Raw genomic sequence first — 63,840 nt, forward strand, 5'->3', positions numbered from 1 at the left:
TGATCGTAGCACTTGAGCGTACTTATTTACACCCAGTCCTGTCGTACAAACCACTTTAGGTGGTTTCGACTCGTGTGCAGGTATAGTTAGTGAGTTGGAGATTTGAGCTCTAGATTCAGCTATACAGGTCACGTTAGGTGACTCCGGCTGACAGATTATATGGCATTGATTTGACATTACGTGAGTACTTGCATTTCTATGTGGAGGCATTCGACATGGCATATTTATGAGCATGAGTTATATATATGTGCATATGCTATTTTCTGGGAAACTATACATGTTTTACGGCGAGGGGTTAGTACTTTTGATATTGAAATGATTTTGAAAAGCTTTGTTTTTGCCCACTCACGCTTTCTGTTTTGCGCCCCTACAGGTTCTAGTTTGGATAGCTCTGTTGGTGGCTCTGTAGGACCACCTTTGGGTGTGTTTATTTAGTGTTGTTTCTCCCAGACTGCACTAGGTCTTTTATGCTCTAAACATTATTTTTCACACTTATGCTTGCACATGTATGTTTTTTACTCAATGTATAGTTTGGTTTTTATTTATTCGTACTTTTATTATTATTTCTTAGCTTCCGCACTGTGCACTTGGTTACGTCACTTTCACGTGACAACCAGCATGGCTTGACTTCGGTCGGGGTGTGTCAGTTTGGTATCAGATGGGACATCGGGCTGCAAATTGTCCCCAGAGTCAGCAAAGGCCCCAGCAGACTTTCTTGCCACCACCTGCACCGATCCAGCAGGTTCTTGGTTCTAGTAGTTACGGGCAGACGGGTCGTGGTGGTGCCTATTAATATCAAGGCGATGTTGTTCCTTATGCCCCAGGACAGTATCCATATCCCCAGGATCCATATTCTCAAGGTGGTTATCCCCAGTATTCTGGTGGCTATATGTCGTATCTTCCAGTTCCAACAGGTGGGTCTCTGTGGTATCAGGGATGACAGCCTCAGCAGGGGGAGATTGCTACGAGTAATGTGGGATCTTCGAGGCAGTCTGGTCAGCCTAGTCAGGGGCGTGGTGGCCAGACGAGTAGAGGTCGTGGTGGACGACAGCAGACCCAGGGGCGTATTCACAATATCTCTCTGCAGGATGCTCAAAATAATCCAGACTTGATCATGGGTACGTTAAATATCCTTGGTTATTTTGCTAGAGTATTAATTGACTGTGGTGCTACATATTCTGTGATTTCTCATACATTTGCTCAAGTGACGCAACCTCACCATACACCTCTAGGGTATGATTTAGAGTTTGCTATGCCTAGAAGGGAGAGATGTATTGTTGATTGTGTGTATCCAGGATGTCCAGTGATGGTGGAGGATGTTATTATGCCAGCTGATCTTATCCTGTTAGATATTGTTGATTTTGATGTGATTTTGGGCACGGATTGGTTGCATTTCAATCGTGCCAATATTGATTGTTACAAGAAAATAGTTACCTTCCATCGTCCTGGATTACCTATGGTTACTTTTGTGGGCGAGCAGAGTGGGGTGAGACATGGTGTTATTTCTGCTATGTGAGCGAAAAGGTTATTATCGAATGGTTGCCAGGGATACTTAGCTCATGTGGTGTTGGACAATGATGCTCCTAGTAGTGTGGAAGATGTAAGGGTAGTCAGGCATTTTCCTGATGTTTTCCCTGAGGATTTACCTGGTTTGCCGCCAGACCGAGACGTGGAGTTCACCGTTGATTTGCTTCCAGGTACTAATCCTATATCCTTGACTCCTTACCATATGGCTCCTGCTGAGTTGAGGGAATTAAAAGTTCAATTGCAGGAATTAGTGGATAAGGGTTTTATTCAACCTAGTACTTCACCTTGGGGAGCTCTAGTGTTGTTTGTGAGAAAGAAAGATGGAGCTTTGAGGCTATGTATTGATTACCGGCAATTGAATCGGGTAACGATTAAAAACCGCTATCCATTACCGCGTATTAATGATTTGTTTGATCAGCTGCGAGGTGCTTGTGTATTCTCCAAGATTGACTTGAGGTCTGGATACAATCAATTGAAGATTAGTAGGGAGGATATCCCTAAAACTACTTTCAGGACTCGTTATGGGCATTACGAGTTTCTGGTTATGCCTTTTGGATTGACGAATGCACCAGCTGCTTTTATGAATTTGATGAACCGAGTATTCCAGCCGTATTTGGATAGGTTTGTTATTGTCTTCATTGACGATATTCTGGTATACTCTAAGTCTAAATATGAGCATATTCGACATCTTACTTTGGTGTTGAAAAGGTTGAGGGAACACCAACTGTATGCTAAGTTTAGCAAGTGCCAATTCTGGTTAGATCAAGTAGCATTTTTGGGGCACGTTATTTCTGCTCAAGGTATCTTGGTCAATCCTTAGAAGGTGACAGCTGTGGAGAAACGGGAGCAATCGTGAACCATCACTGAGGTGAGAAGTTTCCTTGGTTTAGCAGGGTATTATTGACAGTTTGTTAAGGATTTTTCTATGATTGCTTTACCACTGACGAGGTTAACGAGGAAAGATGTTAAATTTGAGTGGGATGATAATTGTGAGCAGAGTTTCCAGCAATTGAAGTATTGTCTCACTCATGCACCTGTTTTGGCACTCCCGGACGATAGTGGTGATTTCAAAGTTTATAGTGATGCTTCCTTGAATGGTCTGGGATGTGTGTTGATGCAGCATGGTAGGGTAATTGCTTATGCCTCATGACAATTGAAGCCTCATGAGTTGAACTATCCTACGCATGATTTGGAGTTAGCGGCCATCATCTTTGCGTTGAAGTTGTGGAGACATTATCTTTATGGAGAAAAATGCAAGATCTTTACAGATAATAAGAGTCTTCAGTACCTTTTCACGCAGAGGGATCTTAATTTTCGTCAGCGAAGGTGGTTGGAACTGCTTAGTGATTATGACTGCACGATTTATTATCACCCTAGTCGTGCAAATGTGGTAGCTGATGCATTTAGTAGGAAGTCTCAGGGCCGTATTAATGCGTTGTACGCTAGTCACTTTCCTCTTCTGGCAAACTTAAGATCCACGGGAGTGAGGTTAGAGACAGAAGATCAAGATGTGGCTTTACTTGCTAATTTTCAAGTTAGGCCAATTTTAGTTGATCGTGTGCTTGAAGCTCGGGTAGCTGATGAGGAAACTCAAGAAATAATCCAAGTAAGGAATCAGGGGAAGAGGAAAGACCTCAGAGTTCGTGAATCGGATGGCATGCTTATGCAAGAGGGTAGGATGTTTGTGCCTAATAATTTGGATTTAAAGAAAGCAATTCTCGATGAAACGCATATCTCAACTTATGCTATGCATCCAGGAGCTACTAAAACGTATCAAACCATTCGACCATTTTATTATTTGCCAGGTATGAAGAGAGAGATAGCTAAGTATGTGAGTAGGTGTGCCGTTTGCCAGCAAGTTAAAGCTGAAACGAAGAAGCCGTTTGGGTTGTTGCAACTGCTCCTCGTTCCAGAGTGGAAATGGGAAAAAAATTACTATGGATTTTGTGTATAAGCTTCTGCGTACACATAATGGTTTTGACAGCATTTGGGTGATTGTTGATCGGCTCACTAAGTCAGCACATTTCATTCCAGTGAGAGAGAAGTATTATTTAGGCCGATTAGCTGAGTTGTTCATCTCGAAGATCGTGAAGTACCATGGTGTTCCTGTGAGTATTGTTTCGGATTGTGACCCAAGATTTACTTCTAAATTTTGGGTGGTTTTTCAGGAAGCTTTGGGTACAAGGTTACTTTATAATACATCATATCATCCTTAGACAGACGGACAGTTAGAGAGAACCATTCAGACGTTGGAGGATATGTTGAGATCTTCGGTGTTACAGTTTGGTGATGCTTGGCACAAGCGGTTAGATTTAATGCAATTTGCCTACAACAATAGCTTTCATTCGAGTATCGGCATGGCACCATTCGAGGCGTTGTATGGTAGATCTGGTCGCACACCCTTGTGTTGGTCAGAAATCGGAGAAAGAGTTTTGGTGGGCCCGGAGATTGTTGAGGAGACTACTCAAAATGTTTAGTTAATCAAGTCTAACCTGAAGGCGGCCTAGGATCGACAAAAGAGCTTAGCGGACCGGTATGCTACGGACAGAGTGTATGAGGTTGGCGATTGGGTATTTCTGAAGTTTTCACCGTGGAGAGGTGTTGTGCGGTTTGGAAAGAAAGGTAAGTTGAGTCCCAGGTTTATCGGACCGTACATGATCACTTAGCGAGTTGGTAAAGTGGCTTACAGGCTGGAGTTGCCTTCTGAGCTAGCTAAAGTACATAACGTTTTTCACGTGTCTATGATTCGACATTATGTTGCGGATCCGTCTCATGTGATACCTCCTCAACCCTTGGAAATTAATCCGGATTTGACTTGTGATGAGGAACCAGTGACAATTCTGGATTGGAAGGAAAATGTTATGAGGAACAAGACAGTGAATTTGGTGAAAGTTTTGTGGAGGAATCATTCAGCGAAGAAGACTACTTGGGAAACTAAAGATCAGATGAGAGATTTGTATCCTCGGTTGTTCTTTGATCGCTAGTGGTTGCTGTGAGTGGTTGTTATGAATTTTGGGATGAAATTTTATTAAGGTGGGTAGGTTGTGACAGCCCGTCCTGGATTTTTCGTACCGTAAGGGTAAAATGACGGTTTTTCCCCTAGTATTTTTGTTTCGTTGTGTGGTTATTTTGGGGTTTTCGTTGGCTGTTTTGGACCACACACACACACACACACCCACACTCATCCTCATCCTTTCCCTGTCCCGAATCCCTGTCTCTCTCTCTTTTTCCTTTCTTCCTTATACGGACAAGAGTCCAATTGCTCGAAAACATGGTAGATCGAGGAAGAAAACTACATATTTGTGCTCGTGAAGTCCTTAGGAGTTCAACCATACCCATTTCAGGTAAGGATACCTTCGTTTTCACGTCGAACCCGAGATGTTCAAATCGGGGTACTGTTCATGCACACGTAAATTCATGTGTTTTTGGGAATTTCAAGTTCGTAGGAAACTTGGTGAGGTCCTTAGGAGGCTCGGGGTGGTTCGTTTGAAGGTTTTGGACGTCGGGATCGTGAGTTGCAGGTTTGGCTGGTTTTGATGGAGTTTTCCCGGCGAGATTCCATTGGTTTTAGTGCTTGAAAGTAGTATGAATTTGTTCCTCTAGTTGTAAGCTTCATTTTGGTACCAATTTCGTGAAATTTGGGTGAAAAACGAGTGAGATATGAAGTTTGGAAAATTTCCCGGTTTTCTGGCGACGACGATGGCGCCGGAGTTTGGCTGGAGATAACAACGGAATATTCCGTTAGTTTGGACGGAATATTCCTACAACGTTAACGGAATCTGTCAGACTTAATGGAATATTCCTAACAGCGTTAACTGACGCCGTCAGTGTGCTAGGTACGTGCCTGCTCGTGGGCGGCACGTGTGGTCGTGCCTTAGCCGGCGCGTGCGGTGTCAGAAAATTATTTTTAAAATATGGGGATGTTCGTGAGGTTGAGTAGATCACGTTGGTGTATTCACACACCCCATTTGAGCATTGTATGAGAAGTTTTTACCTAGTTTGGGTTATGTGCTTTAAATTAACGTTTTTATAGTTGTTTCCCATATAGGTGAGACCTATTCCGAGGACGAGCGCAGTCACTCGAGGCAATGGGGTTACGACCCTTCTACACTCCAGTGAGTGGGCTTTTGATTTTCCTTATATACCTATATACTTGTGTTTTTCCCAGAAAATGAAATTAAACGTTTATATGTTTTATATGCCATGCAATATGTTTGCCCGTTTAATTATGCATTATTAGTTGCATATATACATATGTTTGGTGCTGCGGACGCACAGGTAAGTGTCAGGTAAGTTATGGTTTATGTTTATGTTTAGTAGTGATTTGAGATGCATAGAGAGCTCATAACTTGCACCCCCGGTGTTAGTGCTCCCACCCAGAGTAGGGCACAGTTCTTCACGTGATGTTCACCTCCCGCACCACACACTCATCTTGGATCCAAGTTAGGTGCACAGTCCTGTCGTACAAACCACTATAGATGGTTCCGACTCGTAGGTGACCCGCGATTATTCGCCCAGTCTTCACGTGATCGTAGCACTTGAGCGTACTTATTTACACCCAGTCCTGTCGTACAGACCACTTTAGGTGGTTTCGACTCGTGTGCAGGTATAGTTAGTGAGTTGGAGATTTGAGCTCTAGATTTAGCCGTACAGGTCACGTTAGGTGACTCGGGCTGACAGATTATATGGCATTGATTTGACATTACCTGAATACTTGCATTTCTATGTGGAGGCATTCGACATGGCATATTTCTGAGCATGAGTTATATATATGTGTATATGATATTTTTTGGGAAACTATACAGGTTTTACGGCGAGTGGTTAGTACTTTTGATATTGAAATGATTTTGAAAAGCTTTGTTTTTGCCCACTCACGCTTTCTGTTTTGCGCTCCTCCAGGTTCTAGTTTGGATAGCTCTATTGGTGGCTCTCGAGGGATTCACGGCATATCTGACAGATTATCACCAGTGTAGGACCATCTTTGGGTGTGTTTATTTAGTATTGTTTCTCCCGGACTGCACTAGGTCTTTTATGCTCTAAACATTATTTTTCACACTTACGCTTGCACATGTATGTTATTTACTCAGTGTATAGCTTGGTTTTTATTTATTCGTACTTTTATTATTATTTCTTAGCTTCCACATTGTGCACTTGGTTACGTCACTTTCACATGACGCCCAGCATGCCCTGACTTCGGTCGGGGTGTGTCAAATTTAGTTTCTGTGCTGCTTACTCAAGAAAAGATTAATAAAGTTCTTTAAATATACAAATAAATCCCTATCTCCACACTTCTTGACTTTCCGTTGCAATTTTCTAATGAATGTCACCTTTGGCACGTTCTTAATCTCTTTATTTACTTATTCTTGATTTAAATAGTAGGTTAATTATTTATATGATCCTTGAATTTATTGATTAGGATTATGATTTTGAGAATAATTTATATTATATTGTTGTTCTTTTATATTGATTATTATATAATTTTACATAAGTAAAAAAATAAACATTTAATTTTATGATACTATTTTCAACTAGCCCACCCAAAAAAAACAATCCAGGCTCCGTCCTTGATTAACTAATGCAATATCTTCCACCACAAACTGTCACCTCCCACCTTTAATCCTCTCAACTCAAACCTTAATCATAAAAATAAGATAGTGTCAATATGCATAACTAGATGTATAATACATCCACTTTGGTAAATAATCCTGGTTAGAAAATAATATCCACAATAAATTCTAAAAATACGGGATCTTACAATCTACCCTCTTTAAAAAAAAAAATTCGTCCTTGAAATTTATCCAACCTTAATCGTTTAAAATGTCCAACCATCAAAGCCTATGTTGATAAGTCAATTAATATAAGAATGTAAATCAATATTAAGACTTCCTAAAATTGATTCTTAAAACCAGTCAGCTCAAGTCCTCATATATAAAGATCATCCATCCATCTATCATCGTAGTAGTTCAACTTCAATTAATCTCATTTTTCCAAAAACGTCAACAGAAACAACCACTCAATACTTTTCAAGTCCATGTCTCAAAAATTGTCGAGTTCACTGAATGATTCCGAAGTTGAGTACTAACCTATAAAATCTTCTAAAACTCATCAAATATCAGACCTTATATTCCACATCAACATCCGTAAATTTATTTCTTAAACCTACAAATCCAACACTCCACAGAGATAACTCAAAGTACTGAAGTTCTTCAATTGGAGTCAATAATACACATGTCATCTGTTATTCCTGCTTAGGGATTACTTTGATCATCCAAATCACGATTCTCCAATGATCACTTCAATCTTGTGAACTTGTACATATCAATCACTACTTAACTTCCAAATCAAAGAGAGAATCAATACTATGTATCATAATCCCTTTGTTTTGTATTCCAATTATTGATAACCTTATGCATACTAAGTAAACAACTGAAATAAGATCATCCAACTTTAAAAATTCAACGATTTCAATACATTTCAAGACAATAAGAATTCTCTAATAGTCTTATTTTCACCACATATAGTTCATAAACCTAACTAATATTAAGAACCTCGTCAATTTGTTCCCATTATTTCCTCTGGTTTAATAGTAAGCCTTAACTTCATTTTCCCTTCAACTCATTTCTTTTTCTTCTATTTGAATTCTAACCACAAGACAACTTCAACACAATTCTCATTCCAGTAACTGCATCCCAGTCAAGTAGTAGTCCACGTCCAAATTTAAATAGGCCAATCTCCTATTCAATCCTATGAAATTCCAAGTCACTAAATTATGGCACTCCGAACTTCCCTTTGTCTATTGTCATTCACTCTTTCTTTATACATCTATCACCAAGAGTGTATACTTGTGGTTTTCATTCTCTTTTAAAATCCTCAACTCCTCAATTCTTTTTCTTCTTAAAATTAACAGAAGCTTATCCACTGAAAATTACTCTCCTTCCATACGGACAATATTATAATATAGTTGCTCTCTTCTCCATCTTAATTTGATTCCCAAAACTCGCCATATCTTCATCAAACTAGCTGACAAACAACCAAAGGTTCATCCCTCCTCTTAGAACATCTTTCGTCATCTCTGCTATTTATTCAAGCCTAATTATCATTATACAAAGTCTCAACAACATATTTATACATTTCTTTTGAATTCTTCAACACTAAAACATGTGGAATACTCTTTTGCATCAATATAGGTACTCTCAAATTCTTCTGACCAGTATATAACTACCCAAATCCTCATATTGAAGCACTAATTCTCTTTCATGATTATGATTCTGTATATAACAATAATTTTGCAAGTGATTCTCTAAAATCGTGAACCAACACTGAGTTCAAGCCTAACTCCTAGAGTTCATATTAGCTATATAATAATTTATAACTCAATTGCAAAATTACAAATTGTGACATCCCGTCCCGGGATTTTTTAAACGCACGTGTGAAATTACCTTTTTACCCCTAGTTTGTTTTTGTCGCGTTGTGGGTTGTTTTGTGTGGTGTGGCAAGTGTTGGACCACACACACACACACTCTCACACCCTGTCACACTCTCTCTGTCTCTGTCTCTGTCTCTCATCTCTCTCTCACCCTTCCCGTTCACCCTATTACGTACGGACAAACCCACAACCCACCAAATCCTCACAGATCGAGGAAACCAAGGACACCATTCAACTCGTGAGGTCGAGGCGAGCTCAGACATACCATTTTCAGGTAGGAACTCTAACGTTTTCACGTCGTTTCAACAATGGCCGATTTGGGTACTGTTCATGCAAAGTTTATACATTGAGTTTTTGGACTTTTAAAGCTTGTAGATGTGTTGGTGAGGTTCCCAGGAGCGTCGGAGTAGCTCGTTGGACGAATTTGGACGTCGGGAAGGCCTGGTTCGAAGTTGGCCGAGCTTGGAGTTTTTGGACAGGTATAATCTCTTAGTTTTAGCCCTTAAAACTTGTTGGGACATGTTCTACTAGTCTAGGGCTTTCGTTTGGTCCAAGAATCACGAAAAACGGATGAAAAATGAGCGAGAAAACCCAAGTTGCAGGTTTTCCCAGTTTCCGGCGCCGGCGACGTCGCCGGCGATCGAATGAAGAAGGCGACGGAATATTCCGTCAATTCTGACGGAATATTCCTAACGCCGTTAACGGATCCGGTTAGTTTTAACGGAATATTCCGTCAGTTTAACGGAATATTCCTGACGGCGTCTGTTGACACCGTCAGTGTGCCTGGCACGTGGCCGCGCGTGGGGGGCGCGTAGGTCCGTGCCTGTGCTGGCGCGTGGGGGCGCGTGCGGGGTCCAAAAATTATTTTAAAAATATGGTTGTGATCCCGAGGTTGTGTAGAGCTCGTTGGTATATTCATTTGTCCATTTTGAGCATTGTATGAGAAGTTATTACGAGAAACGGGTTATGTGCTTTAAAGTTAACGTTTTTATAGTTATTTCGCATATAGGTGACACGTACCCCGAGGACGAGCGTGGTCACGCGAGGCAGGGGGGCTACGACCCTTCTACATACCAGTGAGTGGGCTTTTGTTTTCCGTATATACCTATATACATTTATATTCCCAGAAATAGATTAAAAAGGGTAATTGATTTATGCCATGCACTTTATTATTATCGTTTATGCATCATTGCATGCTTTATTAGTGGCATACATATACATATGCATATTGGGTGCTGTGGACGCGCAGGTAAGTGCCAGGTAAGTGACATTCACGTTTATGTTTCAGTAGTGGTTTGAGATGCCTAGAGAGCTCATAACCTGCACCCCCGGTGTTAGTGCTCCCGCCCAGAGTAGGGCACAGTCCTTCACGTGATGTTCACCTCCCGCACCACACGCTCAGCTTGGGATCCAAGTTAGGTGCATAGGCCTGTCGTACAGACCACATTAGGTGGTTCCGACTCGTAGGTGACCCGCGATTAGTCGCACAGTCTTCACGTGATCGTAGCACTAGAGCGTATATATATGTTACACCCAGGCCTGTCGTACAGACCACCTTGAGTGGTTCCGACTCGTGGGCAGGTTCAGTTTAGAGTTGAGATTTGAGCTCTAGATGCAGCCGTACAGGTCATGTTAGGTGACTCCGGCTGCCAGATGTTATGACGTTGATATGATTTTATACCTGGGCACTTAGATTCATATTATGGCTTTGGCATGGCATATCTTGAGCATGTTTGGCATACCCTTGAGCATATTGGGCATACCTATACATACGTATATATGTTTATTTTCTGGGAAGTATACAGGTTTTACGGCGAGGGGTTAGAATGTATTTTGCTAAATGGTTTTCAAAGAGCTTTGTTTTGCCCACTCACGCTTTTGTTTTGCGCCCCTCCAGGTTCTAGTTGCTTAGCCGTTGCGGTGGTTTCCTTTGAGAGCTCTTCGGCGTTCTGACAGACACTTCATATTGTAGGGCTGCCTTCGGGCGTGCTACTGTTATCGTTTTATTTGGGCTGCTATAGACCTGCTCTGAACTTGTATCTCACTTACTAGCACTTATTCTAGTACTTTGTATGCTAGTTTTTAATTGTTCGTACTTTTATATTACTATTTTATTAGCTTCCGCACGTGCACATGGTTACGTCACCTTTGTGTGACGGCCAGCACGCTCCGATTTCGGTCGGGGTGTGTCACAAATCCAAAGTGATCATAATTTTTTGTATCATCTTAGGAATAAATCTGCCAATTTATTCAGTAGTACTCACTCATATATTCTCCAATGAAAACAAAAAAAAAAAAAAAAAAAAAAAAAAAAAAAAAAAAACACAAAAAAAAAAACAACTTTAGCATCTTACAATTTGTCAACAAATCGTGACTTCTAGCTTCATATCTATCCCATAAGTAATCCAAAAACCTATCCAAACCTAAATTTCCTTCGTAAATACTAGCTCTTAAATCAAAATATACGACTAACAAAATTCAAGTGTTCGTAGGATCTTAATATCTAGTATCCTCATTCAACATCACACGTAACTAGCTTATTATAAAGTCCTTTTGCATAAATTCCTTATTTTTTGTCCACTACTCAAGATCAAAACAACACCAAAACTTACAAAACTCTATGTCGCATCAAATTCTCCTCTCATTCAATTCTTAACTCTAAGATCGATTCTAATCCCTCAATTAACGGACAAATTTTCTCTAGCAATTCCTTTTGTGGAATTTACTTATATACCCCTGTGTGCTTCATTGTTCAGAGTCAAATGAGTTCAGTACACACTGACTTCTCCAATTTTTCATTGTAGTAACATAACTTACCAAAAAAAAATGAGAATAGTCCTATCTCTCTCTAAATGGCAAAACATTACAACCACATACTCAGTTTATTCTTACTTCCTCCAGGGTAAGGATACATGACCACTTTCCTCTTACTCAAGTCCACAATCCAAGTTCTCTCGTCCTTTAGTTACTCCTGAACCCATTTCACATGAAAAACTCATCTTAAATTTATGTGCATGCACTGCTTAACCCATCCTTTTCGTTTTTGGATCAAACTTATCTTCCTTTCTCAAAAGATCCACGTATGAATTCAATTGTCAAGATCATGTGCAAAAACTGACTTCACATTTAAGCCTATTTGTACAGTCTACATATCACTGGAGGCCAACCAAAACCTTTACTTCCAAAACCCATCTCACAGACTTTTCTAATTCAAACTTATCTGGCTCATGCTAATCTTTTCCCAAAGTTCTTATCCAAGGGTTTCTAATACCTATGCTCTAATACATTCTGTCACGCCCCGAATCCGGATCAGTAATAAAAACTCAAACCCGAATATGAAACGTGAGTTAAAACTAAATAATTAAAAGGAAATTGTAACGGGTTGGAAAATAAATTCCCCTTATAAAAATAAATCATGATTCTTAGACAAATCAAAAATTCTTTACAACCTATAGTAAATAGATGAATAAACTTTCTATTCTCCAATCTAATTCGATCACATCCTACCTACCCTCTTAAATGTCTAGTTCGTAAACCTGCATAACAATAGAGAGATGAACTTCAACAGCTAAGTAGAGACATAAACTTACCACAGTAAATTGACAATACTAAATTAAGTGTCATGAAATCATATAGCAAAATATCAAATCAGTATTGATAACAATGCATGAATGCAATGCAACCTTTTCGACTACACTTGTTAATTTATATAACAAAACACGTGGACCTACACATCTCATACTATGCATCTTACCATTGCAGTGTTGGTTCGAATATTCTACTATACAAATTAACCCCCATAAGATATCCGAAGTTTATGAACCCCTTTTGTTAGTCATCTTATCTAATTCATTGATCTTCAACCCAAAACGCCCACATCGACAATTTATCCCGCCGATATCCTATTCTAATGTGCACACTAGGCTTTCTTAGGACCTGATTCACAATGAATAGATTCAACTACACAAAAGATACTTTCCAATTACCCTCATTTCCAAGCCAATCTAAACAATGAAGTTCTAACCACATCAACATGAATGATGCACAAATAATATCATTTCATTTTTATATGTATCATAGTATATTCTCAACAAATAGCAATATTCCAACAATAATTTCATAACTAATAACAAGTAAAATTAAACGAAGCAATTAGCCAATTAATATCCAACCACATTAATCAACCAAAAAGATAAAGAATATTCTAACACTTCACGAAATTTAATAAAATCAATTTCCGTAAAGGTTTGCTATATTTCCTCTACTTAGATTCCAAAGCTAAAACAAAGATCCACATCATTACTAAAATAACTAAGCTCCATATACTTATCTATGTTACTACCAAAATAGCTAAGTTCCATGTATTTGAGGAAGCTCCTTGATCACTCCTAACACCATATATTTCTTCTACTCTCTTTTATTTTCTATCTCTCTCTCTATATATATAAATATAAGAACTAATGTAATTTGATTGGATGGTGTGACGGCAAGGATAAAACCGACGGTTCTCTCCAGTTCTCCTGCGTGTAAAGATGAGGAGAGCTGATACTGTGCATCCAACACCTAATTGCTTAGTCACTTATTTGATGCAACAGGTGTCAATAGCAACTAAAAAGATTTAACCTGCACCGGACACCTCAAATTTACAAAAGTGCTTACAAGCACCTTAGTTCAGATAGCTAAGAACCAAGTCATGACACGTCAAACCTTAGGTGGATCTCCAAGTTTGCTGGAATTACACACCTATTAATCTGCATGAAACATTTAAGCCACCTCCCACTAATTTGTTTTCCTATTCATGTCTCTACAGCCCACGTATTCTTATTCTAGAATACTCCAACTCAACTGATCTTCCTAATTAACTAATACAATATCTTCCACCACAAACTGCCACCTCCCACCTTTAATCCTCTAAACTCAAACCTTAATCATAAAAATTAGATAGTGTCAATATGCATAACTACATGCATAATACATCCACTTTGGTAATCAATCCTAGTTAGAAAAATAATATTCATAATAAATTCTAAAATTACAGGATCTTACAATGGAGCCGAAGCTAGAGCCCCCGCCTATGGGGGATCTAACGTCAGCCACGTTCAGCAATTTATGTTTTGGCGTGTGGCATTTACGCAAACATATTAGAAATATATTATTTATTATAAATTTTGTTGTAACCTATTTATTGAAGGGAGAGAGAGAGAGAGATTGCAGCGGAGAGTGATGAAGAAGAGAGATAAGGGCTTAAGGAATTCTGTGTGTTATTCCTTGAGCCTTTTGTGCGTTTTTTTTATAATAAATTGGATAGGATTTCTTGCCTTGCAAGTAATACAACCATGAAAGAATAGGATCTTCTAGTATCCTAAATACAATCTACTAATGATTTACACAATTACACATGTGGAATGTGAAAATAGTTAAGTAGATGGCACATCGGATCTTCAAGTGAATGCAAAATCGATTGATGAAGTCATATCGTCTAGTTGACACAAGTAGCAAACATGAATCTCTTATGGGAATGTATATAAGACTAAATCTCACCAAAACCTGGATATGGTAAAACCTAATAGGATAAACCCATAGTGTAAGGAAAAAAAGATGAGTTGATGCAACATGTCGAAACCTCACATCTTCATGACATAAGTAGTAGAAAACAAACACAAGGGTATGACCATCCAGGATAGGTGCCTCGTTAATACCTCGTCAAGTAGCAAAAATCCAATGGGAAAAATGCTCCTGATCTAAGGGAGAAAGAGTATATTAAGGTCAACTGGGAGAAAGAGTATATTAAGGTCAACCTAGTATGTTTCAGGATACTCCCCTAAGACTACAAGAGTTGCAAAAGAGATAGTTACTCATACAAATTCCTCGAACAAGTTTTTGGAAATTAGACTTCGGCAGTGACTTCGGGAAAAGGTCAACAAGGTTGTCTTGGGATCAAATTTGCTTGACTTCAATCTTAGATATGGAACTTTGGGTTCCACAACCTCTTCAAGGTCTCATTTGCATCTAGCGTATGGATGATTATGGGTATACTCAAAAGGTAACACCTTCGAGGTGCAGTTATAGTGGTGGACCAAAATACCATTAGAATAATGCTTGAACTGTAGGTTAAGGTATAAACGAGTTTTCTCAAGATCATTCATCTCAAATTGCCGTCTTCAAATGCGAGGCAGTTTTTTCAAGCTCTTCTAAAGTCTTAGTGAGATTTACATCATCGACATAGACTACAACTCTAGAAATCACATAATCATTTAGATAGGTATACCAAATCCGAGCGGATTGCTTCAATCCGTAAAGTGAATGCCTCAAACGAATTGAGAAGGTGTCTGTGGTATGGAACCATTTGAACTAGTCCATGTAATTCTTTGGGAACTTATATGTAAATCTCTGTATTAATATCCCAATGAAAAAAATGCTGACCACATTCATATGCTGTAATTAATCATGTGTCATTTAAGAGAAGCCTTGCAGCATTAGGTGTGCATTACATTACACTATTTCATTCATCTCATTACACTTTCAGGGTTACCATGGGTAGTGTACGAACGATAGGTCCAAACACTCTTTGGTAAGGAATCTAATTCAACCTGGATTGTAATTTCAGTTGGCTAATCAGTTCTACGTTGTCACTAATCTAAGGAACACAGTTCAATATCGTCACTTTTCATTTATGTTAGTAGCTACCATATAATTGAAACATCATCGATGATAATCTCATTTCAATTTCATATTTCACTCAAACTAGTATACTGGACCAAGAACTTCAAGTCTTGGGAGTAATCGAGATTAATCTCATGAGATGGAAACGATTGAGACATCAATCGAGTAAGGAGTTATTTTGTGCCATATTCTTCCACTTTAGGAAAGTGAATCCAACGAATAGAGTGATATGTCATGCTTTAGGCCAAAGACATATTGATTGGCTATCTGTCAATGTACTGGGCCATCCAAAGGGTGGCACACCCTTTAGGAATGTTAACTTGACGTTCGTTGGGTATGTCTATCCTTGCAGACATGTTTGTAGGGTATATGATCTTATTACCTTAGTTAGATCAGAGAAATGTATGTGGAACAACATTTAGAAAGCTAGAATACGTTGCACTTGCTTATCATACTTGTGCGGCATAGGGATCAAGATGAAACATAGTGGGCAACGTCCACGCTACTTTTTTTTTAACACATTACACTATATGAACCCTAGTTTTTTTTTCATTATGTACCCAACTTAGTACCTAATCAATTTGCAAGGGCATAACCTAATAATTAAGCAATTCTAAATACGTTTTTGTGAAGAAAAACAATTTGGTATTAGAATTAGAATTTTTTTTTTTTTTTGCTAAAATGTTCACAAAAATATTTTACGCGAACGTAATGTTAAATTAATTCAAAAAAATTTGACATAAACAAAAAATGTGCACCTAATCAAATTATCACAAAAAATCGTAAAAACCTCAAATTTAAGGATTCTACTATAAGGACTCTCCTATTGTAGGCAATATTCCTTTGGGAACACAAAGATTCCCTTTAAGTCCTTAAAAGAGTACTCAAATGTGGTTAGGAACTCTCATTGAAGATGCTCTTAAAGCCGACCCTTGATGTAACCCTATAATTATTGGAAAACTCTTAAGTTTGTACCTCATGATTCTTTAGATATTGCAAAAGATAATGGAAATCCCTAACCAAAAACGGTGAAAGAAGCGACTTTGTGAATCTCTCTAGAGAAAAGGATATATAAATAGCTCAATATGACCATGTGCTTTTATTAAAAGACCTGAAATAGGATTTTTCATTTTTACAAAATATGGAAATGATACACAGAGGCCGTTGATTATTTAACGAAGGAATCCAAACTGAAAAATCTTGCCTTGGTCTGCAAATCAAGCATTTTCCAAATGGAATCTTGATCCACAATCCACAATCAACAAGCTCAATTTGAGAAGACTCCCATTATTAATGTTATCAAAAGACTTACATGCGAAACCCTCACAGCATTCACCCTTGCACTTGAGTCCCGAGTTCGATTCCCCCACCCCTGACATCGATTGATTAGTGTTATCAAACTCTTTCATTAACCAGAAAGTCACGATGTTTAAGGGTATTCTGGTGTGACAGATTTGCAAGTAGAAAGGAATTTGGACCAAATGTAGCTAGAAATGCACTAGAAAGAATCAGATATCTACATGGTGATTACAAAGATAAAAACAGCAGGTCAACCAATGACTATATTTAGCCAAATCTAATGCACGAGTAATAGTTTGAGGGTTTGAGCCAATACCTTTGGAGCGCGTTGTGGGACTCCACCCACAAGAGCTGAGACGTAATGCTACTACATTTGCTTGTGGAAGAGTTAAAGGTACTTTCTGTCAACTAAAAGCACCTTTTAACAATGGGCGTCAACCAAAATTGCTTCCTACAAGAGCTGTCCTGAATGAACCCTTAAGGACATTCTTCTAAACTGGATAGATAATAGTTAAATCAAACGCTCAACGTTGATTTGAAAATACCCCAACAGACTCAAAACCTAGCATATTTAAAACAATATCCAAAAGAAATGACCCCTAAACTCCAATCATACAACGGACCACCAATAATCTTTGGGAAAGTCTATCTACAAGCCAAAATCCATCAAGGTATACTTAGCAGGTAAACAGAAGATGAAACAGCCTTAGGTTTGTGATGCACAGCTCGGTTTAAAAGACAAACAATGGCAACGCACGTAGAATCCATTTGCAAGGCAAAAACCACAGATTCATTTCCTTGACAGCCCTATAAGCATCATACTCATTTTCAACTCAAAATCTGTATCACGTGTTCATATGGATATGACATTGAAGTATCGGTATGACGTGATATTGAACGACTAATCTAGAAAATGAGGGGTAGTTTAGTGTATCACAATGGTATGTTGGAGTAGCTGACAAGTATCAGTATCTCATACGCACATGGGCCTTTCACTCAACAAACATGCAAGAAAACGGGACGAATCGGAAACAGGTGAATAACGAACCATATAGATATAGCAAAATCTGATTATAACCCATGCCTAAATCAAACCATAATTGAGGTCCGCAATGGAAATTGAAACTCCAACTCAGCTCCTAACTACCTAGCTAATAAAGATAACCTGGGATCTTGATACGAATAAACAGCATACTCATAACATATGCGAGAACGACAGAGGAGATCCCAGCAGTGGCATACGACCCCTTCACACTTTTTACCCGATTCCGATCCAGAGCCAAGTCCATGAGCACAATGCCGATCCCACCAAGCACGAACATGAACCCGGACGACAGCCCTTCGATTATGTACTGCCCGTTGACCCGGCCGGCGAGGAATACGACGGGTCGGACCGACCCTGTGAGGCGGTCCTGAGTTGATCCGATGCCCGGGGGCTCGACGATGACGTCGTAGACGATGCCGGAGACAACCATGAAGTAGGTGAGGAGGACGAGGGCGTAGACGGTCATGGGTGAGGGGAGGGTTAGGGTTGGGAGCTTGAGGCGAAGTCGAGGGGGGCGGAGGAAGCTGTAGGGGAGGATTCGAAGGACGAGGAGAATTGGGTCGATTGAGGCGTTGGATGGGTAGGAGGGCGTGGTACCGATACCGGTGCCGGTGGATGGAGGCTGGGTCTCAGATTTCAGGGGCATTTTAGATGGGTCGGATTTGGGTCTTGAGGGGGGAGGGTGGTTGTGGGGCGTGGCGTGGTTTTGAAAGGGTCGGGAATGAGAGTGTGAGTTACTTATTACCACGTGGATGGAGATACTTCCATTAAAAACTTGACATGCGTTTTTTATTTTTACAGCTAGATTTGAAATTCATTTATCACTTCCAGATATTGAATGGATGTAGGCTTGTAGCACAAGTGACGTTGTATTACCGTACCAAATTATAATTTCTCCAAGAGTGAGTTCCACACGTTTTCTTTTCAAAATGTTATTGTCATTTTTGATTTTTGATGTGAATAATTTAGTATATGTGTGATTGTGTAAATAATAATGATTTTTTCCTATTAAACTTTGTGAACCTATTCAAATTTCTGTGAACAATTTAGATACTTTATCGTATTGGTTGGTTCTTAACACATTGGTCACATGTGTCTAGTATTCATTCGAAATGGTACATTATCCAAACTCCTAGCTTAAATTATTAAGCTAATGGCTCGCCACCCTAATTATCCAATTAAGTAGGTTTGAATATATAATGCTAGAGAATTCACATCAAAAACCTTCGATGTCTATTGCATGAGCGTTAGGATTGAAGATGAACATCACGTACCCCATGTTCATATCCACGACGGCCTAGCAAAAATGTTCATTAAATGCTTCACTTTCATTACTTCTTTCACGACGAGGGAACCGCGCCCGCATCAGTCGATGCGGTGGAACGCCCTCCTGAGTCAAAGATAGAGCTTTTGCACCTCTTCAATTGATCGCTCGAACATTGACCATGTGCACCAAAATCCCAGATATTTGAGATAGTAGCAGCATGAGCTTCGTCAGATTTCTAGGCTTCGTCATACCTGGGTTGCAACAAAGAATGCTTAGACTTGCACCCTTTTACTTGACACCTAAAATCTCAATGGCTGGCTTGACGCCTTCGCCGCTAACACCGGCGGTCCATTGTCTTGGAATCGGATCCATACTTCCTTTGTAAATCGGTTGAAGCCGCAAACCTTCGTGACTTACCCTTCTTTCCTCCATGACTCATCCCTCCTTAGGATTTGGTAGAGAGAGATTGACAGAGAAGGGAGATAGGGAGTGGGAAGCGGCAGAAGAGGAAAGGAGGGAGAGAGAGGGAGTAGGCGGCGGAAGAGGAGAGAAGATACAAAAGAGGTTTGGAAAAAAAAAAGATTTTTTTTTTTTGTTGAAAAAAGAGAGATAGGATGATGAAGAAGCTAAGAAGAAACGTTGGAGAAAGAAATAAAGTAAAAAATTACAAATATCCAACAATATATCATTTTTTGTCATTTTACACCGTCACAGCTGTTGAACAAAAAAATTTACCAAACATTATGACACTACTTTTTTTGCTAAAAGCACTTCTACAACTATAGAACTTTTTTGGATGTACTTTTAAAATGACTAAAAGTGCTTTTAGAGAAAATGTTTTTTGGTTCCAAAAACACTTAAAGTGCTTTTTGCAAGAAGTACCAGTCATATGCTTCTTCTAGGAAGCACTTTAAGTGCTTTTCCATAATTTACTTGCATTTTTACTAAGGATTGATTCCAAAAATATTTTCACCAAAAACGCTTTCAGTCATTTTAAAAATACATCCAAACGAGCACACCAAACACTTTACTACTTTATTTCACAGTTGCTTATTCTTACGGTACAGCATAAGTCCTTTTTTTTTTTCTTTTCAAGGCACATCAATACCAAACCAGCCCTTAGAATGCCTATCAAAAACCAAAATGCCCCCGGCCCCCCTAAAAACTCAAAACCCGCCATTTAGTACTATGGTCTAATGATATTCCTCTTCACTTGTGAGATGTCTTAAATTTGATTCTCGCTAAAAACGATTTTGAATCATATTATTGCTAGCCAATTGTAACATCGTTCGTTAAAAATAAAAATAAAAAAAGTAAATAAAATAAAAAATAAAAAATAAAAAAAAATGAAAAAACCTCAAAACCCAACCGAACTCACACTCGCAATAGTCATCACCCCCGCTCTCATTAGATCATCCCCAATGGGAGCTTTATCCTCCATGAGACTACTACATTTCAAGCCTTAACTAGTAATTTCATTCCCAATGAGCCGAAAAATGGGGCTAGATTCATCACCAGGGCTAGCAACTTCCTTTCTTGGGTAGTATAAAATCAAGCTACATCTAGCCCAAAAAAACAGTGGGTCCCACAAAAAAAGTAGCAACTCGTATGAGCAAAATTCGATCACTCTCCCTTTACTTGCGAATACACTTACACTCTCCTTTAATTATTATTTTTTAATTCTTTTTTCTTACTTATTTTCTTGCAATTTGGCTAATTAATGATTGTTTTAAATTCCATAAGAATTTAAATTTCAAATTGATTTAACGTTCATGGGCATTGGTGAATGAAATTGTGGATGAAATTTTCAAATAATTTTTTTCAAAATTGTATGATACTAATTTACCAATTGGTGCTAGGTAAATTGTTGTATTATACGTGAAAAATTAAATTATTTCAGAGGACGAAGAGGAGGTTTGTTTCTTTCAACGAATGAGATTGAGATAATAGAATCTAATTCAATGAACAATTCATAAGTGATTAAATCTAACTTTATCACATTTTGAACTTTTTAGGTTGAAAGGTCCTTAAAAAAACAAAAAAAAAAATTAAGATAGCATGTCTAAAAATCAACCTAAGAAAAGCTGGAAAAAAAAAAAATTAAGATAGCACGTCTAAAAATCAATTTAAAAAAAGCTAAAAAAAAAAAAAAAAAAGCATCACTTAATTAAATTACTCTATAAATAATATATATAACCTCATATAGAACTTAAAATATATAACCTTCCATAGGGAGAGATTATTTTATAAAACTTTAAAGAAACTTCGGAATTCTAAAATGACTATATCCACTGCATTTCCAACCCCATATAAAGCCCTCACTGGATGCTCTACAGACTCACCACACCAAACCCACCCTTCCAGAACCCCCAGACCCAAATCCGCCCCATCCAAAATGCCCCCGAAATCTGAAACCCAGCCTCCATCCACCGCCATCACCACGCCCTCCGACCCATCTACCGCCTCCGTCGACCCAATTCTCCTCATCCTTCGGATCCTCCCCTACAGCTTCCTCCGCCCCCCTCGACTCCGCCTCAAGCTCCCAACCCTAACCCTCCCCTCACCCATGACCGTCTACGCCCTCGTCCTCCTCACCTACTTCATGGTTGTCTCCGGCATCGTCTACGACGTCATCGTCGAGCCCCCGGGCATCGGATCAACTCAGGACCGCCTCACAGGGTCGATCCGACCCGTCGTCTTCCTCCCCGGCCGGGTCAACGGGCAGTACATAATCGAAGGTCTGTCGTCCGGGTTCATGTTCGTGCTTGGTGGGATCGGCATTGTGCTCATGGACTTGGCTCTGGATCGGAATCGGGCTAAAAGTGTGAAGGTGTCGTATGCCACTGCTGGGATCTCCTCTGTCGTTCTCGCCTATGTTATGAGTATGCTGTTTATTCGTATCAAGATCCCAGGTTATCTTTACTAACTAGTTAGTTATCAGCTAAATTCGAGTTTCAATTTCCATTGCGGACCTCAATTATGGTTTAATTTAGACATGGTTTATGTAATTATCAGTATAATCAGATTTTGATAGATCTATATGGTTCGTGATTCGTCCTGTTTTCTTGCATGAAGAATCATGCTTTATGTTTATTTGCTTTCATAACAGTGATGTCTGCCCTGCTGCAACTTAAAGAATCATAATATTTGATGTAATTGAGGAAACGCTATGACTTATGATAGAGCACACATCATTTTCTGTGAGAAATTTGAACAGTGCAATCACGATGCTTGTTTGGTTTGATGTAGAATTTCAGCCTGATGTCACAGTTAAAACCCTAGATATTACTTTTTTGGATGGCAATTTAGATTTGCACGAAACCGTGATACAATAGAATGGTTTGTACCACATATACTTCTATGAAAGACCCATGTGCATATGAGATACTGATACTTCTCAGCTATTCCAACATACCATTATGATACTAAATGTGGATATGGGATTATAATACTCCCGAAGTAACCCTCGTTTTCTAGATTAATCGTTCAACATCATATCATGTCAATACTTCAATGTCATATCCACGTCGATACTTCACTATGATATCCATATGAACACATGATACAGATTTTGAGTTTCAAATGAGTACGATGCTTATAGGGTTTTAAGGGAATGAATGAACACAATAAGGTGTATAACCAGAGAGTGGATAACCTTGGTGCGTATCAGAGTGAGGGCAAAACCTTGAATGTTAGGATGCTTTACATCTTTTATAGGAAAGCACTTTAGGGGTAAATGAACACAGGAAGGTTTAGTCCGTAACACCTTTTGCCAATTGTACCCGAATGATATATGCTTAGGCGATCAGATTACTATAAGTAAATATATTGTGTGATTAGATAACTTGTCAAGATTTAGGTTTTTAACTACGCAAGTTTTTCAATTGAATATATGTTTTTTTTTTTTTTTGTTTTTTTTTCAGTGTTGTTTTGGGTAGTATTGCAACTCTTTGGTTTTCTTTTAACTTGGTGGGGTCTTTTCCATATCGTATGTGTACCTAGTATCCATAACCCTGTTTCCTAATGTATGAGCAAGATGCTGCTGCTGCTTATTCGAAAGTTAGGACATTCTCTGTAGCTATTACAATTGATTTCCATTCTTCTCAAAACATATACCTTTATGGCCTACAATGTCACCTTGTTTTTAACGCTTTTTAGACTCATTTTGGAACACACAAAAGTAGAAGCAGAAGCATCATAACCTATATGACCTCTCCTCGACTACCTACACTTTCATCCAGCAGTTAGACAATCAAATAGAAATCTGCATGTTGATATTTCAAAAGAGAATCTGTGGTTTTTGCCGGTTCTACTTGCGTTCCCATTGTTTGGCTTTATAACCGAGTTGTGCATCACAAATCTAAGGCTGTTGCATCTTCTGTTTACCTGCTAAGTACACCTAGATGGATTTTGGCTTGTAGATAGACTAACCTAAAGACTATTGGTGGTCTATGTTGTACGATTGGAGTTTAGGGGTCATTTTGAGTCTGTTTGGGTATTTCCAAATCAACATTGAGCGTTTGATTTAACCTTTTTTTTTTTTTTTGGGACAAGCGATATTATTTATACTAAGGGGGGACATGGGTGCTTAGTCTTACAATGGGCTAGCAATAATGTGGTTTGAATTCACCTTTGGCGAGAATCAAACCGAAGACTTCACTTACAAATGAAGAGGAATATCATTATACTACAATACTGAAGGGCACATTATCTATTCAGTTTATAAGAATGTCCTTAAGGGTTCATTTAGGACAGCACTTGTAGAAAGCAATTTTGGTCACAATTGTTACTCCATGAAGCGCTTCTGGGGCCTAGAGGCAGTTTTAAACCATTTTGACGGCCATTGTAAAAAATGTGTTTTTAAGTACCTTTTAACTTTTCCAGAAGCAGATGCAGTAGCATTACGTCTCAGCCACGTCCTAGTGTCATGTCCCACAACTCGCTCCAAGGGTATTGGCTCAAACTATTTACTCGTGGATTAGTTTTGACTAAACATGGTTAGAAAGGAATACGAAAATGAGTTGATACGAATTATACAATGCAAGATTTGCAAATGAGTACTCGGAATGAGTCACTTGTAGATCTGTTGTTTTTATCTTTGGAATCATCATGTAGATATCCATTCTTTGTAGTACATTTCTAGCTACATTTAGTTCAAATTCCTAGTTAGTTGCAAATCTCTCACACCAACATAGCCTAAATATCGTGACTTTCTAGTAATGAAAGAGTTTGATAACACTAATCAAGCGACGTCAGGGGTGGGTGAATCGAATTCGTGACTCAAGTACAAGGTGAATGCTACGAGATTTTCACATGTACGTCATTTGATAACATTAAACTTTAAAGTCACTTGATAATGGGAGAAGACTTGTACAACTAAAAATCAATTAGAGGATGACAAGTGGACAGATGATGAGCCTTTCTCAAATTGTGCAGCTTGTTGATTGTGGATACAGATGCCGGTTGTCAAATGCTTGATCTGCAGACCAAGGCAAAATTCTCTCTCCATGATTTTCATTTTGAATTCCTTCGTTAAATAATCAATGGCCTTTGTGTATCAGTTACATATGTTGCAAAAATGAAAAGATCTTTTAAAAGCAACACATGGTCATATTGGGTTTTTAATATATCCTTATCCCAAGAGAGATTCACAAAGTTGCTTCTTTCACCGTTTTTGGTTAAGGATCCTCATTATCTTTTGCAATATCTAAACACTAGTACAAAAAATAGTTTGCGCGATACAGGTACCTTCGTCGCGCAAAGTCAAAAAACGTTGCCTGAAAATTAGCCCAATGACATCTTTGTTGCGCGCAAACCATCATGCAAAGTCAATGAAAGCAAGGTTTGCGCGACGAAGAGATAACATGTGTCGCCTAAAAGGCCTTTGTGCGACAATAGAACCTGCGTCGTGCAAAAGGACTTTACGCGACAAGAGAACTTGCGTCGCTCAAAGAGCTTTTGTGTGATGAAAAAGTAACATGCGTTGCACAAAGGCAAAAATATTATTTATTTATTTATTTTTATTTCATAAATATTGTAATTAAATTATAAACAATAATTAATAAACCAAGAAAAAGTATTTAATTATAAAATATATGAAAATGTACATACAAGATGTTTGAACATAAAAGAAAAAACTACAAAAAGTAGTCTTCTAGACTTGATGCATCAGGCTACTAGGTATCGACTGGACGAAGTGGCTGGGAGGTCGATGGTGGAGCAAGATCAGGTGCTGGCATTGGGATTTGAAGGCCGAACATCTGTAAGGCCCTAAGATCATACTCATCTTATCATCCTGGGCGATAACTGGGTTGCAATCTCAGCTTTCCGAGCTGCTGCTTCGGCCTCCCTGACTACTTGTTGGGCCGCAAGCTGACCTTTTAGGGTTGCCACTTCCTCCGTCAGGGCAATGACCTATCCTGTGGTCGATCTGGAAAAAGAGGCACCTGTCTCACGAACCCACTTCTTCTCCATATACCAAACAACTTTGCCAAGGACTACTTGTAAACTTTCAAAACTATATTCAGGAACCATAAGAGCTGGAGAATCTTGGGCAGCAATGAACTGAGTTGGTGATAATGGTTGAGGGGATATATATGGTGAAGAAGATTGTGTTGGGGAAGACTGAGAAGTTAATGAATTAGGTTCATGGACAAGAGAAGGAGCTGATGATGGAGAAACGAGGACATTTTGCAAGGTAGGCATCACAACAGGGAGGATTGGTGAATTACTATCAGGTTTTAAACATTGGAATTGTGAACACTATGACTTAGGACTCAAAGCATTATAAGGAAAGTCAAGTTCATTGAAAATGACATGTCTTGATATATATATATATATATATATGTATATGTATATATAGCTTTCCAAGGTTGAGGTCAAGCATATATAACCTTTATAGTTGGAAGCATATCCCAAAGATATACATTTTGCAGACTTAAGTTGTAATTTGTTGCTGTTATAAGGTTTTAAAAGTGGAAAGCAAGCACAGCCAAAAACCCTTAGGTGTTGGATTTCAGGAATAGTAGAGTATAATAGTTCAAAAGGTGATTGATTTTGAAGAATAGAAGATGGCATTCGATTGATCAAATAGATGGCAGTTTGGCATGCAAAAGACCAAAACTACTTTACATGACGTAGGACCTGCGTTGTGCAAAGATACTTTGTGTGATGCATGTTACTTCTTCGTTGCACAAACCCTTGTTTTTTTTTTTTTTTTTAGCAAAAATATTTTTTATTTAATTTTTAATAAATATTGTAATTAAATTCTAAACAATAATTAATAAACCAAGAAAAAGTATTTAATTATAAAATATAAGAAAATGTACATACAAGATGTTCGAACAAAAATGAAAAAACTACAAGTAGTCCTCTAGGTTTGATACATCAGGCTACTAGGTATCGGTTGGACGAAGTGGCTGGGAGGTCGAAGGTGGAGCAAGATCAGGTGCTGCCATTGGGATTTGGAGGCCAGACATCTATAAGGCCTGTACAATAAAACTTAAATGTAGCTAAAAAAAACACCAGGGGGCCTAATCGAATGCAAAAAACTATTCTCATATATTGCTTATATTTTGTCATTCCTGAGCTGGTTGGAGCCCTTATTCATGTGCTCCATGTTCTAAGAGGGATCTACTGGAGGAAGTTGGAATTCCTCCGGTTTCAAGGCCAAAGCGAAATCGGGCAATGTTGGTGCTGTCTCCATGATTCTGCAGTTGAAATATCCAAAAACAGACGTTAATTATTCCCGAGGGTTTGTTCTATGTATCATCAGCCAAGAACACTGAGATTGCAATTAGGGGTGCCAAGAGTGAAAAGGAGATTGCATTTAGGCATAAACAAAATACTACTGGTAATAGTTCTCTCAGGCAGGACATACTTTTCGTGTGAGTACAGATCACGGTTTATCCGCACTTTGCTTGAAGCATCTTTTGGTTTCCTTATTACTCTCATAGACACTATCCTTATAGCGGGAGGTAAAACTCATAAATTTAGGATAGTGGTAAGAGCATAAACAAGACGAGCAGAAAGTGCAACATACCTTTGCCTCAACATATTTCCACTTCACAAAGAGCCGATGCTTTTCACCCCAACCATTTAATAATGGAAGGTTCATAATGTTATCTTGAGCCTGCAAATAGTGGCATAAAGAAAGCAATATGCTTCAGGATCACCATGTGATTCAACAAACATATAATGTGTTCGGATGACGAGTAATCATGAGAAACATAGTGAACCACAAGAATTAACAACTTATATATGACATGTAACTGATATGAAATATATTGGAACTTCTCACAACTACTCCAAATAGAGAACAACCAAAATTACTCAATGTTGGGAAAGGCAAAAGGAAAACCTAAGAATGTAGCAAAAAATTGGATTATGAATAAAAGGAATACTGAATAAGGATATGATTTTAGACAAACAGTCCAAATTGGAAGTTAGATCCTCTTGTTTGGAGTATTGAGAGAGTTCATGTTTTTTTACCCATTCTAAATGTTGGGTATGTGGGTAAGTTCAGCATCATGGGCATGCATCATATATGCACGAGAAGGCATGATAGCCTTCGTGCAAGAGTCCGGCACATTACGAAAGACTACCGATAGAAAGAGATAATATCCTAGAACCAAACAAACTCACTAGTAAATATAGAGTGGTAGTATAAATGGGGTAAGCTCACCTAAGGCATCAAAAAGAGGGTGTATATTTGTTATCATTTTTGGTTTTTTCACCTTGCCATCGATGGAATCCACCATGTACTCACAACGCAGTTTTAGGATCATTATAATGGCCTGTTAATCTAGAATATCTAAATTCAGACCCTGAACTGATGCTGTTCGAGCTGACTACTGTTTCCTCTTTCCAACTCAATTCACAAGGTTCAAATTCAAAATGCACATAAGCCAAAGGAGATGAATTAAAACAGGAACACAATGGAAGCATGGAAAATTTATAACAAATATCCCAAACATTAAATGATATTACTCATTGACATGATCAAACCAGCAACGATGATAAATTTCTTACCTGTTGCCAATACTTTACCATTTCACATGCAAGCCTTCACTGCAAGTGTAGCTTTTGTAAAGACTGAAAGAATGAAGTAAAAATTATAAAATAAAACAATGAAATCAAGCGATAAAAAGGGTCAGCAAAAGATAATAGTCAGAAGACACAAGGTTCCAACTAAATTTCATTTTCGGGATAAGCTGGACCATAACGAGACGTCAAAAAAGAAATAAAGAAGATGCATGAAAAACCAAACTTATTGCAGTTGTACCCTTTGTGCTCATTAAGCAGGATAGGTTCACAACTTCAGGCTGACTGCAATACTTATGTTTTATAGTAAGAGATGGCATTTCAGAAGCATAAATCTTGAAATATAAAATGCAACATTTTACCAGATCGGTCCCTTTAAGTAAAGTTGCAACCTGTCCTAATGCTTGTAGGCAAGGTGCTCCAAGAACTCCTTCTGCTAAGTCAATTGGCAGGTTTCTCCTGCAATCAAGGAATAGTCAGAATATTATAAATAACAGCGTTAGGAACATGATAACAAGCAGAAAGTTAAAAATCAGTGCAAATTTTAAACTGATACAAACTAGAGCTTAGTAGGCAATGTTAGTGTCCTTGATTTATCTAAGTTGTACAATATGGAGATAGAGAAAGGATTGAAGAATGCAAAAGGAACGAATGTTCTTCTCTTCTCTCTCAGAAATTGCAGAGACGAATATATTTTTCTTAATGGAAAATTGAGCACACACACGTGCATTACATGACTATTAGCCTTAACTGGATCCACACACATCACATTTTATCTCAGCCACACATCTAGCTAATTTCTAGGATCACTACACATGGCTATTGTAGCCTTACATATTGGAGTCTCACACTTGTCATTCTAAAAGACTAAGTGCATACACAAATAACATTCAAGACTTCTTATTTACTAATCAGCTCATTACTTACAAATCCTTAGCCAATAACTTTGTGAAGATATCTGCCAGTTGCTCATTTTTACTACAGCAAACAAGATCAATGATTCCTTCTTGTAAAGCATCCTTGATGAAGTGATATCTTCGATCGATATGCTTAGTTTTCCGGTGAAACACAGGGTTCTTTGTAATGGCAATTGTAGCAGTATTGTCGCACTGAAGTGAAGTTGCCTCAGTTTGAAATTCACCAAAATCTTCCAAAAAAAACCTGAGCCAAATGTCTTGTGCAGTTGCCTCTGATGCACTAATATACTCTGCTTCTGTAGTTGAAAGTGCAACACAATTCTGTTTAACCGAGGCCCAAGAAAAAACTCTACTACCAAAGGAGAATGCATATCCTGAGGTACTTGTACTATCATCAATTGAACCACCGCAATCACTATCACAGTAACCAATTAGGATTGCATTTCTTCCTTTCACATACTCCAAGCCATAGTCAAGTGTTCATTTGATATACCTGAGAACTCTTTTGGCAGTTTCATAGTGTTTGTTTGTGGGGCAGTGCATGAACCTTGCAAGTAAACTAGCTGCATACATCACATCAGGTCTTGTGGTTGTGAGATGCAACAGACTTCCCACAATTTTCCTATATTGTTCTTCATTTGTTGGATCACTGCCCATCATCTTTGCTAAGCTTCTCAGCTGTAACCAAAGGTGTAGCAACAGATTTACACTTACTCAAGCCAAATTTGTTCAACAAAGATGCATCATACTTTCTTTGATGAATAAAAATGCTTGTCTGTGTTTGGATGACTCCCATTCCCAGAAAATGATGCAAGAGCCCCCAATCTGTCATTTCATACTTTCTCATCATGTCTCTCTTGAATTCTTCCAACATTGGTTGACTATTCCTCGTGTACACAATTAGAATTTCTACTTCTCCTCTGGTTTTGGTATATAGAGTGGCCTCACTTTGACTCTTTTCAAATCCACATTAAGCAAAATAAGAGTCAATTTCACTATACCAGGCCCTTGGTGCCTGTTTCAAGCCATACAAGGCTTTATGAAGCTTGTATACTTTGTCTTCACTCCCCTTTATCACAAAACCATCTGGCTGTTCTACATAAACCTCATCTTCGAGTACTCCATTCAGAAAAGCAGAGTTAACATCTAGTTGGTACAATTTCCAACTTCTATGCTACCCATGCCACTAGTGTTCGAATTGTATCAAGTCTAGCCACAGGTGCAAAGGTCTCATTATAATCAACACTTGGTTTATAAGCATATCCTTTGGCTACCAGCCTTGCTTTATTCTTTTGCACTAATCCATCAAGGTTAAGCTTGGTCTTGAACACCCGCTTAACCCTAATTATAGGTTTATTAGTTGGTCTGTTCATTAGCTCCCATGTTGCATTCTTTTCAATCATTGACAATTCATCTTTCATAGCTTTCATCCATGATTGATCCTTAGCTGCCCCATCAAACTTTTTAGGTTCCATAATGCAGAGATTGCATTGAGCTAGAACATCATCCAGGTTTCTCCACCTCAATGGAGTGTGATCAAAGGCTTGAGACTTTCTCATGCTGCTACTTACATCACTTGTTGATTCATGAGAAGATAACAAGCTTGGTGACTGAGTATAGTCATGACCTTCAGGAGTTGCCTCTAGTGAAGTACCTTTAGGCATCTCAGATAACTCATCATGATTGAACACAGTTACATAGTTCTCAGAGACCTTCTTCCATTCCCAGGCTGCATTTTCATCAAACACAACATCTCTCGAGAGTATAAGCTTCTTAGTGAGAGGATCATACACTCTGTACCCCTTTTCACAGGTTGCATAACCTACAAATATGCCTTTGACACTCTTTGCATCTAGTTTCTATCTCAACTCACTTAGCATGTGTACATAACACACATAACCAAAGATTCTAAGATGTGCAATCCCTGGTTTTCGACCACTTAATACTTCAAAAGGAGTTATATCTCCGAGAGCTCTTGTAGGACATCTATTCAGTATGTAGACAGCTGTGTGTATAGATTCTGCCCACAAATAGTAAGGTAATCCTTTGTTATGAAGCATGGCTTTTGCCATTTCAACTACAGTTCTATTCTTTCTCTCTACAACTTCATTCTGTTGTGGAGTATATGCCATAGAGAGTTGTATTTGAATACCTACATCTTCACACAACTTGTTAAACTCACATGATGTGAATTCACCCCCTCTGTCACTTCTCAGGCATTTTAATCTAAAAGCACTCTGTAGCTCTACCATAGATTTGAATTTTCTAAAACAATTCAATGCATCTGACTTGTATATGAGAAAATAAACCCACATCATTCTTGTGTAGTCATTTATAAGAAGAATAAAGTACTTGTTACCAGCAATGGACTCATTTTGCATAGGCCCACATAAATCTACATGAATTAATTCTAGAGGATTGCTGACAACCTTCACAAACTACATCAACTTCTTCTAAGTATGGAACTCCGTGCACCATTTCTTTCTCTTTGAGTTGTTTTAAACCCCTTAGATGCAGATGGCCTAGCCTTTTGTGCCAGGTCCAAGTAGAGTGAGACAAACTTGTTTTCAGGGCTATATGATCATTAGGTAATAGTTCTAAAGGATAGCATATATTCCTCATCATTTCTACTTTAATTACAAGGCATTCCGGTGAAAGACCATAAAAAATACTGCACATTTTACCTCCAAACAACAAATAATACCCGTGCTCATCCATCTCTCCCACACTCAGTAAGTTCTTCTTCAATCCAGGTAGATACATTACTTCCTTGATGTATTTTCTGCCCTTGGTAGTATCAATTACTAGAGTGCCTATTCCAGCTACATTCATAAGCTCACCCGTTGGCATTTGTACTTTGCCTACCACATTTGTCCTTATATCAACCAGTAGCTTCTCATTTCCAGTCATGTGGTTGCTGCAACCACTGTCAATATACCATTCACCATTGACAACTGATTCAGAGATAGTGTTATTGGCACAGAATAAGTTCCTTGTCACCTCTACTTGATTAGCACTCTTTGCCTTTTGCATTGATTTGCCTGCAGTGCACTCTCTAGCCCAGTGTCCAAACTTTTCACTGTTGTAGCATTTAGGCTTCCCCTTATACCTACACTCACCAAAATGAAATTTAGAGCATACCCTGCACTGTGGTTTTGCAACTGTCTGACCCATTGAATGTGCATTATGTGCAGAACTAGTAGGAAATTTCTGCTAAAACTTGGGTTTTGAATCCCATTTCTTGCCCTTAGAATTCCAGTTCTTATGGAGCTGAGATGGACCAGATTGTGCTCCTTTGGACTCACTGAAAGAGATATAAATGCTTTCCCAGTAGTATCAACAGTGTGCAAATCAAACCGTTGTTCTTGGCTTTTTAAGATTGCAATTACCTCTTGCAATTCTACATTCTCCAAACATTTTATATTTTCTATAACCAAACATATAGCATCATGTTGTTTACTTAGACTAATCAGAACCCTTTGCACAAGTCTCTCATTAGAAAGAGATTCATCAAATGTTTTCATCTGATTAATCAATTCATTCAGCCTTGTAAGATAACCAGATAAAGATTCATTATCTCGCATCCTAGCATATTCAAATTCTCGTCTAAGATTTTGAAGTTTTACCGATCTAACCTGATCATCATCGTGGTATTCTCTATACAACAGATCCTATGCGATCTTAGCTGAATCAGCGTTGGCAATCCGAGGGAAGATTTGATCAAAGATTGCATTTTGTATGATTCCTAGAGCCTTTGCATCCCTCATGAACACAGTAGTCATTTCTTCATGAACTGCATTTTCCGATGCCCTTCATCTTCCTTCATCTTCTTCTTTTTCGAGTCGTGGGGTTGTAATCCCCTTTTCTACCAGATTCCATAACCCAAGAGATTTGAAGATCGTTACCATCTTAATTCTCCAGAACTCGTAGTTCTCATAGAAGAAAATTGGAGTTCTCACTTCCGAGCCTCTAGATCTAGACATCTTTGGTTCGAACGGGTTAATTTCTCTTCTCAGATGATAATGGGTCTCCGGCGACTTTCACCGAGCTTCAATTCAGCTCAATGAGATCATAGATTTATGCCCAGGCTCAGATGATTGAAATTGGCTCTGAGGCCATGTTAGTGTTCTTGATTTATTTGAGTTATACAGTATGGAGATAGAGAAAGGATTGAAGAATGCAAAAGGAATGAATGTTCTTCTCTTCTCTCTCAGAAATTGCATAGAGGAATGTATTTTTCTTAATGGAAAATTGAGCACACACACGTGCAGTACATGATTATTAGCCTTAGCTGGATCCACACACATCACATTTTATCTTAGCCACACATCTAGCTAATTTCTAGGATCACTACACATGGCTATTTTAGCCTTACATATTGGAGCCTCAAACTTGTCATTCTAAATGACTAAGTGCATACACAAATAACATTCCAGACTTCTTATTTACTAATCAGCTCATTACTTACAATCTATAGGCAACTGTGGAAGATCATGTCGGACGGCACAATCAAGGTATCCTGCTACCTTCACGAAAATATCAATGGAAGCTCGTCTACTCCCTGTAACAAGAAGAAAAACAATGGAACCTTCATAGTATGACCAATGAAAAAGAAAGAGCCATGCAAGGCACAACCTAAAGGTGGATTGATGACAACTACTGCTTACACTGATTTTTTTTATTTTCTTTAGAAGTCTTACAAAAACAAGATTTCTGATAATATAATATAAACAGGTGAAACAAAGAACTTAGTACGAACTATCAAGCACAAAATTCATTTTTCACTAGTCTTAGTGAATTCCTTAACATATCAGCATACTACTATTAAGAGTTTAATGACATAATCTAATGAATTTTCAGTTTTCTTTATCTCCGGTTTTCCTATTCCTACTATTTTTCACTGAGTTCCTATGTCAACCATACTAGATTTTACCCAAAACTTACTGCATCTGATTCTTAAATCCAGGCGACAGTTTTGTACTATAACACAAAGTTCTCTTAGAAACTGAGAAGACTTTATAACTATTAAAGCTATACTCATTCTAGATTGCATTAACAACACAACTTTTCTCGTTAACTTAACAAGCCATGGTAGGATAATAATAGAGATGATAAAAAAAAATAATTAATGGCTATAGCTCCGTTACTTTTGGCTGATAACCATCAGCAGATGTTCTTGGAAGAAGTTAACACGTTAGCTTGTGATAATGATAGCATTGCCATTAAGTGCAAAATCAGGGGTTTCAAATTTTGAATTATATGTTTTGATCACTGAATGATATGTTCTGCAAAGAATAAAAAAAAACCTTGTTTGCATCAAATTATCCGCAAATAAAGTCATCTAAACAACTTAAAGAACGTGTAAATTCTGAACGATTTCTATTTTGGTTTCAGGACAGGGTCCTAGCTACAAACAGAAGCAACTGTTTGGATTGAAACAGAAGGATGCCTGTGGACTATACTATAGTATAGTCCACACCTAATAACCATTAATTTCATGGAAAGCTGTTCTATGCAATGCAACTAGTTAGATGTGATCATATGATAGTAGTAGAAAAATCCATCAGCTAATAACCATTAATTTCCCAGAGCTAGTAATTATACAAGCTTTAACACAATACTAATCAGCTGCAAGAACGAAAGAAAGCAGTACATGTGATGAAGCAGCTAAACTAAAATAATTCCAACAAAAACACAAAAAAATAACTAAAATTCGATTTAACACTAAAACCTCCAATTTCTATTTTAATTTTCCTAATTGAATCTAATTAAAATACCAAAATCTTCAAATTAAGGCATTAGAAAGAAGAAAAATAAAGAATTAAGCAAAGATAAATCCCTGGTTTGGTGCAGTCGAAAGGAAGGATGAGGAGGATCATGGCTGGGTGGGTGCAGTCAGGAGGAGGCTGGGTGGGTGGGTGCGGTAGCGCAAAGAGTTTTTTTTAATAATAAAAAAAAAAATATTATAACATTTACTGAAAATGTGATTTTGTTCCCTTTAAATTCAATTTGTTTTACATAAAACCCACAATAATATATTTTTCTAAGTGTTATACGTACAAAATAAAAAAATTTAAAGCTACTTAATATACACACACACACACAATTGAACTTACGCATTTTACGAAACTAGTTTCAACAATCCTACCGTCAAACTTGTTCGTATATCCGTCGAGATCACATATGTAAAAAATAGCAAAAAATAAACATTCAAAGATCAAGTAATGGGACAAACCTTTTCGACGGTTCTAAACGAAAAATCACGATTTAACGGTAGTTTTAACTCCGATTTTGATGATTTTTTTATAGTTACACTCCTTGACCCTATATGAATACAATGAATGAATTCGATCTTCAATTTAAAATATTTATACTAGTGGATACCACAAAATCTTTATGTTATACTTAATGAAAGTATAAAAAACTCTAAGTGTTAGTGAAATTATCATTTTGATGAAATATGCGTTCTACAAAGCTAGTTTCAATGATCCAATAGTTAAACTTGTTCGTATATCCGTCGAGATCGCATAAGCCAAAAATCGCAAAAAACAAACATTCAAAGATCAAGTAACGGGATAAACATTTTTTATGGTTATAAACGAAAAATCACGATTTAATGGTAGTTTTAACTCCGAATTTGATGATTTTTTTACAGCTACACTCATTGACCCTATATGAATACAATAAATAAATTCGATCTTCAATTTAAAATATTTACACTAGTGGATACCACAAAATCTTTATATTATACTTAATGAAAGTATAAATAAACTCTAAGTGTTAGTGAAATTATCGTTTTGATCAGATAAGCATTCTACGAAGCCAGTTTCAACGATCCAACTGTCAAACTTATTTGTATATCCGTTGAGATTGCATACGCCAAAAGTTGAAAAAAACAAACATTCAGAGATCAAGTAATGAGACAAACCTTTTCGACGATGATAAACGAAAAATCACAATTTAATGATAGTTTTAACTCCGATTTTGATGATTTTTTACAGCTACACTCCTTGACCCTATATGAATACAATGAATGAATTTGATCTTCAATTTAAAATATCTACACTAGTGGATACCACAAAATCTTTATGTTATACTTAATGAAAGTATAAATAAACTAAGTGTTAGTGAAGTTATCATTTTGATGGGATACACATTCTACGAAATTTGTTTCAACGATCAAACCATCGAATTTGTTCGTATATCCATCGAGATTGCATATGCCAAAAATCGCAAAAAACAAACATTTAGAGATCAAGTAACGGGACATACCTGTTCGACGGTTATAAATAAAAAATAATAATTTAACGGTAGTTTTAACTCTGATTTTTGATGAATTTTTAGAGCTACACTCCTTGAACCTATATGAATACAATGAACTAATTCAATCGCCAATTTAAAATATTTACACAAGTGGATACCAAAAAATCTTATGTTATAGCACAAAGTCATTAACTTTGCGCGACGAAGGTTTTCATTCGTTGTGCAAAATAGCTTTGTGCGACGTAGGTGCACCTACGTCGCGCAAAGCAGTTTTGCGTGACACCCTGGTTGATGCGTCGTACAAACAGTCTTTACGTAACACATTGGAGGTGCGTCATGTGAAGTGTGTTTGCGCTACGACCCAATTGTGACGTCGCGCAAATTTTATTTAAAAAAAAAATAAGAAAAAATATTATAAAATTTACTGAAAATGTGACTTTACTCATTTCAAATTAATTTTTTTTACATAAAAGACAATAATATATTTTTCTAACAAAAACCCGATCCGAACTACAATAATAAATTTAAAGCTACTTAATAAATATATATACCATTCAATTTCATAAGTGTTATAACAGAGTAAATAAATTTAAAGTTACTTAATAAATATATATACCATTCAATTTCTTAAGTGTTATAACAGAATAAATAAATTTAAAGCTACTTAATAAATAAATATATATATCATTGAACTTGACGGTTATAAATGAAAAATCACTATTTAACAGTTATTTTAACTCCGATTTTAATGTTTTTTTTACAGCTACACTCTTTGATTCTATATGAATACAATGAACTAATTCGATCATCAATTTAAAATATTTACACAAGTGAATACCATAAAATCTTATGTTATACGACAAAGTCATTGACTTTGTGCGACGAAGGTGTGCATTCGTCGCGCAAAATAACTTTGTGCGAGATAGGTGAACCTTCGTCGCACAAAGCAGTTTTGCACGACAGCAATCTTCGTTGCACAAAGCTGTTTTGCGCAACAAATGCACACCTTCATCGCACAAAGTTGGGAAAAAAGCGGTAAAGCATTCTTGGTTTGGTGCCAAAATCTTGCGCGACGCACAAAACGTCGCACAAATGGCACTTTGCACGACATTTTGGGTTTTGTGCCGTGCAAACATACTTTGCACGACGAAATTTGCTCCGTCGCGCAAATATGTTTTTGTACTAGTGTAGGTAATTCAAATGACTTATGATCAATACTTTTTACGAATCTCAAGTAGGCTAACTGCATAATAAATCAAGTCTTTGTTCATAATTTAAAACGAGTACCTGACTAAGTCTTAAACAATGGGGTAGATAGCATACATGTAGGTATGTTCCCAGCCATATACTACATATATTAGTAGTGATAAATCTCAAGGTTAAGGATACGTTTGATATCACGGAATGTTATTCGAAGAAAAGTTCTTTTCGGAGAAAAATTGAGGTCATGTTACAAGTGTATGCATATTGGTTGCAACATGAATATCAAATAGATATCAAGAAACCGATTCCAATCAGATACCGATCATCACTTGTGAAACTGAAGCAACCATGACTACCAATTCTAGAATGACAAAAGCGCAATGCTTATAGTGGTCTAATCTCCAAACCATATATTCCTTTTCTTGCAGTGAATAAAACGTTGGCAGCAACATATGGCATTAGAACAATTAATCATGTTATAGAAAAGCTGCAATAATCATCATATGAATTTTATACATGCTTAAAGCATTAGTATTTCTTATTAATTCATCGAACATAGGGCTTACTAATATGGCTCTGATACCAAATGTAAGAACAACCCAAATCATATTAGCATGGTTTGCTAGGTCACGAGCAAATGTAATGAGAAAAACTTACCTGGTGCAGCCTTAGTGGTTGTTAATCATACACAAGAACTCTTCTACTCACTCAAGACCTTATGTTCCAATGGTACTAGAACCCTAGTTTTTTTCAGAACCTTTTCTTTGTGAGCAGGGACTCCTTTTATAAGTATAACCTTTGCCAACTTCCATCTATCATGGAGTGTTGGTTCTTCACAGTTATTTGCAGTTTCAAATTGCAAGTTGTTTTCTGATCATAATCACCACATATTCCTTGATTATAGGAAGCAGTTTTACACGTTTACAACTCCCACCAGTTTGAACAATTGGCAATTGCATTTCTTCCTTATACAATTTAGTTTAGTCCAATTAGGTTTCTTACATGATGGGCACCACTTTTTAAGTTCTCTTTCTCAAATTTTCCAAAGCAGAAACAAGGCATACAATCAAATGTGCACCTGGGTCATCATTTAAATGTTTTAATGGCATCAAGTATTTTACAGCTTATTCAACAAGGACAAATATTACAAACCAAATATGAAAATATTATTGGCATATGCAAGAGAAAGGACATGCAGGTACCTGAATGGTCTTCCCAAGACCCATCTCGTCGGTCAAAATGGCTGCACAAAACATAAAGGATACTAAACTGTAATGAATTAGAATTGAGATTAAACCAAGCCATATATGCATTTAGCCTCATAAATTTAACAATACAGTTGGAAAATTTTGAACTATTGTGATCTAAGAACATTTAAGCTTAACATTTCAAAATCATGCAGTAGTAAAATGACTAATGAAATTCCATTCGACGATCTGAATTTATTAGTCACACAGTTTAAGATCTTGTACTACTCAGAGTCTAGAGAATCAAAATTTATCACAATCATACATTTTTACATAGGAAATTACTTTCTAAAGTAGAAGTAAAATCAAAATTATGCTTACAAAGAACAAAAAAAAAAAGTACCTCCACCAATACCCTTCTGATACAGCAGAAGAAGAAAGTTAACATCAACCAACTGATATGGCTTGAGAATAGGTTGAAAATCGCAATCTTTAGACCTACAAGCCTCAATAATGTCATCCTACAACAAATAACCAGTAACCATCACTTGCTAATCCAATTGAAGGACGATACAACACCAACAACAACAATAGAAAGTCTTTATGCTTATGAGGACCTCTCAACACATACTAAAAAGAAATACAAAACCTTCATGCAAGTAATACTCAATGACATAAAAGAACCATACTTTTATACAACTACATTCTATTGGCCTGTAATTTTCCTTATTTCATTAATTACATTGGAAACAAAGGAATACCAAATTTTTTAGCCCAATTATGAATGAGTAAAAGTAAGAGCTTTCCAACTCCATGTCATTCATACCACAAGAAGCTCAGTAAAAGTAAGAAAAGGCACCTTCTTGACAATCTTCATAGAGGCAGCTTCCACTTCGGCGTACCGATCAGAAACCACTGGAGCCGAACTCTCGTAGAGCTCCTTTCTCAAATCCGTCGATATTTTGACACACTTCTGCAAAGCTTTCCCAACCACGTCATCATCCTCCAACTCCTCTACCTGATCCTCCTCTTCCTCACTCATTGACTCAATATTAGCTCAATCCCCATCGCTATCCTCGTCCTCGACCATGAACCGACGTCCACGATTGACCGGCCTGGTCTCCGAGATCTCGTTCACATTGTCTTCCTCCAATTTGTTCTTAATAACGACGTAATCGAGTCGTTGTTCTCCAGTTCATGTTTAATCCCGACGCAATAGGAATCGGAGTCCTCGTCGTCATGGGAGAGCTGTTGGGGCTTGGAGGCTGATCAAAAGGTGATGAGGAAGGCTACAGGAGAATGAGGAGAAAGGATGAGGAGGAGGCTGGTTGGTGCAGTCGGAAGGAAGGCTACGTGAGACGGAGTGAGAGAAATGGCGAGATCAGGTAGTCAGATGAGGAGGAATGACTCTTTTCCATTTTGTCTAGAGCAATTTGGGAAAATTCAAAATAAATGCCTATTTTTTACAATTGGACCGCCCCAATTTTAACAACTTGTGCGACACAGGTGTACATTCTAACGTCAGGCAAAGTGTTTTTACACAACGACCCCATTGCGGTGTCGAGCAAGTTATATTTTAAAAAAAAATTATTATAAAATTTACTGAAAATGTGACTTTAGTCCTTTCAAATTCAATTTTTTTTACATAAAACCCATAATAATATATTTTTCTAACAAAAATCCAATCCGAACTACAATAATAAATTTAGAGTTACTTAATAAATATACATACTATTCAATTTCTTAAGTATTATACTTACAAAATAAATAAATTTAAAGCTGCTTAATAAATAAATATATATATATATACACCATTGAACTTGATGGGATACACATTCTACGAAATTAGTTTCAACGATCCAACCGTCAAAGTTATTTGTATATACTTCGAGATCGCATACGCCAAAATTCGCAAAAAAACAAACAGTCAGAGATAAAGTAACGGGACAAAAATTTTCAACAGTTATAAACGAAAAATCACAATTTAACGGTAGTTTTAACTCCGATTTTGATGATTTTTTACAGTTACACTCCGTGACCCTATATGAATAGAATGAATGAACTCAATCTTCAATTTAAAATATTTACCCAAGTGGATACCACAAAATCTTATGTTATCCTTAGTGAAAGTATAAATAAACTCTTAAGTGTTAGTCAATCTATTGTTTTGATGGGATACGCATTCTACGAAACTAGTTTCAATGATCCAACCGTCAAACATGTTTGTATATACTTCGAGATCATATATGCCAAAAATCGAAAAAAACAAACATTTAGAGATCAAGTAACGGGACAAAAACATTTTGACAGTTATAAACGAAAAAACACGATTTAACGGTTATTTTAACTCCGATTTTGATGATTTTTTACAGCTACACTCCTTGACCCTATATGAATACAATGAATGAATTCGATCTTCAATTTAAAATATTTACACTAATGGATACCACAAAACCTTTATATTATACTTAATGAAAGTATAAATAAACTCTAAGTGTTAGTGAAATTATTGTTTTGATGGGATACGCATTCTATGAAGCCAGTTTCAACGATCCAACCATCAAACTTGTTCATATATCCATCGAGATCGTATACGACAAAAATCTAAAAAAACAAACATTCAGAGATCAACTAATGGGACAAACCTTTTCGACGATGATAAACAAAAAATCATGATTTAACGGTAGTTTTAACTCCAATTTTGATGATTTTTACAGCTAAACTCCTTGACCCTATATGAATACAATGAATGAATTTGACCTTCAATTTAAAATATTTAAACTAGTGGATACCACAAAATCTTTATGTTATACTTAATGAAAGTATAAATAAACTAAGTGTTAGTGAATCTATTGTTTCGATGGGATACACATTCTGCGAAACTAGTCTCAACGATCCAATCGTCAAACATGTTTGTATATGCTTCAAGATCGCATACGCCAAAAATCACAAAAAACAAACATTCAGAGATCAAGTAACAAGACAAAATTTTTTACGGTTATAAACGAAAAATCACAATTTAACGGTTCTTTTAACTCCAATTTTGATGATTTTTTACAGCTACACTCCTTGACCCTATATGAATACAATGAATGAACTTGATCTTCAATTTAAAATATTTACACTAGTGGATACCACAAAATCTTATGTTATACTTAATGAAAGTATAATAAACTCTTAAGTGTTAGTGAATCTATTGTTTTGATGGGATACGCATTCTACGAAATTAGTTTTAACGATCCAACCGTCAAACTTGTTTGTATATACTTCGAGATCGCATATGCCAAAAATCGTAAAAAAACAAACATTCAAATATCAAGTAACGGGACAAAACTTTTCCACGGTTATAAATGAAAAATCACAATTTTACGGTTATTTTAACTCTGATTTTGATGATTTTTTACAGCTACACTCCTTGATCCTATATGAATACAATGAATGAATTCGATCGTCAATTTAAAATATTTACACAAGTTGACCACAAAAACCCTTTGCGCAACGCAGTTTGTTTATCGTGCAAACACCCTTTGCATGATGCATTGGTTGGTGAGTCACATTAACAGTCTTTGCGTAACGCATTGGTTGTTATGTCGCGCAAAATATGGTTGCGCAACGACCCCATTGTGATGTCACGGAAGTTATATTTTTTTTTTCAAGAAAAATTATTATAAAATTTATTGAAAATGTGACTTTACTCCTTTTTTTTTTTTTTTTTTACATAAAACACAATTATACATTTTTCTAACAAAAACTTGATTCGAACTATAATAATAAATTTAAGGCCACTTAATAAATATATATATCATTTAATTTGTTAAGTGTTATAACAAAATAAATAAATTTAAAGCTACTTAATAAATATATATACCATTGAACTTGATGGGATACGCATTCTATGAAACTAGTTTCAACGATCGAACCGTAAAAGTTGTTGGTATATACTTCGAGATCGCATACACCAAAATCGCAAAAAAAACCATTTAGATGGCTGCCATCATCGTCGTGCAAAACAATTTTGCGTGATGAAGGTGAATCATCGTCGTACAAAACAGTTTTACGTGATGGCTGTCATCATCGCGCAAAGTCTAGTTGCGCAAAATGTCCTTGCATGACGCTTGGTTGTCAACGTTGCGCAAAATGTCCTTGCGCAACGTAATTTGCTCCGTTGTGCAAAGTCCTATGGCGCAAGTGTGTTTTTGTACTAGTGAAAGAATCATGAAGTACAAACTCAAAGTTTTCCTATAATTATGGGGTACATCAAAGGTCAGCTTTAAGTTCTCACTTTTTTTATTATTAATGGATGAGTTAACGAAAAATATTCAAGATGATATCCCTTGGTCTATGCTTTTCGTAGATGATATAGTGTTGACAGACGAATCGCATGAGGGAGTAAATGTGAAGCTTAACCGTTGGCGGGATATGTTGGAATCTAAAAGTTTTCGCCTAAGTAGGTCAAAGACAGAGTATATGGAGTACATGTTCAGTAGGAATATGGATCCAAATAAGATATGGTGAAAATTGGAGATTAGGAAGTACCAAAGAGTGAATACTTTTTTATCTTGCAAAAAAAATAAAAAAAAAATAAAAAGGAGAATTAGATGGCGATCTCAACCGTAGAATACAAGCTGGATGGATGAAGTGGAACAATGTATCGAGTGTATTGTGCAACTGTTGTATGCCACTCAAGGGAAAAATTTATAGGATGACAACAATGCTTTATGCCAGGCAATATTGGGCGGTCAAGCATCAATGAGTGCAAAATGAGTGTAAAGGAACAAGAAATGACATGATTCAGAGTGAGGATATCCGAGGTAGAGTATGAGTGGCCGTAATTGAAGATAAGATGAGAGAAAATCGGTTTAGGTGGTTTGAACGTGTGAACCGAAGGCTTACAGATGTTCCGGTTAGGAATTACAGTTATGAGACACAGGCTCATGGAAAAAGGGGTAGAGGAAGAGTTAGGAAGACTTGGAAAGAGACTTTAAGAAGACATGAAGCATCTGGAGCTAACAGAAGACTTGATGCAAAACTGAGCACATTGGCGCTTTATGATTCACACAACTGGCCTCACTTAATGGAATAAGATTTTATTGTTGTTGTGTTGTTGTTGTTGTTGTTGTTATATGTGTTTCATCAAGTGTCTGTGCCTCTTTAACGGTTCTCTCTTCATTAACTTTAAACTGGTTAGTTATTTCCTCTTCATCTTCATGAGTGTTGATTTATTTATGAACATTAATTTCTTTAGGAAAATGATCTTCTCTTGTCCTATCTTTCAAAGAATATTATTTTTTGCACCAACTAGGCGACCACACTCGGAATAGGATCATCTTCGGATTCTCTTTGTGGGGATCCAGATGATCAATCAATTGAGTCCGTCCATCGTACATCATGCGGTTAAAAATCTTTTTGAATTTTAAATTTTAAATTGAAAATAAATAGTCTTAATGAAAACTGACCGCATGATGTATGATGAATGGACACACTTGATTAAACCCCGAATTCCCACAAAGAGGATCTAGAAAGGATCCTCATTCACCACACTCCATACGTGCCTTTGACTTTATTTGTATCAGTAAACGCATCCCAAGATCCATCCCCATAATAACATGCAGAATAAAGACAGATTGTCCCAAGACCCTAGCTCAAAATCTTCAAAAACAATGAGAAGCACTATAAAGTTTGACCATACGCACAACAAGAGCAAGAAATGCAGTTGTTTCCTTCGCGGTGAAGTTGGACACTTAAAAATTAATTGTCTATATTGAACGAAGAATAACGATAAGCCTAAGAAATTAATTATACATGTGAATTACTTAAGTACAATTACTATTGGCTAAGAATAATGTATTTCTTTTTTAGGTGTATAATCACTACTACAAAAAGCATTTTGCACGACGAAATAAGTTTGTTGCACAAAGTACAATTTCGTCACGCAAAAACTTACACGACGAAATTTTGGTCGTGCAAAGCTCGTGAAGATAGGGTTTGCGTGACAAAATATTTCGTCGCACAAAGATTTTTGTTTTGCAATTTTTAATTAAATTAAATTAATTTAATAAATTGCACAACAAAATTAATTGTTTGCGTGACAAAATATTTTGTCGCGCAAGGTTTTTGACTTTTTGTTTTATTATTTCTCTTATATTAATTTAATTATATTAATTGTTTACGCGACGAAATATTTGGTGGTGCAAGATTTTTCGAATTTTTACCTTTTTAATTTAATTTAATTGTATGATTTTATTTTATTTTATTTAAATTGACATATTCAAAATAAAATTACATATGAAAAATAGTGATCAAATTATCCAATATGTATAATATATTCAAAATGTACACTAAATTAACAAAGAACAATAATAAAATCCTAATACAAGTCTATTGTGGTGGTAGTGGTAGAGGATATGGTTCGATGGTGTCCTCGACAATTCCCTATAAAAAAAAAATTTTAAAAAAAAAAAGTCAAATAAAACCAAAAAACAATATAAAATAATACAAAAAAAGGGGCATAATTTCCCCTAAAATTGGTATACCCCAAATCCAACCTCAAACTCCACCCCTCATGTGACAATCCGTTACAAATTTTACGTTTTTATTTTATTTTAAAAGCGTGAATTTACGAAAATGCCCTAGAGGCAAAGATTTTGACTTCTGTTGACCATCGTCTAGAGAGACGTATGACTTATTCTTTTAACATATTCTCGTAGTACTCGTTGGTGTGAACGCATATGCGAAAGCCATTTGCGAGTCCAGATTATAATGGTATAGTTATAGACGTTTGAAAATGGTTATTTAAAGTTTAGTTATAAATAATTTGAATTCCCACCTTGTGGGAAAGTGGCCAATCAGATTTTAGGCACAAATAAGAAGAACCAATCAAGCATAGGGTCAAGGAACCAATTGGAATTAGAGGGAAAGGGTGAGAGCCAATCAGAAAAGAAAAAAAAAAAGGGAAAGCTTCCCGTGCACCCGTGCCCAACCCTGCGTGACCACCCATTTTCCAAGGCCAATTTCGGCCAACTGCGGTGGAGTTTTTCGACTCCACCACCTCCAACTTGAAGCTCTCATTCCCCTCTACAAAACTCACCCAAGAACTACCTTGATTAACCATGGTATATGGCGGTTGGAGGCCACGAAAGTCGACGAAAATCAACAATGCTCCGACCACTCTTTTCAAATTTTTGGTGAATCGGCAAAGTAATGGCCGATGCCACCACTTGGGCTTTGTAGCCCATCATCCCAGGAGAAAATCTCAACCAATCTTGACCCCGTTGGACCACCGTAGACGACGAATCGACGTCAGGAAGCTTTAGGCACTCGCCGGCTTTGTGGGCAAAATTAACTATCTTCTGTCCACTTTTGGTCTTCGTGGCAGGTATGAAAGTTGCTCCATTCACTGAGATCTTCATTTCTGTGAAGTTTGAGAATTTTTGGAAATAGTTAAATTTTCCGGCGAGTCGGGGCGGCCGACCTCCACCACGGCGGTGCGTGGCCAGTGGGCCGCCAATGCTAATTTTAGGCTATGTCGAATGTCTTGAATTCAGTTGTGATATTTGTATGACGTAGGTTGATCGTTGGAACCTAAATTCTCTACAATACGTTATTAGGTATTTATGTGAATCGACGATCCGACCGTTGGGTCGTTACCAATCTTTCTTACATTGTAGTACGTAATATTTGAAGAATTTAGGAACTTATGGATTGGGAATCCGATGTACAGATCTTCCCGAATTGGATTTGTAAGTTAATAAAATAAAACGTTAAACGCTAATCAGTTTTGGAAATTGGCGGAGATCCGATTGTTGGATCGAAATGAAATTTTAGTATGTTATTCTAGAAACATAATGTGGATTTTTAGAAATTGCGGATTGGAAATTTGATATGCGGATCTTCCGGATCGAGTTATACAGTGTTGTGGACCCTATCATCGATTGACTTGTGGTTAATGAGTCTCAAACTATTTTAGAATATCTTTAAGGGCGTGCCTTATGCAAATTATGTATTCTATTGATAAGAGTTCTGAGATGTGATTCGATAATTGTTATACGCACCAATCGTTTGGAACGCTTCGATGTGCGTGCTAGTGAATCATAGCGTGGACTCCAGGTGGGTGGGTCATTTCCTTTTTATCATATGTATATAATAGAGAGTTCCACATACGCTTCTAAATTGGTTTATGCATGTATGTATAAATAATTAATGTGAACTACGAATGACTTGATCCCTGTTTAGGGTACGTAGGTAGTCTAACGAGACGTTGGATGCAGCCATATAATAATTGAGACTAAATAATTGGGATAATAGCCTTGTTGGGGATTTGAGCAATGTGAGGGAGATTGGTGAAAAATGTGAGAATTAACCTTATGTTTTGATGGTGAAATTTTGGTTATAAATCAATGTGTGAAGAATCGTAACATTGAAGTGAAAAATAGTTAGTAATGATAGTTAATTAAACTAGTGTTTAGTTGGGCTTATCACCAATAATTATTTCTGAAGGTAAATAGTTTAGGAGTGGGGTGTTACAGCTTATGCATTTTATTCCATTTGTATATATGTTTATATATTTGGAAATATTATGACATGGTTGAATTTCAGATTTACATCTTGGTATATCCATATGTATATTACTTGCACTTAATTATTGTGAACACTTTGAAGTCCATAGGTGAACGCAGGACACACAGGTAAGTTCAGGTAAGTATATAGTATTAGTTGAAATGATGGGGTTATGGCATGACTACATTTATGTAATAGGCAATTCCGACATTGTCGTACTGGTTGCCTATGAGTCGTACATGCAGTATTAGATGCATTTAGAGCTCACAAACCTGCACTTTGGTGTTAGTGCTCCCGCCCGTGGCCAGGGCATAGTCCTTCACGTGATGTTCACCTTCCGCACCTTACGCTCACCTTGGATCTAAGGTAGGTGCATAGGCCTATCGTACAGACCACTATAGGTGGTTTTGACTCGTGTGCAGGGATATTTGATAAGCTATGGATAAGTCGTACAGGTCACTATAGGTGAATTCGACTTATATATGCTAGCAATGATTGATGAGATATGAATAAGTCATACAGGTCACTATAGATGACTTCAACTTATATGTGCTAACAATGATTGATGAGATATTTGATGAGCTATGAATAAGTCGTACAGGTCACTATAGGTGACTCCGACTTATATGTGCTAGCAATAATTGATGAGATATAAATAAGTCATACAAGTCACTATAGGTGATTCTGACTTATATACTAGCATTGATTGATGAGATATTGATTTAGCCGTACATGTCACGTGAGGTGGCTCTGGCTAACATGTCAATGAGATATATATGTTTATTGAGATCTATGGCATGATATTCATGTGGACTTTGTTATGCCATGTATGGGATTGAGATAGATATGTATTCTATTTTCTGGGAAATTATATAGGTGTTACGGCGAGGGGCTATTGCCTTTGGTAATTGAAATTGGTTTGAAAAGTTTTGTTTCACTCATTCACATTTTTTACTTTTGTACCCCTCTAGGTTCTAACAGCAGAGTTCTGTATCGACGAGGATTCGTGGCACTTTTTAGTACAAATGTCTTCTTATGATGGTATAATAATTATCTAACCTTACTGTACTATACTTATGCTCTGTATCACGCGTGAAATGGGTCCAGACCTGCTCACCGTGCACTCGTGTACTTAACCACTTTTAGATTTTAATTTATTCACATTTATTACATTATCACACTCATGGCTTCATCACCTTCCAGGTGTCGGCCAGTAAGGCTTGATTTGGGTTCCTCGCGAACATTCTGAGTCGGAGTGTGTCACCTCACCCTATACTCGACCCCAAACCCCGCACCAAACTCAAAATTAACTCCAAAAACACATATTAATGAAAAAAAATTAGAATTGGGGAGAATGTACATTTTGGCAAGATTGAGAGTACGTGAGAATGAGAGGGAGGAGTAAGTGTGAGAGAATTAGAGGAGATAGTGAGAGAGAGATGAGAGAGTGAGTGAGAGTGAGAGATAGTGAAAAGAGAGAAGAGAGAGATTAAGTGAGAGGAGTGAGTGTGAAGGAAAGGGTTGGATTTGGGGAGAGGGAAAGAAAGAGGAGAGGTAAGAGAATAGAGAAAGACATTGAGAAAATTGTGGATGAGTTATTATGGTTTTAAAAACCATATCACTTTGTGCAACAAACTATTGGTCACACAAAGTCTTTAAAAAATTAAAAAAAAACAAAAAATTTCAGCATCCGATTTTTGGTGCCCATCCGAATTTTTTAGAGTTTGGCACAACAAAGTGTTGGTCGCGCAAAGTTTTGCACGACGAAGGATTGATAGCGCAAAGTCTTAAAAAAACAAATCCCATGTACCATTTTTGGCTCCCTTCCAAATTTAAGGATTTTGCGGGACGAAATATTGGTTCGTCGCACAAAATTTATAAAAATAATTTTTATCAATAATAAAAAAGAAAATAATTTTATTTTACAATTTAAAAGATAAATAAATTAAAATAAATAAAGTTTAGGCGACCAAATGTGTATTCATTGAGCCAAAAAAAAAAAGAAATAATATAGTTTAACAATATAAAATATAAAAATTAAGTAAATAAGGTTTAGTCGATGAAATATTAATATTTGTCACGTAAAGGTTTTAAAAAAATAATAAAAACTTATGAAAATAACTATATTTTAAAATTTCTAATATAATATTAAATAAAAAACGAACATAAATTGGTTTAAGCAACGAAATATTTGGATTACGTCGTGCAAAGATTTAAAAAAAATAATTTTATTTATTTTTGTAAAGACTTTACGTGACGAAGTTTAAAGTTTTGTTGTGCAAATTGACTTTGCACAACGATGTGTGTTTCGTTGTGCAAAATTTCGTCATGGAAGGGTTTTTTTTTTTTTTTTTTTTTTTTTTTTAAAAAACTTGTGAATTAGTACACAGTTGCTATTAAAAACATGTTGGTATATATATATATGAGTATATGTGTTTTTGTTGTTGTTATTTAAAGCAACAAAAACAGGTACTTTGATACATTTATACGATCATGCATGCTATTGTCAATGATCAAGTGAAGAGATATAATTCATGCTATTGTCAATGATCAAGGAGAGAGATATAATTAGTGATCACAACAATGATATAATTCATGCTATTGTCAATGATCAAGGAGAGAGATATAATTAGTGATCACAACAATGATATAATTCATGCTATTGTCAATGATCAAAGGGAGAGATATAATTAGTGATCACAACAATGACATGGTTAGTAATGTGCGACTAGGTTCTAATAGAAATGATTAGAACTAGGAGTGTGAGAAATTGATCATCTTAAAGATTAAAAGCTAATTAAAATTTTCATCTTGAAAAGATTGATCAATTGAGTGCGAGAAATGAAACCTTGTTTTGAATTTTAGTGGGAGACTCAAGGAATTAAACTTTGTTTCGGTTTATGTTTTTAATCAAAGAAGAGGATTATGTTTTTAATCAAACACATTGACAAGGAGTCAAGAGAATTAATTAGAAGACACTCAAATTATGAAATTTATTGAATTAAGTATTAGTTATGTAATTTTCTATTGTGATGCATTTTTGCATGAAATTTTGATAAAAACATAATGGTCGCCTCTTGATTGATTAAGAAACATAGTTGAGTTACAGTACGGGCAGGTAAATACTGCAGTATAGCCTAAAAGTTTATTGATACATCTAGACGTTGTATCCCAAGGAAGTATGTCAATGTATTTTATGTTAATAAGTACACCATTTTTAAGGAATGGATCAAAAGCTCCAATAAAAAAAACACATTGAAGTAAAGTATCATTATATGGACTTTAGAGTGATGAGGGATGAAGTGAAAGTCGACCATATACCCTCTGATGAGATGGTGGCTGATCCTATGCCCACTAGATTGCTTGGAAGGGAAATCTAGAGGAGCATGTGGTACAAGTTGGAATTATCTAGATGTTGTAGTTGGGGCATGCGGTATGGGCATCACTGGATGGGTTTTGAGGATTTCTGAAATGAACAATGTGAAGCGACTTTATTTGATTAATAGTCGGATAAAAGATTGAGGAAACTAGCAAAGTAACAAAGTTATAACATATTTTCTTGTATGTAAAATTCGTTTATAGGCATGCATCATGTTTTAATATGTATAACATCTTGGCGCATAATGTATAAAGTCGTTGATAAGGTGTATTGAGGAAGGCCTTTGGATTGACTTAGGAGGAAGTACTTGATCGAAATTTCAACACAGTTAAAGAGTCATAGTACCACTTTACTAATGTTTAGTACTAGTGGTCAAAGCGTGCGCACCATAAGCCGAATAACGGACTGACGAGAGTTTACAAATGTTTGTAAACTAAAGTTGGAAAGTCAAGAGTATTCAAGATTTGATACTCGGTAATGATATTCTATATGTGTAGCCAACTAGATCTTACATCATCATCAAGATTAAGTGGTAGATATTGGAATATGATCATGATGATATTGGCTTTACTATATGTATTTGTATTTGATGTGTGGAGGTAAATAGATTGGTAAACTAATATACACATAACCAAAGAGTATTATAAAAGCGTGTAAAAAAAAAAGGGTATGATATGATGTGTGACTTATCATAAGAGTTATAACCAATTTGTAAATGATGTTAATTTTTTATTATAAGATCATCTAGAAAAGTCTCACAACTTTCTGAAAGAAGGGTGATAATTGTCTTTAAAATGAGGATTTACTCCTTCAGACAAATCATTCAAATGTGGAAGCAAATTATCTTCTTCCCTTTGCAGTTATTATATTTATATATATATATATATATATATATATATTCAAAACTGTATATGAAGCCCATGAAATTTATTTACAAACTAGACATGCATGAATATATATGTAACCACAGATACCCCATTACCTATATATAACTGATACGTACATATATGAGACCTATAACTTAGCAACTATTTCTAATGCAAAGCTACGTGATCTTCTCAAACGACTTACCCACAAGATAACCACCGATCCTACTATAAGTATATGAACCCTACATGCATACGTGCAACGCCATGAATTACCAATATTACAAGCCAAACAAAAACAAAAATACGCGCACTAGAAATTAACCCCATCCTCATGAGTACTAAGGCTCATGATTCATGAACATACGCCGTTTTCTTAATTGTTTTCAACATTTTTACCCTTCACCGAGTGAAGTAAGTACGGGGAGAGAAGAGGCGACGAGGTGAGAACATCCCCATATACCTCGGTGAAGCAAGGCCGTCAATTGATGACCGGTACTCGGGCATGATGAACCTTTCTCTCTCCTCTCGCGGTCTGCTTCGGTTGGCCCCGTTGAACGTGCCATACTTCACCAATTTTCCCATCCAAGACTTCTTCTTGAGAGGAGTCTTGTGGCCGCCATTCATTTTCTCACTAAGATACTCCTTCACTGAATGCAACCCTTGCTCGAACACCTCAGGAGGAGGAGAAACCATAGGGTTTCCTTCCACAATAAGCTTCTGAAGCTTCTTGAGGCATCCAATGGAGTCTGGTAGGGCTGTGATCTTGTTGTAGCTGACGTCCAATTCAACAAGAGACATGAGGAGGCCAATGGAGTATGGTAGGATTTCGAGGTACTGGAAGTTTTGGCTCACATTGAGAACTTCTAGGTTGATAAGGTTCTCGAGATCTTCAGGAAGGGACCTGAGGCAGTTGAGACGAGCATCGAGTATACGCAGAGACGTAAGGTGGGTGAGGGAGCGTGGTAGAAAGATGAGCTTGTTCGAGTTCACTGATAGCTTCTTGAGGTTATTAAGTTCAAAACCAATGGTGTCTGGGAGGTGGCTCAGCTTGTTGAAGTTGGCATTCAGCTCTTCTATTGACCTGAGTAATTGTTAAACCACAACTAAGTCAATTTGCTTTAACAATAATCCACAATTTGATGCACATGTATAAACCACATCAAAACTCTACTATTGAACTGTGTTGTATAATCTCTCAAATGAAACCTTATCTATGTGAATTTGTCTCCCCCTATAAGAAAAATGGTTTATTTTTATTTGTTCATTTGTGAGACCACTAAATAGAAAATTTTCAATATATTCAGAACACAAATTAATACATTAAATGTCATATCATACATAATTTTCAATGTATTCAAAGAAATAAATGTCATAATAATCTGTCTACTTATATTATCATACATCATTTGCCGACATTCCGAGTGCACGCAAAAATGTCCTCATTAAGTGTTTAGACCATCTTGTATTCTTTAGTTTTACGATTGTACTCTTATATATAGGGTTCTACTTGTCTTTTTATTTTTTATTTTTGGTGAAAGGGTTCTACTTTTCTTTGCATGCGTGATACGTGTAACTGTTATTAGAATTTTCAATGTGATCATGAATTATACTTTTGACTTATTTGTTGCAAGTTCTCTACACCATTCCTTTGGTTCCTACGAGACAAAAAAAAAAAAAAAATCACCGCATCAAGACGTACTTCCAAAAATGTTTATAGTTTTAATGGGAAATAATCAAATTGTTGACTGCTCAGTTTAGGCGTACACACTCAAGTACAAGAGATTTCTGTGTTGCGTCCCTTATACTCAACCGGAAGTACTCCTTTAGGACAAGAAATATATATATATACAACTACAATAAAACAACGTACGTCTAGTATTGGAAGAAAAAAAAAATCAGAAAATTAACACGATGTTCTATGAATTAAATTAACTATGGTTTCTTTAATAATTATATTCAAGGAGAAATTAAGTTTTCATTCCTCTTTTTTCAACTGTATTGATTGAAACCTTATTCCTTTTTAATTTTTAATCAAGGTCCTTGGTTTTAATAAACATCATTAATTATTTAAATAATAAAATATTTTACATATCAAGATAATTAAATTTTATTTATAAATTATTCATTTAGTGTTAGAAACGTTACATTTGATATATTTATATTTATGGCTAAATTTTGTGTCATATATGTTTATTTTTATTTTGTACCCATTTTAATTTGCAACCCTTTTTATTAAATTGTGCCAATTTTCTATTCAGTTTTAGTTTGTACCCATATATTAATTTCTTTTTGTGTCCATATTTTTTTGACCTTTTATTTGTACCCATAATTTATTAATAATGTACCCATTTGTCTTTAAAAATGTACCACTTTGTTATATGTAAAATGTGCCCTTTTTTTTTTTTTTTTTGTAAGTTCCATCTCTTTTTTGTGTAAAATTTACCCATTGTTTTTTTATATGAAATGTACCCATTATATAAAATGTATCACCTTTATTTTGTATAAAATGTACCAATTTTTTGTATGTAAAATGTATCATATACAAATTACCAATTTTTCATATGTAAAATGTCATTAATACAAGTAATGACAAATCATGGGTTTTATTTAAGTATATATTTTTTAAAATATTTTCAACAAATTATGGATTTTATTTAAAATCTCATTAATATAAATAACTACAAATATCAAATTTTAATTTAAAAATTATAACAACCTACATAGAAATGCATTATTACATTAATTTCAGGGACTTTAATAAAAAATCGAAAATCAACAAAATTTCAATCAAAGAACGTTAATAAATAGGGTCCGCATCCAAAATTATCCTACATTCAATATCAAATTTGATCATGATAAGGAATAGATATGTTAATTTTCTGGTTTACTTGTGAATTAATTTCATGACGCAATGGGGGTCCAATAATATATAAGAAAGGATGACGTCAGAAGACGGTGAACACGTTGATATATATTAGGAGTACAATATATTACTTTAATGTTTAAAAAAATTTGCATATGTATAATAAGAAATTTATTATCGCAGGTTTCAAAAATTTTAATCGGTCATGCATGTAAAAACAAACCGAGAGGTTAGCTAAAGATTCACTTTAAGATCGGTTGCATTGAAAGAAAAATGCATGTAAAAATTAATTTACTGGCCCTCTAGTCCTCCATATTTTGTTTAATTTCAAGTTACATGACTATTTTTTTCAATAACTTGCCATTTAAAATGGGAATTTTCACTGAACAAATGGAGAACACTTATCCTACAAACTAGTATATATAGTCATCCAGAATATTCCATTAAATTAAGGGAATTCTTTCAGGTACATTCCAAATTTTATTGTTTTTAATGATCCTAATTTTCAGACAATCACTAACAAATAAATAAAGCATAACGCTTGTGTTAGCCCAAAAAGAAAAGGCATAACGGTTGTATATACATTTATATGAAGCATTCATTAATGAAATTGTTCTTAATTTAATTGGAAGGAGGAAGAGGAAGAGATGACAACGAACCTGCAATTTTCGAGAGTGTTTGGGAGATATGAAAGAAGGTTTCCGGAAACGTTGAGAACCTTAAGCTTGGACAAACAACCAATTGAGTTTGGAAGAGATTTCAGCTGATTTGAACGCACGTCCAACACTACCACGTTCAGTAATCTTGCTGTTAAGGATTCTGGTATGTTCTGCAAAATTTACACCAAGAGACAATATCAAAACAAATTTTTATATATAAAAAATTTGTATATAAAAATTCGTTCAAGAATCGAACTCTAAATAGAACCTCTCTCATATGAATCCCCAACGTGCAGATACACAAATTATTATTAACATTGTACCCTTTGTACTCTCAATGGACGACGTAAAGATCTCACAACTACCTATTGCGTGATCAAAATCATGAGATTTGATATATAGTTGTGAGATCAATTCTTTTTAAGGAATATTATACCCTTTAAGACGTGATGTACCGATACAGATTAATTACAAGGTAGATGATTGTGAGAATTGGACGTATAAATACAAGATTTTCTCCCTGATGGAGATGGAAGCATATCTACAATTCATCTAAAATACCTGAAGGTTGTTATTGGAAAGATCAAGCTTGCAAATAGCCCCCAAATTAAGGGAAGGATTGGGAAGGGCATCAAGAGACATCCCACTCAAATCCACTATCTCAAGCCTCTCTTCATCTATCGATCTCTTCCTCTCATTAGCAGCTTTTTTCTTCGTGTCCATTCTCATTTGCTGCTGCTGCTGCTCGTACATCATCTTCACCAACCCGAGAAAGATTCTTCAATTCCTTCCCGAGAGAAAACAGAAAATCAAAGATAGAAATTTTCTAAAGTGAGGCGTTTGTGTTTGTGCTGTGTTAGTTACGTGCTTGTTTGGAAGGAAAAATTGGGGATGAATATATTTCTAGAGAAAGAGGGACTATATAGAACGTACGGAAGGAAATGGAGTGGGAGGGAGTAGGTGAAAGTACTAGCTGACACGTGTGTACGATGTTTGTCAGCAAGTACGGAATAAGATTATATTCGGATTCTCTTTATAAGAATCATAAAAATCAATTCATTTTATCTTTCATCACTTATCATGTAGGTAGAAATTATTTTAAAATTTTTTATTTAAATACTATTTAATATAATGAATAATTCAGATGAACTGATTCCTCGAATCTTCACAAATAGAATTAAAAAAAAATCCTCATCCAGCAAGTACAAGGCCGTATGCTTATGGTTGGGGATTGCGTGGCCATGTCTCCCACTTGGATCAAGTCAACCCTTACCCTCCAGCCGCCCGCCAATGTCACCCCCGTTGGCTTATTCTCATTATTCTTTTATTTTCTAGGGTTGCATATTTTCATTATTTTTATTGCCTATTCTTATCACCTATTATTTCTTGGTGTTGGACCAAATCCAACTAGCTATTTTTATTTATATTTATTTATTTATTTATATTTATATTTTTAATTTATTTTTTATGTTTTAGACTTTAATCACTACTAATATCTTATAGTTTAATAACTTTTAATTTATTCCTTCAAAATTGTCAAATAGGTAAGATGAGGGAGCTGTTATAAACATATAATTGTTGCAGTCATATTTAAAATAGGAATGTGATTGTGTAAATCCTAGTAGATCTAGGAAAATCTCTTATATTCCTATTAAGAGTTGATTACTTATTAAGAATTGTAATCGTAAAAGGGTAAGGATTTTACCTATCCTACTACTATAAATAAAGGCACAATGGGGGTGATACAACACGCACCTCACAATTAAATCTCTCTCCTCTCTCTCTCACTTTTGACGGCCTTCCTCTCTCTATTCCTTAGATAGCTCAGTTAAATAGGCCTACAACACGTTACAACACGCTCTTGCCAGAAGCTGAGGAATTGAAGGATCGTAGGAGGAGGTTATCTTCCACAAAATTCAAAGGCTTTTATTTATTTTTTGCTAATCAGATACGCTTAAAATAAAGGAAGATATTTGAAACGTCCACGAAGCATGAAAACATTCCCCATGATGCATGAACCCCTCTATGTTTATATTTTCCTTACAATATATATATATATATATATATATATAAATTGTATATGTTTCATATAATTGTCAATATATATATATATATATATATGCACTTCATGCATTACGCAATTAAATTATTATGTGGAATTGTGAGTCAAAGAATATTAATAAATTAGAAGCATGTTAGGGTTTTTCAAACCCTAGTGAATTCGAAAAAGAGAAAGGAAATTGGGATTTTTGCAGCACCATCGCTGCGGCACCACCACAAGGACCACCGCGCTGGCCTAAAGCCTAGCCGCGTAGAGACCCCCTTGACACGATGTCATTTGACGTCTTGGACCTTTGCCGAAGCCTTTGGGCTTCGCTGCATACTATGGACAACTAGGTCGTATGCCTGGTTTGGTTCTTACCACGGGCTTACAGCCCCAACCTACACCAACGCATGCGGGGCTGGTCCTTCAGTCTTGACCCACGCCAGCAGCTGTGCTCCTAGGCTTAGCCTTTGCCACGGCTCGTGTTTCTATCAGCCAGCCTATAGGGCTCGGCTTAGTTGTTGTGGCCCAAAATCGAAACCCAGCTGCAGATGGGGTTTCTTCGCACACCTGCAAGCCTCTGGGCTTGCTCCTACACGTTGGTCTCAGCCCAACCACGCTAGCAGCTTTCTGCTGGGCTTCCTATCTCTCGGTTTGTGGCCTGCAACCACATGTGGGTTGCTTTTGCAGCCTCAACCCTGAGCTCAAAAGCCTTTAAGGCTTTGCCTTACTCACAGCACCCAGCCCAAATACCATTGAGCTATGGTTTTTCGAACCCAATGCTAATTTTTGGCATTATTTTGCTTCCATGATCAACCCTGTTCGATCCCGATCTATTGAATTAATTAAAAGTGAATAGCAGTCCATTAATCTGATAATTGAATCCAAAATTATTGACCTGAAAATCACTTTTGGACATTATTGATTCAATAATTTATTTTTTTTTACTTTGAACCGTTGACATACTTTTGTAGTAACGAAGCTCTCACACTTGAGTTCCCGAAGAAACTCAAATCCACTACACTTAACTCAGCATATTGCATTTTGTATTTCTTGCAGGAACTTCTCCTTTATGAACTAATCGTTTATAAAACTAAATTGAACCTGGAGTTTCATATTTAGTGCCTTCAAAACCTAAAGTTTTCATTCAAAACTTACCACATGAAACCTGTAGTTTTCATGCTTAAATTAAACCAATACATGTCTATAGAACATGAATGTTCTACAATATATGTCTATGGATCACTGCATAACTAATCACGTTTTTGTTGTATCATCTATTTTAGGGACATGTCGAACTTGAACAATCTCAATTTCACCGCTCTGGAAGTATCTGGAAGAAACTACCCGAAGTGGGTTCAAGACATGAATCTTCATCTCACTGCAAAAGGTATTAGAGCCACCATCAAGGCACCTACCGACGACAAACTTGTTGACGAAGATAAGAAAGTTACTGCAACGATCTTCATTCGAAGACATATTCATGATGCACTGCAGACAGAGTACCTCACTGAGGAGGACCCACGCACCATTTGGCTTGCTCTGGCCGACTGTTTCAATTACCAGAAAGACATATACTTGCTTAAAGCAAGACACGACTGACAGCATCTTCACTTCCAAGACTTTAAGTCCGTGAATGAATACAACTCTGAAGTTTGTAGAATCCGATCATTGCTGAAGTTCTGTAAAGTGGAACTAATCGAATTAGATCTCCTGGAGAAGACTTATTCGACCTTTCATGCCACCAATATTGTCTTGCAGCAACACTATAGGGCATATAAATTCAGAAATTCACCAAATTTATGGATTTGATCTCTGTTTTACTTCTTGCTGAAAAGTGAAACCAGCTTTTGATGAAGAATCATCAAGCTCGACTGACTGGCTTTAACGCCGGGCCTGAAGCGCACACGACCAATTCTAGTAGCCACAAATGACGAAAGAATCGTCGTGGTCGTGGCAATGGGCGGCAAGCCCCACCACGAGCCCAAGATCCACAGAATCAAGGCCCACCCAAGGGAGGAAATGTGACCCAACATTGTCCACCCTTTGCACCTAAGGCCCCAAACTTCAAGAACAAAGGAAAAACTACCGTTCAACCAGTTTCCACTGAAATGGACATGTGCTACCACTGTGGATCACAGGAGCATTGGTCAAGCGTATGCCAAGCTAACCCCAAGGCTATTGCCAAGTATCATTCCGAAAGATGCTACTACATCCATGGAGATATCAGATTTTCAGGAGGCGCCAGTGCCTATGGACAAATAAATTAGACATGTTTTAGGGTGTTTTACCCCTAGTGGCCAAACCTACTAGGAGTGGCCGGCCCTCTCCCCTATTTTTCTAGGTTTATGGTTTGATTTTGAACCATTTTTCTAAGTCTTTGGAATAATTTGTTTGGTTTTGGTTTGTTTTGAATTATGGATTGTTATTTTATGGATATTATTTCTCAAATTGCTTAATTGAATGAATGGAATTATATTTATGCATGTGACCAATTCGATCAATTTATTTCTAGGTATGTCTAGTGGGGAAGTTAGTTGTCTGGCTGATAGTGCTACCACACACACCATCTTGAGTGAGCGACATTATTTTACTAACTTTATACCCAAGAAAGCACCTCCGACAACTTTTTCAGGCCCATCCAACTTGATTGAAGGATACGGAAAGGCTCGTATCATGTTGTCTAATGGTACTGTCTTAACCATTAAAAAGGCACTTTATTCTCCACGTCTTGAAGAATGTTGCTGAATTTTGGAGATATTTAGGATAATCAATATCATGTTGAAACCACTGAAGATAATGGTTCTGAATTTCCTTGTAAAGCGTGCTCTTTAGGGAAGTTGAATACTCAACCCTCGATTACAAAGATTATTCACAACCTCCCTAAGTTTCTTCAGAGGATTCAAAGATTATGCAGCCATATTTAGAATAAGAATGTGATTCTGTAAATCCTAGTAGATCTAGGAATATCTCTTATATTCCTATTAGGAGTTGATCACTTATTAAGAGTTGTAATCCTAAAAGGGTAAGGATTTTACTTATCCTACTACTATAAATAAAGACACAATGGGGGTGATGCAACACACACCTCATAATTAAATCTCTATCCTATCGCTCTCACTACCACCGGCCTCCCTCTCTCTATTCCTTAGATAGAAAAGTTAAATAAGCCTACAATAGTAATAACAATATCTGGTAATCTTTTTTTTATTGAGTTTAATTTTTTTTAATTTCTTCCTTTGATTTATCCAATTATTTAACTAATGGTATTTAGGGAAAAGTCCAGAATAATAATAAATTGTATATCCAAGTCATTTGGCACTACTCCATATTTGATGGAACAAGTTTCAAGATGTCTATAGTTTGAATACAATATAGAATATTATAATTAGTGTGTTATCAGAACTTGGAATACTATTAATCCTTGCTTAAGGAAAGAAACAAGAAATAATAATATTAAAGATAAGATGTACGGCGCTTGTTAGCTAAGTTCAAGTCTTGAGTTCAATTTCTCTCACCTCTAATATATTTGTTTTAAAGAAAGGTAAAGATAAGATTGCATATATATGACTAGCTAGGTTTCTAGCACCTCAATTGTTTGACTGCATCCAACTAGAGGTTGCCAACAGCTAAACTATTAACAATTTGCATTCTCAAAGAAACGCCACTTATAAGTACTAACAAGCATGAAGTAGATGCATAATCGAAGAATAAAAAAGCCATAGTGTATAATAACTAAAGGATAATATTTGGGTACTGTCAGTACGAGAAATTTTTTGTTGTGACGGAAACATGGGTGGTATACCAAATGTTTTTATATAAAGGCCAAGTTGTTAACTTTTTAGCACACATATTCCACCATTAGTATAGTGACACATGGTGTACCATCCCGTGTTCTAGTCACAGTGAAAAACTCTTGAAAAACCCAAGTTTGTTGTTTTCTGGTCCAATAATCTTAAAACATCTTTCATCTTAATTCTCTTCCAACATTTTGCTATCTCTGTAACCAAAAACCCTTTTTACACGTGACAAAACACCTTTCTTCTTCCTCCATCTTCCATAGCTGTTGTTGAGAGAGACATGGCTGGTTGGGCAGACGATGAACCCTTGATGGCCGGATCTACCATGGCATCAACAAAAGTGGAGAAAAAAGGCATATTGGAGATGGTTGCAGGAGAAGAGAGGGATTATGCGAGGTTGGGGGCGGGGTCGGCAAACGAAGGGAGAGATTGAGGGCCGGTGAGATGCAGTGTTTGGTTGTACTGATAGCTAATACTTGGGAGAATTGTTACATGACATATGTAATAAGCCTGTTGAGCCACGTAATTGGTCACTGCAAATTGGTTACCCAAGTATTGTCCATAACTAAATAGTTTTGACATCCCGTTCTAAATTTATTTATTTTATAATTTTGGAAAAAATAATTTCAGAGGTGTTTTGATCATCTTAAATTCACTTTGATAGATTTGGAGGTGCGTTTAGAATAGATGGATAAATTTTGGTGTCACGAAAGTTTAGGCAAAAACCATTCGCAAATTGAGTTGAACAATGAAGTTGCGAGCCTTGAAAGTGAGGGGCATTCTGGCCATATTGCACTTACTATAAATAGAAAGTTTCCTTTTTGGGAAACCTAGAGATTTCGAAAAATAGAATATTTCCATTTCTGAAAACCCAAGTCATATAGCATCGACCCAAAAATCCATACCCACTGACCTGCGACCTTTGCAAATTTTCGACGCGAATTCTGACCATCTTTGGTGGAATTGGTCGATGCTATCACCACCGTCTTGAAGATCTCAATTTCCTCTACAAAGCTTACATAAGAACCACCTTGATAAACCACAACACGTGGCAGTGCGAGGCCTCAAAATTCTAAGGTTTCAGCGGTCTACAATTACCAGTACGCCTATTGCGATTCCCACTACCTTTCCTCTTTTTCTGGCGAATTGGCGAATTGGCTAACTACAACCAATGCCACTACCTGGTTATTGTAGTCCATCATCAGACGAGTAAAATCCGACCCCATCCTCATTGGACCACTATATGCGGCGAATCGATTCTGAAAAAATTTCTATTATTTGATTTCGTGGTAGGTAAAAAGTTGTTTCTTGTTTTGAGCTTTACATTCTTGTAAAATTTAAAGTTGGTAGGAAAACTGAGTTTCCGTTTGCCAAGAACCACTGCGTGCGGCGGTGTGTGAGAAGTTCAGGTGACATGAATTTTGGGCAAAGAGATGCTTTCAATGCCCTAAGCCCATATCCAAGGACCGATTTTAAAATTCGATTATTTGATTTTTGAGATATTTGTACTGTCATTTGATTTTTGTAATTAACCACAATCTTCGTCGTGCTTTGTTTGCATGCTATTTATTGATTGTTGGATCTCCGAGGTTTGGAAGAATTCGAGGATATTGGGTTGTTAACTGCAGCTAATGTATGTGAAGGAACAATTTTGAAAGTCTAATCACAGCTGTGTCTATTTCCAGAAAGACATAACTTCCCTCTAAACCATTAAAGTTATCTTTTGACAATTGACAGTCTCATCTCAAAATGCTTTTGTGACTTGGAAGAGTTAAGAAAGGCAATTTAATCATTTAACTGTTGAACCATTCATTGTATTCATTTAAATAAATTAAAAAGGACAAAAAACAGAACATGTTTAAAATACTAATTTGGTTGAGGAATATTGAATCCCAGTTTTTATTTATTTATTTATTTATTATTATTTTTTTTTTTTAATTCTAGGATTAAAAATCCCTAATTGCTTTTAAATTAATTTTGATACTTTGACTCACAATTCCACATAGCATAAATGCGTAATGCATGAACAAATATATATATTGACAAAATATATGAACATATATACAATATATATAATTGAAAGGAAAATGTAAATATAGGGGGTTCATGCATCATGGGGAATGTTTTCATCCTTCAAGATTTTCAAATATCTTAATTATTTTAGAAGAACCTGATTGGTAGAAAAACAATTGAAAGCCTTTGAATTGGTAGAAGAGAGCCTCCTCCTATGATTCTTCAGTTCCTTAGCTTCTGGCAAGAGTGTGCTGATTAAGTGTTGTCGGCCTATTTGACTGAAATGTATAAAGGACAGAGAGGGAGAGGGGCTGACAACAACAGAGAGAGAGGAGAGAGATTTAATTTTGAGGTATGTGTTGTATCACCCCTTATGCATTTATTTATAGTAGTAGGATAAGTAGAATCTTTACCCTAATAGGATTACATCTCTAATAGGAATTAAACTACTAAAGGGAATATACAAGATGCTTCTAGATACACTAGGATTTACACAATCACATTCTTAATCCAATGGGACTGTAACACAACCGAATATTTAGTTTTATTCTTCTAAAAGCATAACAATTGGTTTTTCTTATGAGGTATGTACTATTTTACCTTGGGAATTTTTATTTGAACCCATCTAACCTCTTTCTACACCCAACTTACTCTCTTCACCCATATTGTTTTTTATTAAAGAATTAATATCTCTTTAAACCCAAATTTATTACCTAAACTAACCTCTCAAATCCAATTCAAAATGTAAAATTATCTTTACACTCATTCTCTTTATAAAATAACATATCTAATTTCCATGGTTGCTTTTTTTTTTTTTT

General features: G+C 36.5%; 2 protein-coding genes and 2 pseudogenes across 3 annotated transcripts; 1 reads left to right on the plus strand and 3 right to left on the minus strand.

Moving 5' to 3' along the window:
• Positions 1-16,674: 16,674 nt before the first annotated feature.
• LOC137732217 (uncharacterized) lies at positions 16,675-18,661 on the minus strand. Its single transcript, XM_068471518.2, has 2 exons — positions 17,232-18,661; positions 16,675-16,988 (listed from the first exon to the last, which is right to left on the minus strand). The coding sequence occupies exon 1, from the start codon at positions 18,604-18,606 to the stop codon at positions 18,067-18,069; it is 540 nt and encodes a 179-aa protein (XP_068327619.2). The 5' UTR covers positions 18,607-18,661; the 3' UTR covers positions 16,675-16,988; positions 17,232-18,066.
• Positions 18,662-21,547: 2,886 nt separating this feature from the next.
• LOC137731930 (uncharacterized) lies at positions 21,548-22,280 on the plus strand (annotated as a pseudogene). Its single transcript, XR_015957456.1, has one exon. The product of XR_015957456.1 is annotated as an uncharacterized LOC137731930 (transcript).
• A 4,438-nt stretch (positions 22,281-26,718) lies between these two features.
• Positions 26,719-39,881, minus strand: LOC148690090 (uncharacterized; annotated as a pseudogene).
• An 11,846-nt stretch (positions 39,882-51,727) lies between these two features.
• LOC137730508 (plant intracellular Ras-group-related LRR protein 6-like) lies at positions 51,728-59,140 on the minus strand. The gene is made up of 4 exons (XM_088687390.1): positions 57,441-59,140; positions 55,727-56,690; positions 55,166-55,335; positions 51,728-52,724 (listed from the first exon to the last, which is right to left on the minus strand). Exons 2-4 carry the CDS (start codon positions 55,919-55,921, stop codon positions 52,043-52,045), a joined length of 1,047 nt encoding a protein of 348 aa, XP_088543516.1. The 5' UTR covers positions 55,922-56,690; positions 57,441-59,140; the 3' UTR covers positions 51,728-52,042.
• Positions 59,141-63,840: the final 4,700 nt, after the last annotated feature.

Source organism: Pyrus communis, chromosome 16, assembly GCF_041283825.1.
Source record: "Pyrus communis isolate YQ-2024b chromosome 16, ASM4128382v1, whole genome shotgun sequence".
In the NCBI taxonomy this organism is placed as follows: domain Eukaryota; kingdom Viridiplantae; phylum Streptophyta; class Magnoliopsida; order Rosales; family Rosaceae; genus Pyrus; species Pyrus communis.

Coding starts and splice junctions, on each gene's coding strand:
- LOC137732217 (XM_068471518.2), bottom strand. CDS start 18,606: ATGCCCCTGAAATCTGAGACCCAGCCTCCATCCACCGGCACCGGTATC.
- LOC137730508 (XM_088687390.1), bottom strand. CDS start 55,921: ATGATGTACGAGCAGCAGCAGCAGCAAATGAGAATGGACACGAAGAAA. Junction 55,336..55,726: donor TTTCCAATAACAACCTTCAG/GTATTTTAGATG, acceptor TAAATTTTGCAG/AACATACCAGAATCCTTAAC. Junction 52,725..55,165: donor AACACTCTCGAAAATTGCAG/GTTCGTTGTCAT, acceptor ACAATTACTCAG/GTCAATAGAAGAGCTGAATG.